This window comes from Silene latifolia, chromosome 2 (assembly GCF_048544455.1).
Source record: "Silene latifolia isolate original U9 population chromosome 2, ASM4854445v1, whole genome shotgun sequence".
Lineage (NCBI taxonomy): Eukaryota > Viridiplantae > Streptophyta > Magnoliopsida > Caryophyllales > Caryophyllaceae > Silene > Silene latifolia.
This window is the reverse complement of record NC_133527.1, coordinates 183,987,826-184,059,914: the sequence shown is the minus strand read 5'-3', so window position 1 is coordinate 184,059,914 and position 72,089 is coordinate 183,987,826. Positions and strand designations below refer to the sequence as shown.

At 39.8% G+C, this 72,089-nt stretch overlaps 2 protein-coding genes and 1 long non-coding RNA gene across 6 annotated transcripts; 2 read left to right on the top strand and 1 right to left on the bottom strand.

Moving 5' to 3' along the window:
• Positions 1-41,090: 41,090 nt before the first annotated feature.
• Positions 41,091-44,540, top strand: LOC141643654 (uncharacterized). Its single transcript, XM_074452896.1, has 4 exons — positions 41,091-41,154; positions 41,441-41,990; positions 42,582-42,645; positions 43,938-44,540. Exons 2-4 carry the CDS (start codon positions 41,446-41,448, stop codon positions 44,427-44,429), a joined length of 1,101 nt encoding a protein of 366 aa, XP_074308997.1. The 5' UTR covers positions 41,091-41,154; positions 41,441-41,445; the 3' UTR covers positions 44,430-44,540.
• A 273-nt stretch (positions 44,541-44,813) lies between these two features.
• Positions 44,814-47,285, top strand: LOC141631550 (uncharacterized). 4 transcript variants are annotated; one of them, XR_012537652.1, is made up of 5 exons: positions 44,814-45,090; positions 45,629-45,754; positions 45,880-46,347; positions 46,539-46,617; positions 46,819-47,267. It is a non-coding gene; the product is annotated as an uncharacterized LOC141631550 (long non-coding RNA). The 4 variants fall into 4 exon arrangements; XR_012537653.1 differs by lacking the exon at positions 45,629-45,754 and having other exon boundaries at positions 44,816-45,090; positions 46,831-47,267; XR_012537650.1 differs by lacking the exon at positions 45,629-45,754 and having other exon boundaries at positions 44,817-45,090.
• A 16,178-nt stretch (positions 47,286-63,463) lies between these two features.
• LOC141641763 (uncharacterized) lies at positions 63,464-67,968 on the bottom strand. The gene is made up of 2 exons (XM_074450411.1): positions 67,414-67,968; positions 63,464-64,372 (listed from the first exon to the last, which is right to left on the bottom strand). Exons 1-2 carry the CDS (start codon positions 67,966-67,968, stop codon positions 63,464-63,466), a joined length of 1,464 nt encoding a protein of 487 aa, XP_074306512.1.
• Between the last annotated feature and the right edge of the window lie 4,121 nt (positions 67,969-72,089).

Sequence of the window (72,089 nt, the reverse complement as noted above, 5' to 3'; positions counted from 1 at the left end):
AATAGTGTCCTGCGAAATATCCGTATAAATCGCCTCTGTGATTGGTCAGTCAACCGGTTGACTTATGGCTCGTTGAACCCACCATCAACCAACGTCACAAAATAATTGCCAGAGTTATCAGCTCATGTGGGCAATTAAGGACTAAAAAGATATGATGTTTGTCCAGTTCACTTTGTGGTGTTCAAAATTGTCGTACAATTCCACATGAAAAACAAAATATATATATATAAAATATCAAAACGATGATGTTGTATAGAGTACAAACGAGAATGAATCTAATCCACAAAAAGTACTACAACTCAGGAACACGTTTGATTCCCATAGAATTTACGTGCCCTTCATGCTTATCTTGTCGTAATGCTTTAGTGAGAGGATCTGCTATGTTATCATCTGTAGCAATCTTTTCTATCATTACTTCCTTTTGCTCCACGTAATCCCAGATTAGATGAGCTTTCCGTTGTACATGTCTAGACTTGTTGCTAGACTTAGGCTCCTTAGCTTGGAAGATGGCACCACTATTGTCGCAATAGATGGTGATCGGGTCATTCGAACTAGGCACTACAGAGAGCCCATGTAAGAATTGACGCATCCATATCGCTTCCTTTGTAGCTTCGGCGCGGCATAGTACTCGGACTCGATCGTAGAATCTCTTGTAATAGTTTGTTTCGAACTCTTCCACCGATCGCAGCGCCATTAAGAGTAAAAACGAATCCAGACTGAGATTTCGAGTCATCTCGATCCGTTTGGAAGCTAGCATCTGCGTAACCGGTTGCGCATAGCTTTTGAGAGCCTCCATAAGTCAATGCCCAATCTTTAGTCCTCCGGAGGTACTTAAGAATGTTCTTGACACCAGCCAATGTGGTTCACCTGGATCTTTGTTGGAATCGACTTGTCATACTCAATGCATATGCCACGTCCGGACGTGTGCATATCATGGCATACATGATTGATCCTATTGCCGAAGCATAAGGAATCCGTGTCATGCGCTCTTTCTCTTCCGGTGTCTCTGGTGCCTGAGACTTGCTCAAATGCACCCCTGGAGCCATAGGAAGGAACCCCTTCTTGGAGTTAGTCATCTTTGAATCTCTCTAGGACTTTGTCTATGTAAGACTCCTGACTGAGAGATAACATCCGTCGTGATCTATCTCGATAGATACGGATGCCTAGAATTCTTTGTGCCTCTCCCAGATCTTTCATCTGGAAATGGTTTTTCAACCATACTTTCACCGAAGACAAGAGAGGTATGTCATTCCCAATCAGGAGTATGTCGTCAACATACAATATTAGGAAGACAATCTTGCTCCCACTCGACTTGATATATAGACATGGTTCCTCGACCGATCGAGTAAATCCATTGTCTTTTATCACTTGGTCGAAGCGATGATTCCAACTCCGAGATGCTTGCTTAAGTCCATAAATGGAACGCTTAAGCTTGCACACTTTCTTAGGATGTTCAGGATCGATGAAACCCTCGGGTTGTACCATGTACAACTCTTCCTCCAAAAAGCCGTTTAAGAAGGCGGTTTTCACGTCCATTTGCCAAACTTCATAGTCATGAAAAAGCGGCAATCGCTAAGATAATCCGAATGGAACGCAGCATGACTACGGGTGCAAAAATCTCATCGTAGTGCAAACCTGGCACTTGGGTGAAACCTTTAGCAACTAGTCGTGCTTTGTAGATATCTTGTTGACCTTCCACAGAATGCTTTATCTTTTAAAGCCATTTGCATTGAAGGGGACGAACCTTAGCAGGTAAGTCAACTAGATCCCACACGTTGTTCTCATACATGGAGTCCATCTCGGATTGCATGGCCTCAAGCCATAGCTTTGAGTCAGAACTAGTCATGGCACCTTTATAGGTTGCGGGTTCACTACTCGTTAAGAGTAGAATGTCATCTATGTCATGTTTCTCGACCATACCGATGTATCTGTCCGGAGGAATAGAGACTCTTCCCGACCTCCTAGGTTCCTCAGGAATGTTCACCACAGCCGGGATTGAAGGAACAGGTTCCTCCAATGGTTGCTCGGTGTTTGGTTCTGGAATCTCCGACAGGTCGAAGGTTCTATCACTCTTTGCATTCTCGAGAAATTCCTTCTCTAAGAATGTCGCACTAGCCGCAACAAAAACACGTTGTTCGGTTGGCGAATAGAAGTAATGACCAAGTGTTCCTTTAGGATAACCTATAAAGTATGTCTTGACCGATCGCGGGCCGAGCTTATCCTCGTGTCTCCACTTGACATAAGCTTCGCAGCCCCAAACCCGTATAAAGGACAAGTTAGGGACCGTTCCCTTCCATAGTTCATATGGAGTCTTGTCAACAGCTTTAGACGGACTTCGGTTAAGTATTAGAGCGGCTGACAAAAGAGCATAACCCCATAATGAATCAGGTAAGACCGTGTGACTCATCTTGGATCGAACCATATCAAGCAAAGTTCGATTTCTCCGTTCGGACACACCATTCAACTGAGGTGTTCCAGGTGGAGTTAACTGTAGGGCAATCCCACAGTCCTTCAGGTGTTGATCAAACTCGTGAGAGAGATACTCGCCACCACGATCCGAACGCAGTGTTTTAATCTTTCTACCCAATAGGTTCTGCACCCTATTTTGGTATTCTTTGAATTTCTCAAAGGATTCACTTTTGTGTTTCATTAAGTAGACATAGCCATATCTACTTAAATCGTCCGTGAAAGTGATGAAATACCTATAGCCTTCTCGTGCGGTGATTGACATAGGGCCACATACATCCGTGTGTATGAGTCCTAATAGGTCAGCAGCGCGCATTCCAACACCTTTGAAGGAAATCCGAGTCATCTTACCGATGAGACATGATTCACACGTGCCAAATGATTGAAAATCAAAGGCCGAGATAGCTCCATGTTTGATGAGCTGTTTTACGCGTTTCTCATTAATGTGTCCCATACGGCAGTGCCATAGATACGTTTGATCTTTGTCACCAACCTTTAACTTTTTATTCATTACGTGTAATATTTCCGTGGTCTGATCTAAAACATAAATTCCGTTCATGGAGACTGCCTTGCCGTAAATCATATCGTGTAATGAGAAAATGCAAGTATTATTTTCTATTACAAATGAAAAACCAAGTTTATCAAGTGCGGCTGAAATAATGTTTTTCGAAAGACTAGGTACATAATAGCAGTCATATAATGACAACTCAAATCCACCGGGAAGTGGATCACATATGTCCCCTTTGAGATGGCGGCTACTCTTGCTCCATTCCCAACACGCAGTCCACCTCACCCTTTACGAGGGGTTCGATGTTTGAGCCCCGCACATGATTACACAGATGAGAACCACAACCAGTATCAAGTACCCAAGTTCCGTAACTTGCGTGGTTAATCTCAATCATATGAATAAAAGTAGAAGAAGAAGAAGACATACCAACAGGTTTAACACGACCTGCCTTTAAGTCCTCATGATAAACAGGACATGTGCGTCTCCAATGCCCAGTCTTGTGGCAATGATGACATTCCATGTTTTCATTCTTGCTCTTTGTCGCGCCTGATGAGTTACTCGACTCACCAGGACCACTCTTACCTGAACCCGACTTCTTGAACTTCGCCTTACCTCTCGCTAGGTTTGCACGAGCTTTGCCCTTACCTTTCCCTTTGTTTGACACAACGAGAACATCCTGTTTCAAACTCCCACTGAACTTCATGTCCTTCTCGGTCTGTACGAGAAGGGAGTGCAGTTCATATGGGGTTTTCTTCAAATCATTCATATAGTAATTCGCTCTAAATTGCGAAAAACCATCGTGGAGTGAATGAAGCATGCGGTCGATAACAATGTTCTCGCTGATGTTACAATTAAAGGTCTCCAGCTTCTCGACATTCTCAATCATGCTGAGAATGTGTGGGCTAACCGGTTGGCCCTTCTGGAGTCTCGCATCAAAGAAGCGAGTGGTATGCTCATAGGTCACGATTCTCGGTGCTTTCGAGAATTCCTTGGTGAGCGTGGTGAAAATCTTGTTTGCACCATGGGCTATGAAGCGTTTCTGCAAATTGGGTTCCATTGCAAAAATGAGTACGTTTTTAATCGCACCCGCTTCCATACGGAAATCATTAAACTTGGTGATTTCAGCATCTCTAGCCGTGGGACCTGGGTTTGCCGGGATGGGCTCTAATAGATATTTGAGCTTCCCGTCGGCGGCGCAAAGATTCCGTAATGCCGCCTCCCGGTCCGCGAAGTTTGATCCATCATTCTTGATCGAGTAGACGATTCATCCGATTCATGAAGATCCGGCCGGACTCACGGTCCAATGTGGCACTTGGCATTGGGTTATCAGTAGAACCAGCCATTTGTTGTTTAGCAGTTTAAAAAACGTGATCTACACTGAAAAAGAAAGAAAAACAAAACGAAATAAGCAACTCATCGAGGTGATTTAAGTCTATTTTAAAATTCATTTAAACATGTAGACTCTCGCACTTGCATAATTGATCTCCCTCAAGAATGATACAAGTGATCCCAAGACTCAATTTCTGTAAATTGATAAGCCAACTGTTTAGCTAATTCTTCCGGAAGAACTCTTGGTCAATAGATTTCCGTAAATCCTATCTATAGTCCACCATAGTCACAGGATCGTACGAGTGACCATAGTGTTGAGATAAAATAGGTCAATCGGTTCCAACTTACCCGACGTAGAAGGGGTCATATTATGCCTACCGACGAAGAAGGGACTCATTGGAGTTTGACCTATAAAGACCGTTCTCAATTTTGGTTTATACGAGGAAGATCCCATCAACTAAATTATAATTCATATTAAGTGAACGAATAACTAGCGTCTGCGTGAATGAATTTATTTAGGTGATGGCTTAGCATGATCGTGTGACATGAGAATGTCAATGAAAACTAACTCGTGACCTCTATATGTGTCAGTTTTCATGCAATATATATATATAGGTGGTTTGGTTTTTAGGCGGAATATGATGCATATTATCGTTGCGAAAAATAAATGAAAGAATGCAATGCGTAAATAAAAACGACCTAGTGTGGCCTATCCTAGTATAAGAACATAATACAACTTTGGAATCCGCCGTTGGACCCAAAAAGCTTGTCTTGATGTTCCATCTTGATCCAAGTAGCGGGAGTGAGCATCCGGTCTCCATCTTTGGTCTTCTCAAAAATTACAATTAAAATTACAAAATATAAACCTAATTACATTCTAATTAAAACTGTAATTACAAGTGAAAAATCCAAAACGGAGATACGAGATCTCAAAATACAACCAAGACCGTGTTCCATCATTACGGTAACACGTTCTACTAAGGCCACACTAAGTTACAACTGATTGTAAAATTAAATACGTAATGAAAAGGCATTCACAAGCATTCAAAATAAACGATAAATAAAAATGCATCAACTAAAAACAAATTCATTCGTGACATAATTCCGTAATTATGTTAAATTTATCCAAACCACCTTTTAATGATTAAAATTCATGTGATAAAACCGCTTCTATCAATTTAATTTTAATCCATTACAATCCGTTATTTTAAATACACTTTAAAATAACTTAATGGTACGTGTGTGAACCGTTTCACAATCATAGCGAGTGTACAATATCCGTATAATGTACATTTTGTAGCCAAAAGAAAATTTAAAGCAAAAGGAATAAATTTTCAAAAGCTGTCAAAACAGAAACCCCTCGATCCAGGGACACAGGTGCTCGATCGAGGAACGAAAGGGCTCGATCGACTGAACTGCAAGTCGATCGAGAGAGTTGCCAAGCAGAAAATGCTCGATCGACTAAACTGGTGGTCGATCGAGTACCTTTATCAGCAAATCTACTCGATCGAGTACGAGGACAACTCGATCGAGCAGTGGGGTTTTGAAAGGGGGTCGATCGAGTACAACAGGGACTCGATCGATCAAAAACAAGACAGAAATAGCACTCGATCGAGTAGAAATACGCTCGATCGAATGCACACATGGCTGAAAAATCAAAACCCTCGTGAAAACAGTTTGTCGAGACAAAATCAATTTCAATTTTGATCAAAAACGCATCAAAACAATTTAACAATTGACAAAACTTGACATGTTGCTATAATCTCCGTATAAAATAACAACATGTAAAAGAACAAAACGAAAAACAACCCAAGACAACCGTGTAAAACAGCCGCACGGTTTTAACAAAAACGCAACATCCGTGTATACAAGGCACGGATTTCGAGACAAACACAATCGTTTCAAAATCGTTTTATGAAAAACACATAGAAAAATTTACGTGGCCTCACTCTGATACCACTTGTGGGTAAATATCCGTATAATACCCTTTAAATTTAGGACTATAACATAAATTTAACATGCGAATATCGTCATAAAACATAAATACTATATAGAAACGATAAGGAATAAGAATCAACCTCGGGTCCTTTGATGCACGGCGTAAAGAACAGAAATCAACAGAGATTCCCTCCTAATTGTTGCACCCAAGATTTGTCCGAGATATGCCCTTGTGCTAGAACGTGTTCTCCGATTGCCTTGCAATATTGGGAGAACTTGTTGTGAGTTTTTCTCGAGATGTGAGATCTCGGTTTCAGAGAAAACTTAATCTCCAAAACCCTAATTTCTGTGTAAATGAAATTATCTAGGTCACAAAAGGAGAGGAGCTCTCCTTTTGTTTGGTTCGGCTGGACCGACGGTATGCATGGGGAAGTGGGCTTCCACTTCCTCTTAATTTTTACCTCGTGGACTAGCTCGAAAATTGCTAAATGTATATGAAGCGGTTTATTATAAATCGTCATCGGTTATCGGCTATTAAAACATCAACTAATAACACGGGTTAGTTGAAGTATTAATACATGTCCGACAAAGACGATATTGTATAATTAAATTCAATATACATTAATCAAATATAAAACGCTTATATTTAATTTTACGAATTAACTGGTTAATTCGCCTTAGCCCATAATATTTAATCCGTATTAAATATAATATCTCAACATCACATTTTGACTAATTACTAGTCAAATAACTCGGACTAACTGGTTAGTCAATTTTGGCATCTACATGACAGTATTTTCATACCGTCACATCTCTCGAACGTATCCTATAGGTGTGACTTTTAGGGACCAGTTGATCACCGCCATCTGTATGACAATAACGTCAAACTTATCTAGCAAGCCAACCGTTATTGATAAACGTGGATCAACTGATAATAATACCAAAAGTATGCCCTTTGATCCTTTTAGAGGTTTATAAGTCCTTGCACTAACTGTTAAGGACACCAACCCCAACAAGCTCCCACTTGTCCGTACAAGTGTATGTGCAATGACGTTATCCGCACTAACTGGAGGACACAAGCTCCAACAGTGGTGTTTATCGATGACATCTTAGTCTACTCCAAGACTAAGGAGGAGCATGAGGAGCATCAGAGGATTGTGTTGCAGACTTTGAGGGAGCATGAGTTATATGCTAAGCTGTCCAAGTATGAGTTCTGGTTAGAGAAAGTTGCTTTTCTGGGGCATGTGATCTCTAAGGAGGGAGTAGCTGTGGATCCGGCAAAGATTGAGGCAGTGACAAAGTGGGAAGCACCAAAGAATGTTGCTGAGATTAAGAGTTTCTTGGGTTTAGCTGGATACTACAGACGGTTCGTGAAAGATTTCTCCAAGATAGCTAGACCTATGACAGCTTTGATGAGGAAAGAGAACAGATTTCGTTGGGATGAGAGTTGTGAGACGGCGTTCCAAACATTAAAGGAGCGTTTGACCACAGCTCCTATCTTAGCATTGCTTGAAGGGATCGAGAACTTTGAGGTTTATACAGATGCCTCAAAGAATGGGTTAGGATGTGTGTTGATGCAGAACAGTAAGGTGATTGCCTATGCTTCTAGGCAATTGAAGCCGTATGAGGAGAACTACCCTACACATGATCTGGAGTTGGGTGTAGTGGTGTTTGCTCTCAATATTTGGAGACATTACCTTTATGGGGTGACCTTTAAGGTATTTTCGGATCACAAGAGTCTCAAGTACATCTTCACTCAAAAGGAGTTGAATATGAGACAGAGGAGGTGGATGGAGCTGATTGGCGATTATGATATGGACATTATCTACCATGAAGGTAAAGCCAATGTTGTTGCAGATGCTTTGAGTAGGAAGAGTGTACATTCTTTGTGTACAGCTCTATCTTTGATGAGGTTGAGAGATGAGGTGGGGAAGTTTGGGATACATTTGATGCATAGAGGGGATGTCGTGGGAGATTTGACAGTACAGCCTGATCTTTATGATGATATTCGAGGTAAACAGGCGTTGGATCCTAAGAGCTGGGGTAGAGAAAGGGACAGTGTCTCGATTCTCTATTCATACAGATTGTAGTTTGAGGTTTGATGGTAGGTGGTGTGTCCCTAATGATGAGGAGCTGAAAAAGACTATCATGACAGAGGCACATTGTACACCATATTCAGTACATCCAGGTGGTGACAAGCTGTACAAGGACTTGAAGAACACGTTTTGGTGGCATGGGATGAAGAAAGAAACAGATGAGTTTGTGGCCCGTTGTTTGACATGCCAGAGAGTTAAAGGGGAACAGCGACGACCACAAGGTAAGATTCAGTCTTTAGAGGTACCTGAGTGGAAGTGGGAATCCATTTCTATGGATTTTATCGTGGGTTTGCCAAAGAGTTAACAGGGTAACAACATGATATGGATAATAGTGGATCGACTGACCAAGTCAGCTCACTTTGTGCCAATGAAAGATACATGGACTAAAGCACAATTAGCTATGGCTTATCGGAAGAATGTGCTTAAGTTACATGGAGTCCCTAAGGACATAGTATCTGACAGAGATGCGAGATTTATCTCAAGGTTTTGGAAAGAGTTGCAGGAATCTTTGGGAACAACTTTGAAGATGAGTACAACATTTCATCCTACGACAGACGGTCAGACTGAGAGAACGATAAAGACTCTTGAGGATATGTTACGAGCTTGTGTGATGGACTTTGGTGGTAGCTGGGAACAGAGGTTGGATTTGATAGAGTTTTCTTACAACAACAGCTATCACACCAGTATTGGCATGGCACCGTTTGAGGCTTTATATGGGAGGAGATGTAGGAGTCTGATTTGTTGGGACGACATTGCTGAGGGAGTGGTTCTAGGACCAGAGATGGTTGAACAGATTAAGATGATCAGGGAACGGATGAGAGCAGCTCGGGATAGGCAAAAGAGTTATGCAGATCTACATCGCCGGGATATAGAGTTTCAGGTTGGGGATAAGGTTCTTCTGAAAGTGTCTCCTATGCGTGGGGTTATGAGATTTGGGAAGAAAGGCAAGCTGAGTCAGAAGTTCATCGGGCCTTATGAGATCTTAGAGCGGGTTGGAGAGGTTGCATATGGTCTGGCTTTACCAGCTGCGTTAGAGAGAGTGCATAATATGTTTCATGCATCTCAGCTGCGGAAGTATGTGAGTGACCCGTCACATGTGTTAGAGGCAGAGAGCTTAGAGCTAGATGAGTCCTTATCATATCTTGAGGTACCCAAGCAGATTCTTGACCGGAAGGTTAGGAAGACTAGGAGTGGTGAGACAGTTTTGCTTAAGATCCTTTGGTCTAACCACGAGACTGAGGAAGCTACATGGGAGGCAGAGGAGGCCATGAGAGAGCGTTACCCTTTCCTTTTTGATCAGGTATGTATGGTTACGTGGACGTAACCTTGTTTCTTTTAGGGGGGTAGGAGATGATCGCGAAGAGTTTTTAAGAGCTTTTTATACCTTTTTACGTTGTGTCGGTATGTTTGTTGTGGTTGAGTCGGGTTGAGTTTGGGTTAGTAACATGTTTTGTGTTGAGTTTTGTTTTGGTTGTTGAGTCGGGAGTGTTGTAGTGTGTGTCTTTGTTTTGTTGTGATTTGAACTTCGGGGACGAAGTTCTTTTTAAGGAGGGAAGACTGTAATACTATGGATTTATGAGTCCCTGGGTACTCTATCGAGTAGGCCTTACTCTGTCGAGTAAGGGTGTGTTACGTTTTAAAAATAGTTTCTGACCTGTTGGGTACTCGATCGAGTAACGTTGATACTCGATCGAGTAAGGGGGCACTCGATCGAGTACCTTAGCTACTCGATTGAGTAGCCGGTTTACGGGGGATGATTTCTCGGGTTTTGTTAATAATGCGATTAAATATATAATTACCTCCGTCACTTTTCTTTAAACACTTTTAAAACCTATTTGCTTTCAAAAAGAGAAATCAAACTACGTTCTTCGCATCAATCGCATTGTTGGCAAATCCCGGAGCTTGGAAGGTCGGATTTTACCTTTCTTTATACCTTTGTGATCCTTCCGTCGAGGGTAAGATCTATGTACCGTTTTTATAGTATTTCGTTAAAGTTGGTTAAACCCTAATATGGGGATTTGGGGGTTTTTGTTGTATTTCGTGATTGGTAGTGTAGATACCTCATTTCTGCATCTCTCGCAAACCACCCGGTGATGATTGGGCCGCATGTTTGCTACGCGGAACGATTTGTGACAGTTCGTAAGTTTATCGTCAAGTGATTGCTCAAATATTAATGTCTACCTCTTAGTTGTCATCTACGTGCCGATACGGTCGTTTTGACAGTAATTAGAGTATATTTGGAGTCCGGGCCTAAAACCGTCTTCATTTTCTGATAACCATTAAATCCTGAGTCAGAATGTTCTGGAATGTTCTGGATATTTCTATTCCATATTTTACAAATATTTCATAATCTTTATCCTTTGGTAAACAATTTCCCGTAAATATTCACATAAAATATTAAGGAAAACCAAATTATTCCGTCCAACCATAACTTAAACACGGAAATCTTTCTTCCGCAGGAGGAAACCACTTGGGAACAGACGCAGCAGGTGCTGCGCCTCTTCCAAGAGACGCAGTGGCTGCTGCGTTTCTTCCCAAGTCCTTTTCTGCGTATTTCTCGTATCTTTTTCATATCTTGCCGAGATTCACTTCCAAAGACTCTCCGAAACCCTAATTCCTTCACGTGATTAGTATAAATAGGAGCCTTCTCTCCTCATATTTCTCACGCGAGTGTCCGCCCTTCTCTTCTCCCTTTGCATTCTAGACCTTTGTTCTTACTTTTTGGCGTCTACGTGCTTGAACATTCGGCCATGTAAGCTCGGATCCTTCTGAGTACCAGCCTCGTTTGCATGACCGACCAATTTGACCAACTCAACAATCAATCAACTTAATTAATCTAATAGTATTCCTCTTACGAGGGCACTTTCTTTACATTCGCGTCGAGCATCACTAATCGATATCTTAGTCCTTCTCGTTTCATCAAACATGTAAGTCTGAGGGTGTATAATCTCTCTTTTATTTATTGTTATTTAATTTTTGTATCATCAATTGTAAGGTTTATGTCGAAAATAGCAATTAAAACCGATTTCTAAAACCTTGTTTAAAACCCTTTTTACGGATTTTCAGAAGACAAACCGTCGAGAAAGGACGCAGCAACTGCTACGCCTCTTCGAAGGAGCGCAGTACCTGCCGCGCCTCTTCGTGAGGCTGCCGCAGTTCCTGCTTCATTTCTTATTCCTTCGTCCTCTGTAATTCATTAAGTATTTGCTTTATTTCGTTTGTTCTTTAATTCTCTGATAGCATAGCACAATAATTTCACATGTATATTGTTTATCATTCATTAGCCCATAATTCATCGTTAATTCCGACTTAAATCCCAAGTAATCTCATATTTGCGGGTTTTCGTCACTAAATTCAATCTGGGTTGTAGGAATTCGATTTGTTCATATTGAGTTTCTGTAATTCGATCCTTTGATTTATTTTCATCTGTCTATTGTCATATTCGTCATTAATTTGTCGTTAATCCATCATGTTTAGTTTATTTCATTCACCCATGTCACTAATCAATCATTCGTTCATGTAATAATCCGTCTTAATTCCGTCTTATCCGTGTTTTATTGTTTTATGACCCTTAATCACATGTAAATAACCTACTAATCACTTTCATCCGAGTAAATAATTTAATCAATCATTAAATTTACCGACGAGTATTAACAACACGCAATTCTGAATTCACAGCCAGAATTCAGGTCAGGAACAGACGCAGCAACTGCTGCGCCTATTCCAAGGGACGCAGCTCTGCTGCGCCTGTTCCGGGTTGAATTCTGCCTCTGAACTCCATTGTTGCTTGACATAGTTTAATTAGTTCATGTATAATTGACTATTATCCATATTATCACCTTCTGTCTTGTTTGTAGATTTATTCCTTTATTCGTTTTTTCCAAACTATCCGTTTTAAAGGTATTTTCGACATAAATCGCCTATCCAATGTAATTATTGTAATTTTTCATTATTGTAATTTTCTTATTGTATTTATTATTATTTCTTGTATCATTTGTATGTTTTCACATGTAATTGAACATTAAATCCTACTTCGACCCAGATGTTTGCTAATTACGTGTCAACCGACGTAGTTAATTTTCACATGTTAGGATTAAAACTTGAATGTTGCATTGCATGCATATAGCTGACGATACATCAAGTATAAATGATGTCCCTAATCATTAGTAAAGGCCGCTATCGAGGCGGGCGGGATTAGGTGTTCGATCAAAAGAGCTTCCTAATACGTACCCTCACCCCTTACTCCAGATCTCTGTGAACACCCGTGTTCATTGGCATCCACGAGAGTCATTCTAGACATAGAATGCTAAGGGTAACGAGTTCTTGGTGTTCATGTCTTTACTTTGTGTCTAGACATGGCATGAGGTATTCGAACGGTTCCAATTTCCCATAAAAATTGGTGGCGACTCCAACAAAAATGCAAACGCTTGTTCTCTTCCTCCCAAGCGCCCCCGTAGGCCCCCCGCTGTCCACAGTTTGGCGACTCCGCTGGGGATAATACACTTACGTGTAGCAAGGGTGAAACTTGAACAAGGTTAGGGAATAATTTGTACAAGACAATTGTCGGTTTTCATAACTCGGTCTTACTAGACCGTTTTATTCGGCCTTCCTAGGCCCAACCCAACCCATTCGACCAATCGTCCCGTCTAAACGGTCCTAATTCTTATTTGGGCCTAAGGATGGATGGCGATTGACGTCATCCATACCATGATGCTTAGTCTTGTTTGTATCAAGGGCCTTCACTACTTGAGGAAATGGACTAGGAATCGGCCTTACTCTTGTTTGGTACGAGCCTCTCCACAGACTTCGGGTTTGATGGTTCGGTATGACAACCCACCCTTTAAACCAAAACCCTTTTAAATGCACTCAGCATCCCGTTATAATGCTTGTACGAATGTTTGTACCTTACGTGATCATCATTTCTAAACAAAACCATGACGATTTTTGTAAAAATCAAAATCCTTTTTAAAATCAAAATTTCGAAAAAAAAAGAGGCCATTGATTAGCGCAAAACCCAGTCAAAACTCTGTCCATCTGTCGAGTCAAAATTCGGGCCACAAGCCCATTTCAAAACCTCACTTCGAGTCCACTCCTACAACTACACTATAGTTGACTAGGATACACATTTTCAAAACCTTGTCTTTTCTTCAAAGCTCACTCAACACAAGTGGCACACACCCACTTCACGAGTCAAAACATTTCTTCTTTTAGCAAGTGTGTTAGAATGGTCGATCGTGTTTTGATTCGTCATCGATCTCTTATCCAGTTTTCAAGATGCCTGGATCCAGCGAAACAAACCTCCACCAACTTCAAGATGGTAATGATCGAATCCTAGCCGCGCTAGCCCGTATCCAAGATACCCAAGACCAAGTCCATGATCGCCTTGAGACCATCGAGGGTCGGATCTATGCCGTAGAGGGAAGGTTGCCTCCCCATGAAAGTGAAGTAATAGGTGACTCCGCGGATGAATCCAGGGATGAAAATCCTCCCATGGGACTAACTGTAGCCGAGAAAAGACTCCAATACTTAGAGGAGCAATTGATGTACCTTAAAGGGGATGACATTTATAGGGAGAACAATCGCAAGTATGAAGCCGTCAATTCCAAAATTGCCAACCAACTTCAACATGACGGATATCCCTAAATTCAAGGGGCACGAGAACCCTTTGAACCACATCCGTGCCTTCAAAGATTACATGTCTATCAAAGGCATCAAACCCGAGATGTTCTTAAGGATCTTTCCTTCATCTCTTGACACCATCCCGAAGCAATGGTTCTACTCCTTAGAACACAAGAAGGTCGCTACTTGGGAAGATGCCGCAATCGAGTTTTCTAAACAATATGCGGATAATGCCGAGATCCAAGTTAACATGGGCACTCTAGAGGTTCTTACCCAAAATGACAAAGAAGGATTCACCGACTTCCTAAGTAGGTGGAGGAAGACTAGTACCCAACTAGTTGAACGCCCGGATGAGGCTACCCTTGTGGAGAAGTTTGTGGATAATCTCAAACCCATCTATGCCAATCATTTGAGGTACCAAAATATCAAAACTTTCAAGGACTTAACCGTACTAGGGACAAGGATTGAAGATGACATCCGTAAAGGACTCTTGTCCAAAACGGTAGGTCGAGGATATCAAGGCTCAACAAGTCGTTCATATGGCTCCACTAGCAAGACAAGTGAAGTTAACCTTCTTGAGCCATCCAAGAAAACTACCCCACCAAGGAAATTCACAAATCTTGGGGACACGTACTCCAACACTCTAAAAAGGTTAATGAAGCAAGGCAAACTCCAACCCATTGGACCTACTCCCGAACCCGAAAGGAAATCCAAATTCTGGGACGAGAACTCGTACTGTGAATACCATAGGGGCAAAGGGGCACGACACAAAAAAATGCTACAAGTTGAAAAATGTGCTTCAAGACATGATTGAAGATGGTCGATTGCCAATACCGCCGGGAGGTAAACCCAACAACACTCAGAATCCTCTTGGAGTTCTAGTGATTACAAGTGACGAATCTACCTTAGATTGCTCACACCTCATTTCTCCAATTGAAGATGAAATCCATGCAATCGAGAATGAAGGGTTCTATTCTACTATCTCCCCTACCATTTCCGACTTCATCACATGGGCAAGGAGTGTGGATAAGCAAGTTTGGGAATTAGGAAATACGGTGACAACTTTACGCAATCCCAACGCAACACCCAAAGAGCATATGCCACTGATCTTCTCTCAAAACGCTACTATGCAAGAAGTAGTCGCCGTGGTAGATAAACTAGTCGATCAAATCATACGATTAGAGGATGAAATCAGGAGAATGAGGAAACTAGCTACAATCAATGGAGTTTGGGCCGACGATGACGAGGACGAGTACCTCATCGAAAACTCCCTAGTCAAAGAAATAGTCCTAAATGGTGAAGACCAAGATGTGGACCACCTAACTCGTTCGGGTCGTCCATATCAAAGCGCTACTCAAAATGGACCAACCAACGTTGTCACACCAAATGATAACGAGGAGGACTCCACTGACCATTTGTTCAAGCAATTACAGAAGACAAAGCCTGATCTTTCAGTCTGGCAATTAATAGCGAGCTCATTCCCACATCGCCAAGCTTTACTGCAAGCTTTGGCCAAACTAAATGTAGCACATAACTCGACACCCGAAGATGTAGTCAACTTGGTCTTCCAAGAAACACCAAAGCTAAGTAATCCTATTACTTTCTCAGACGAAGATTTGCCACCTTTTGGCGCTAGTCACAATTTAGCTCTTTACATCACTGTAATTTGTCTAAAGAAGAACGTGCCAATGACCTTGGTAGATGATGGCTCCGCGGTCAACGTCATACCCCTCAAAACGGCATACAAATTAGGCATGAAAGAGTCGGATTGGGCCCCTACCAATCAAGGTGTGCGTGCATATGATGGTACACGACGAAAGGTGGTAGGACTTGTTAACCTAACCATAGCCACAGGGCCAATTGAGCGAAATGTTAACTTCCAAATAGTGGACATCGAAGCTTCCTTCAACATACTTCTAGGAAGACCTTGGATTCACGCTTCCAAAGCGGTAACATCTACCCTCCATCAAAAGATCAAGATCCCACTAAATGACAAAGTGGTGACGATCACTTCATCGCCCATCAAGGCAATAATCGAAAAGCAGTCAAACAATCAAGTCCTTGCAGATCCCGTATACGAACTTGGGGGCTTCCAAAGCATAAGTGTCATAGAAAGCGAATTGGCACCCTTATACTATGATCCCTACTCCAACTTGGTGGTCAACCACATGCTCAAAACCCAGGGATACTTCCCTGGAATGCCTTTGAACCCTACCCGAAGAAACACCTTCGCACCATATAAGGAAGGCAACTCAAAAAGGATACCACTTGGACTAGGGTACAAACCCACTAGAGGTGATCATGGGCCGGGCCAATGCGGGCTTGGGCCGGGCCTTTCTAACAAAAGCGACCCATTTGTGTGGGCCGGGCCGGGTCGGGCCAAATGCGTGGGCTTATTTAGCAAGCCCAAATCCGGCGTTTATGGGCTAATGTGGGTTTATGGGCCTAAATGGGCTTTTTCGAGCCCTAAAATTTACGACTTACCTTAGGAAATAATTAGTGTAATACCTTTAGTTACAACTTTTAAAATATACATAGTGTATAAAATTGTACAAAATATGATAAAATGCATATGAATTGCTCAATAAAATAAAATAAAGACAAACATCGCCACCTCAGAATGCTTAATAATGCATTGGTATATATGATTTATGTTATGTATACTTTATTTTATAAATCTAAAAATATATACTTGAATTTGTAAAGAGTTGGGTATAACTTTTACGCTACTTTAAAATATTTTATTAGAAAAAATATTCATTATTAATAAATATGGGTCGGGCCGGGCCAAAATTTGGGCCAAACGCTTAGCCCAAACCCGACCCCAAAATATTGTGGGCCTTTTTAGGCCGGCCCATGGGCTTTTTTGGGCCAAAACTAAAGGCCCAAGCCCTTCAAAAAAGCGGGCCGGGCCGGGTAGGGCCAATGGGCTTGGGCCATTTGATCAGCTCTAAAACCCACCAAAGAAGAGGTTCTCGAAATGCTCGCTCAAGTCCAAAATCGTAAGCATGTAGGAGTCCAAATGCGACCCTATCTCCCTACCCTAAATGGGTACTTTGTTAAGGAAGGAAGTCTATAACTCTTTCACGGATTTCCCGAGCCTTGGCATTATCTCGAGAGGAAGCTAGCCGGAATCGAGATCTTTCACGATTGCTACTTCATCCCTCCAGAAACGGTTTCTACCGTCAAAACCTGTCAAGCACCTTGCTTAGACGAACAACCTGTTAGCCTATTGTTTGGAGAAGATCGATTTATTAGGGCCGCGCAAGATGAGATCATTACCATGATACTTCAAGACGATCGTTTCAACCCCACCGCGTTAATCACAGAAACCAACGCAAGTCAGCGGAAAGGATGGAGAAAATCAATCAAATGGACCAACAATCAAGGAAGACTCTTCAAGCTCACCACTGGAGAAGGAGAGATGTTCAAAGGAGAACCGGAAGACGATGAGTTCGAGTCGGAGTCGGAGTCAGAGTCGGAGTCTAGAGAAATCATTGAGAGTCTCCTCCTGTCGTCATCCCCACTCCCTTTGTTTCTCCTAGCTTAGTCTCGAGTAGTCACAGTAGTTCGGGAAATGTCTCAACCACTGTCCTTTTGCCGCCACTGACCATGGATCAGTTGGATTCTTTGTTTCAACTTTACTCAAACTTTAATATGAATAAATCAGGTTCTGCTTATCCTTTGTGTTATCTTGAGTGCAATTCTGTTTACGATGATACTGAGGATGACCAAGACCCAGACTCGATCGAAATACCTCCCTACGTAGCCAAAGAAATACTACAGGAAGGGGAAGGGGGACCAGTAATAGAGGACACTGAACCCATCAATGTAGGAACCGAACTAGAACCCCAAGAACTTAGGATAGGGACTACCTTGAGCTCTACCGAAAGGGTCGATTTCATAGACCTCCTAAACGAGTTCAAATATGTTTTCGCTTGGTCCTACAAAGACATGCCAGGGATCGACAGGGATATCGCCGAACATAGAATCCCGATTAAGCCAGGTTTCAAACCTGTAAAACAGAAGTTTCGACGAATGAGAACAGAATGGGCTCTCAAGATTAAGGAAGAAGTTGACAAGCAATTCAAAGCCGGGTTCATCAAAGTTTCCGAGTATTCTGACTGGGTAGCCAACATAGTACCTGTACCCAAAAAGGATGGGAGAATCCGTGTTTGTGTTGATTTTAGGGACTTGAACAAAGCAAGTCCTAAAGATGACTTCCCTCTACCACACATCGATATATTGGTGGACAATACTGCAGACCACGCGTTACTATCCTTCATGGATGGGTATGCAGGTTATAATCAAATTAAGATGGCCATAGAAGACATGCATAAGACCGCCTTTGTCACTCAATGGGGAACCTATTGCTATACGGTCATGCCATTCGGATTGATCAACGCCGGAGCTACATATCAACGCACCGCAACTACACTCTTACATGACATGATGCATAAAGAAGTTGAGGTATACGTTGATGACATGATTGTCAAATCCAAGGATAGAGAAGGGCATATTGCGAACCTTCGCAAATTTTTCACAAGGCTACGAAAGTACAACATGAGGCTCAATCCTCAGAAATGCACATTCGGAGTAACATCTGGCAAACTCCTGGGATACGTCGTTAGCCAACGAGGTATAGAAATAGACCCTTCCAAGATCAAGGCTCTGATCGAAATGCCACAACCTCAAACAGAAAAAGAAGTCAGAGAATTCCTGGGAAAAGTGCAGTATATAAGTCGATTCATATCGAAACTCACCATGATTTGCGAGCCTATCTTCAAGAAACTCAAGAAAACGGATCACACCATGTGGGATGATGATTGTCAGAAGGCATTTGACCGAATCAAAGAGATATTAGCTAAACCACCAGTGCTCATGCCACCACAACGAGATCAACCTCTTGGTTTATATCTCACAAGAATCGAAAACTTGACCATGGGTGCCATGCTAGCTCAAACCGTAGGAAGTGAAGAAAGAGCTATCTACTACCTTAGTAAGAAGTTCTTGGAGTACGAGTGCAAATACTCACAGCTCGAAAAGACGTGCCTCGCTCTTGTGTGGGCAACGAAGAAGCTACGCCATTACATGCTTAGCTACTCCGTCAAAATATACTCCAAAATGGATCCTGTCAAATACCTCTTCGAGAAGCCCGTCCTCAACGGACGCCTAGCAAGATGGACTTTGATGCTCTCATAATTCGACCTCAAATACGTGCCTCTGAAAGTTATAAAAGGGCGCGCCGTTACCGAATTCTTCGCAGAAAATCCCATCAATGACGCACAAACGATAGACACTTGGTCATTTCCAGACGAGGATATACTCCAAACCGACATAGACTCCTGGGACCTTTATTTTGATGGAGCATCAAACTTAAGAGGATTTGGAATAGGAGTGTTGCTCATTTCTCCTGAAGGCGAGCATACACCAATTGCTGTCAAACTCGACTTCGAGGTGACAAATAACGCTGCAGAATACGAAGCTTGTCTCATTGGACTACAAGCGGCAGTGAGCTTAGGCATTAAAAACCTCCGAGTACATGGGGATTCATCCTTGATCATCAACCAAGTTACGGGGTCCTGGAAAATTCGAAGCGAAAGCCTAGCACCTTATCAAGCCAGAATAGACCAAGTTGCCTAATTTTTTAATCACGTGATGTATCTACACCTACCTCGGGAAGAAAATCAATTCGCAGACGCTCTTGCGAAACTTGCATCTTTGATTAATATGCCAGATCACATGGTGGAAATGCCTTTGTGCATCGAACGACGGTCAGAGCCGGCTTATGTACACCAAATCACTGACGAAGAGGAAATCGCACAGGAACCCTGGTTCCAAGCAATCCTGAATTTCAAGCTCAATGGTACCTATCCACCCGATATGGACAAGAGGGGACAACGTGCTATACGCCTACTAGCTTCCCAATACGTTCTCATGCAAGAAGAATTATACAAAAGAACACCTCTTGGTGTAATCCTACGTTGCCTTGATCATTCACAGGCGCGGAAAGTAATGGAAGAGGTCCACAATGGAGAATGCGGTCCTCACATGAGTGGGCCCATGATGGCAAAGAAAATCACACGTTTGGGGTATTATTGGACAACAATGGAATCCGATTGCATCAAATACGTAAGACATTGCCACAATTGCCAAATCTTCGGGAATGTACAGCATGTCCCTCCTTCATTGCTCTATATAATGACATCTCCTTGGCCATTTTATGCTTGGAGAATTGACATAATCGGGAAGATAACCCCAGCCGGAATAGGAGGTCACTGCTTCATCCTAGTGGCAATCGACTATTTCACCAAATGGGTAGAAGCAGCTTCCTACACCAGTCTCACGGCTAAAAATGTAGCAAAGTTCATACAAAACAACATCATCTGTCGATACGGTTGCCCACATGAGATCATTAGTGATAATGGATCACATTTCCAAGCTGAGGCTGAGCAACTGCTAGCCAAGTATAAAATTAGGCATCACCATTCTTCGCCCTATAGACCACAGACTAACGGCGCGGTAGAGGCGGCAAACAAGAATGTTGTCACGATTCTTAAGAAAATGATTTACAACTATCGAGATTGGCCAAGTAAGATACCCTTTGCTTTATGGGGTTATCGTACATCTGTTAGGATGCCCACTGGGGCTACTCCTTTCTATTTGACTTACGGCATGGAAGCCGTACAACCAGTCGAGCTAGAGATACCATCCTTGCGTATCCTACTCGAAAGTCAAATCCCAGAAGCCGATTGGAAGAGGGATCAATATGAAGAACTCATCCTCCTGGATGAACGTAGGCTACGCACCTTGCATAATGTCCAAACATATCAAGCACGTATCAAACGAGCTTTCAACAAAAGGGTTAGGCCAAGGAACATCAAAGAAGGAGACTTAGTACTTAAATCGGTTAGAGCTCTTCTACCTGTCGACCCACGGGGAAAATTCAAACCTAATTGGGCCGGACCATTTCTAGTCAAATCCATACTTCTAGGGGGTGCGGTTAGAATCACAGACCTAGACGGGAATGAGTTTTCAAACCCAACAAACCTTGACAAACTAAAGCGGTACTATGCCTAGAATAGGAACAAAAGCGCGCCTAGCGTAACCCTACGTGTCGCTCTTGTGGCACTAAATAAACGGCCCCTGGCCAAGCTGAAATAAGCTAATGTCACTGTGCTCTTGCATTTTTGACAAATTCGTCATCCTCATGTCATCAAATAAACTGAATTTGCACCTTCAGAGTAAGCAAAAAGCTCATGCTTATTTTCTAAGTTCATTACAAGCTCTTGCTTAGAACAATTATTCTTTTACATTTACTCGTACTACGCACAAGGGTTTGATTTCATTTTTTTAAGTGAATACGTAGGCAATCCTTCACAGGATACAACCCATTATATTTAAAATGTAAATAGAAGGACATTTGCATTGCATTTGGAATTCGACAAGGATAATAAATAGAAAATCACAACGGTTTCATAACCATTTAGCCTTTTTTATTTCATTTTCTAATAATAATAGTACGCTATATAATAAAAATAGAATAGGCTAGGATTCTAAAAACCCCACATTTTTATTACAACAATAAATAATAATAATAACAAATAATAAATAAAGACTCGGGCTAATCCTCCATCTTCTCTTTGCCCTTGTCATTCTTGTCATATTTCTTGTCACGACCTCGAGCCGGACGCTCTTGCGCCACTTCGGACCTAATCACCAAAGGTCTTTCTCGAGACCTAGACTTTCCATTCTTGCCAATCACCATCTCTACGACAGGAGAGGTCTTCGGTTTCTTCGAAGGATGAACGACTCGAAACCCGGCTTCTTCCTCTCCCTCAGTCAAATGCTTCTCTTTTTCTTTCTCTACCTCGCACACCTTGTTGTCAACGGGCTCGCGCTTCCTCAATCTCTCGCGCTATTCCGGAGTAGTAGCTTTCCTCCATCGCAGATAAGAATCCGACACCCACAAGGCATTTGCGGAAGAGTTCAAGAACCATACATTTCTTTGAGCCCATTTAATGGCCCACTCTCTTGACTTTACGTAGTAAGCGCCACGGCGATCTGGGGACGATGATCAAGCTTCGGGATTGTCTGTTTCACTCCCACCTGTCTCATCAGCCTCTCCGGGAAGATGCACACCATAAACTCCAAGCCAGGAATGCGCACGGACCGAGTAGGATCCAAAGAAGACACTCCAATGACAGATTTGAGATGCCACCACGGCACAATCCACCTAATCAAGGGACCATCATCGCTCTTCAGTTTGTTCTCCCAATAATTACAGACTCGGGTGAAGTCCACCATGTAAAGCCTAGTCCTCATTGCAATGGAACGAGCATGATAGAAAGGAACATGAACTGGGGGCTCGATCAATCGGAGCCGTTCCATAAGCCAAATCTACCAAAAGCGGGTACTAGACATTAAAAAAAAAAAAAAAAAAAAAAGAAAAAAAAAAAAAAAAAAAAATGTCTTTTACCTGCAGAATGACGGAACTTCCCAAATACGGTAGGTCACGATTGACTTTCCTATTATCCAAGCCCAACAGGATCTCTCCTAAGCATAAACAAGTTGGGCTCCTGCGTAGCTCCATTTGCTCAACAAGGCCCAGAAGACGGGGATCACCTCTCAAGTCTTCATCAACATGCCCTTGGAAGACATACACATGCAACAAGCAAAAACCAAATGCCCTCCGCCTAGCAACATAAGAAACGGTGGGGTCAGCCCTATTGATGAATCGATCTATGAAGTCCAACATTCGCACTCCCTTCGAAGTCACTAGACGGTCCACCTCAAGTCTAGTCAACCAAGCAAGTCTCTAAATTTTCCCTTGTACCCTTGCGAAGTAGAAGGAATGGCAGACAAGTGTTTAGGGTCCCACCCACCAATAACGGCAATTTCTTCAGGAAATGGGCAAATATCGCCTCCAGGAAACGCAAAAACATGACAATTCGGGTCCCAATAGTCAAGACAAGCATCCAAGAACGGTTTGACAACCTTAATGAGTTTTAAACTCAACAACGACCCAAGATTATAGGCACCCATATCATATTTCTCCATGTTCGAAAATTCGCTGGTCCATTCCTTCAAGCGAGTCTCCAAAGTATTCATGATGAAGAGTTTATTTTGAGAATTTTATGTAATAAGACGAAGAAGAGACGGTAGAATTGTGTGAATAAAAGCTCTATCGACATTTCTATTTATACTAATTTCTCTTTCCAAAAATCCGTCAGAATAGAACAACTTGGGAACAGGCGCAGCACCTGCTGCGCCTCTTCAAAGAGACGCAGCTCATGCTGCGCCTCTTCCTCAGCCCAACTTCTGTGATTTTCCGCGTTGGATCTTTCCTAATTCCATGACGAATAATTTCCTATTCCTACGGGTTATGGTTTTGGTAAATACGTGAAAATTACCATGTTTCAGGTTTCCTAATTCCGCGGGCAAGCATTTCGAGGCGACATCGACATTTTCGTCACTTTACCACACTTGCACATTTTCATTTTAGGAAATAATTTTCATTTTAGGAAATAATTTTCATTTTTATTAATTCATTTTAGGAAATAATTCTCATTTCGATTTACATTTATTTCATTTCTTCTAACTTATAGATTTCTGTTTTTCCTTTTTTTAGGGGGTAACCCTCCCTACCGTCCGGTCATTTCCGGCAAAATTTTTGCATTTTTTTTAGTCTTTCGTTTTGCGCTAATTTAAGCCATATGTATATACAAATGTATGTTTTGCGTGATTTCTATGTAAATTTCGGCGGCATGACGGCATAAACCGTCATCTACCAAACCTGTTCAAAGCTAACCTGCAGGCACAAGCAACACAACCCGAAAGAAAGGCACTCGGGCCATCGTATATACAACCAAAAAGGGAAATGTACAACAAACTGGGGGCTCGAGCCCCGAACAAAGTCCAACATGTTCAAAATAAAGGTCCAAATGTACAAATGTGCAAAATACGGCCAACAAACAAACAAAAACAGCACAAAACTACTGCTGGTCGCCCTCTAGCTCTGCAACCCTCGTCGCAAAAGCAGCAATCTCGGCGTCTCGAACCTCGAGCTCCCTCAACAAGCGAGCTGTCTCCTCCCGAGACTGGGTCAACTCTCACTCCAGCTCGCGGTCACCCTGTAAACAACAAAATCGGCTCATGTCAATCGTTTCAAGAAAAATCGGAAAATCAAAATTCAAAAATGAAACAGGCACGAGGTTCATACCTGACGACCTCGACCGCCGATAAGTGCCTCGACGACAGTAGCTCGCAGCCGGTTGGCCACCCTCTATAACGCCACGAAACGAGACAGTGCGACCTGCATTTTGAAAAAGAAGTTCTCAATAATTGAGCAAACTCAATCAAATGTGTTCTTACACAAAAAGTTATGCAAAATTAGAGGTTTACCCTCCGAATCAGATGCTGCTAGTCGTCCAAGCCAGCATCCGTCACAGCCACGTCAAAGTCACGCAGCTCGGAGATCGTCGTCCTCCCGGTCGCGTTAGTGTACTCGAGGGTCTCGAGGTACTCTGGGGGCTCGATGCCCGCCGCCTCAACCTCCTGCAAAGTCAAATGTTTCTCATTAACCAATGATCTTTCATCATAGTTCTCAAAAAATCAAGTAAAGAGAAAGGGCAAAAAAATGCTCACCACTACCAGCCAGTACGCCAGCCTCCCGTAGAGGAACGCCGAGTAGTCCTCGCCAGGAAGAAGGAGGGCGTCACCACTAGCGCCAGCCAAGTCCGTCTCCCTCTCTGCCTCAGAAGGCTCCCTGAACATCGTCCTAGGAGGATCGATGGGAACCGTCAACACATCCCGAGAGCACTGACGAGCCAAGCGCTCGCCCAAGTACCACACAGGACCCATCGACGTCCTCAACAGCAGCCGGCTCGAGCTCATAGGTCGAAGGACCTCAGCCACAAAAGGAGGCACGTCAGCGTACTCCGCCCAAGGCCTGGGCACCCACTGGGACAAGATAAACAAAGGAATCATTCTTATGATCAATTTAAAAGCAATATAGGAACAAATGAATATGAGATGCTTACGCTGTCTAGCTGAAGAGCGTTCACGTCCCGCCGGTAGACACCGTGAGAAGAATGCTTGCTCTTCGTCCTGCACATCATCCAATCCCTCACCACGGGATAGGCCTTCTCCAGTGGCTCTGTCCTCTTGGGCGCGAGGCCCGGGAAGTAGGAGTACACCCACGCCTGCGAGGCAAGGTAGTCAATGATGATCTTTCGTAATTTGATAAGGAAAGGAATTGATTTTAATGAAGGTTCATACCTCCAACAGTAGTCCAGGTTCGACAGCGCCAGGAGAAGTCCCCTTCTCCATCAACTCCGGACGAACCATGGCCCTCATGAAGCGGATGAGGACCGCAAAACCAGCGATGACCCGGTCCCCAACGCCCTAGGGAGCTCAGGTCAGAAAGGAAGGGAAGAAGCTTCGTCGACAGCCTCTCGCCCTTGTCTCCGAGGTAAATCAAAGACAGAAACCACCAGAGCCACAAACGGACCCTCTGCTCAGCTGTACAGGGAGGGGGAGCCATCTCCCTCCCGTCAATCGTCACCGGCGCCGGGATATTTCCCGCAAAGTAGTCTCGAACGTAGGAGCTGGGCACTCAACCCGGCACTGTGACAGCCCTCGGCGACAAGTTCCAGCCGATCAACCTCCTAGCCTCGGCCGAGTCCACCCTCATGGCAGTCTCCAACCACTCCACAGCCTCAGTCCCACACGGCAGACCAGAAATCATGCCATAGTCCTCCAGAGTGACTCCCACCTCACCAAAAGGCATGTGAAACGTGGAAGTCGTATCCCAGAATTGGTTCAAGAAAGTGCGGACCAGGCTAAGGTTAGCCTGCATCTTCCTCTTCGCGATACCCCTCCAGGCCTGCACCAAAGAACCGAACACTCCGCGCTCGATCATGGCGCGCTCCTCCGTCGACAGCCACTCGTAGCACTCCATCGCTGTCGTGTAGCCCGAGAACGACCTGATGTTCCCGGCCTCCTATTATGATTTGAAACAAAAGTTATCTTTAGTTTTGAATGAAAATGGGGAAAGATATGAACAAATGAATGAAAGAAGATGGGTGAGAAGTAGTGAATTCCTATTTACCAAACTCTTCAGCGTCCTGTAGGACAGGTGACCCTCTGCAGCCCACAACAAGTGCCTACTCTCCCAGGTCTCAGCCCACGCAGGAGCTCCTCTCAGCTGACGACCTCCTCGTCCAACGTTGGCCCGTCTCGGGGCCTCCTCCTCCTCGACAGCCTCTTCCTCATGGACCTCATCGCCATCAGCCATCACCGCGGCGGTGAAGGCCTGCTCTAAAGCCTCCTCGACAGCATCAATGTCTATCTCCATGGGAGTCCTCCCAGAAGTAGAAGCCTCGTCACCTGCAACATTAAAGCAAATTTAGGCCGCGTCACGTGACGACAAGCCTTGGTTAAGGGATTTTCAAGCTTTTGGAAGCACTGAAACCGCTCTTTTCGCGCCATCTTTGGCCACATTCTCACCAACCCGATCACTCATGTGGTAATTTGGGTCAAGTCAAGCCTCATTTGAAGCCTAGTTTTGGGTTCGAGTCGAAATTTCGGCAGCATTTCGTTATAACGGCGATTATGCCCTAGAAAAGTGTACTGAAAAAGCTGTCACAAACCAAAATTCCGAGATGGTAGGAAGGTTACCCATCATCCAAGGATCCCAAATATCAAGTTTCATCGCAAATGGGCAATCCTAAGGCTATTTTCGAAGCAATTTACGGTTTAGCTGTGAAACCGTCTCAAATTTCACTCAAAGGCTCAAAACTCAACGGAAATTCGAGACAAATACATGGTTATGTTCCTTATATTACTAATTATCCATTTCTAATGTCAATTTGACAAGGCAAATGAATTTGGGGGAAAAGCCCCAAAGTTTCGAGCAATTGGGTCATAAACCCTAATTTTTTCGATCCAAAATTGGACAAATACCGAAGATTAATGCAAGAATGAGACACATACCTTGATTAGTCATGATCACTGCAAGCTTTTGGATCAAACCTTGGCGGAAATGGTGAAGATTTGAGAGAGAAATGTGTAATTTATGTTTCGAACAAATGATTTTCAACCCTTCTGATTATCGCGTTTTTACGCAGAAAATTCACTTTGGGGAATAGACGCAGCAGGCGCTGCGCCTCTTCCAAGAGACGCAGCTCTTGCTGCGCCTCTTCCTTGTGTCCCCTCCATGCGAATTTTCAAAAATTCGTTATGAGTTCGTTATTTGTGGGCCCATCTTTGGTGCGCCTCTTCCCCGATGCTATTTTATCCTTTTGGTTCGTTTGACGATTTTTTTCGTTCTGGCCCGCATTTTCTAAGCCAGCAACAGATTGTTGCATATTATTTATTTCTTCCAAGACCTTTGCTTGTCGCAACGAGCATTTATTCCTTCACAGGTGTTTCGACACGCCTTCGTTATAACGAGAGTAAGCGGATATACTTTCCCTCTCAAGACATGGAGATCAACATTGTTTCCTCTCAGCAGTTCCCGCCTGTGTCCTGCTACTCGCAATTATTTCTCGAAGACTACCCAAGCAGTCTTCTCTCAGCAGTTCCCGCCTGTGTCCTGCTATTCGCAATTATTTCTCAAAGACTACCCAAGCAGTCTTCTCTCGGCAGTTCCCACATGTGTCCTGCTACCCACCTTATTTAGCTCCCACGCTTGACCTTAGCTCAATAGCTCCCATGCACCTCCGGAAGCATCTCGAGAAGAAGTCTCAGGTATGGTCTCTTCTTATGGCTGGCGAGCCTCCTTACGTAATCTAATGGACTTTAAACGACCCTCCCCGATAGTCGACAGACTCTAAAATGTTCCCGACGACAGGACCTTGGCTCAGACCCCTTGAGCCGCCTCGCGTCGCCATAGTCGTCAGGTTGTAATCTTCGATTGACCTGATGGCTATACTTTGACTTTCGCCTTTTCCAAGCCTCAGTCAAAGTGGGGGCTCTGTAGATACCTCATTTCTGCATCTCTCGCAAACCACCCAGTGATGATTTGGCCGCATGTTTGCTACGCGGAACGATTTGTGACAGTTCGTAAGTTTATCGTCAAGTGATTGCTCAAATATTAATGTCTACCTCTTAGTTGTCATCTACGTGCTGATACGGTCGTTTTGACAGTAATTAGAGTACATTTGGAGTCCGGGCCTAAAACCGTCTTCATTTTGTGATAACCGTTAAATCCCGAGTCAGAATGTTCTGGAATGTTCCGGATATTTCTATTCCATATTTTACAAATATTTCATAATCTTTATCCTTTGGTAAACAATTTCCCGTAAATATTCACATAAAATATTAAGGAAAACCAAATTATTCCGTCCTACCATAACTTAAACACGGAAATCTTTCTTCCGCAGGAGGAACCACTTGGGAACAGACGCAGCAGGTGTTGCGCCTCTTCCAAGAGACGCAGTGGCTGCTGCGCCTCTTCCCAGGTCCTTTTCTGCGTATTTCTCGTATCTTTTTCATATCTTTCCGAGATTCACTTCCAAAGACTCTCCGAAACCCTAATTCCTTCACGTGATTAGTATAAATAGGAGCCTTCGCTCCTCATATTTCTCACGCGAGTGTCCGCCCTTCTCTTCTCCCTTTGCATTCTAGACCTTTGTTCTTACTTTTTGGCGTCTACGTGCTTGAACATTTGACCACGTAAGCTCGGATCCTTCTGAGTACCAGCCTCGTTTGCATGACCGACCAATTTGACCAACTCCACAATCAATCAACTTAATTAATCTAATCGTATTCCTCTTACGAGGGCACTTTCTTTACATTCGGGTCGAGCATCACTAATCGATATCTTAGTCCTTCTCGTTTCGTCAAACATGTAAGTCTGAGGGTGTATAATCTCTCTTTTATTTATTGTTATTTACTTTTTGTATCATCAATTGTAAGGTTTATGTCGAAAATACCAATTAAAATCGATTTCTAAAACCTTGTTTAAAATCCTTTTTACGGATTTTCAGAAGACAAACCATCGAGAAAGGACGCAGCAACTCCTGCGCCTCTTCGAAGGAGCGCAGTACCTGTTGCGCCTCTTCGTGAGGCTGCCGCAGTTCCTGCTTCCTTTATTCTTCCTTCGTCCTCTGTAATTCGTTAAGTATTTGCTTTATTTCGTTTGTTCTTTAATTCTCTGATAGCATAGCACAATAATAATTTCACATGTATATTGTTTATCATTCATTAGCCCATAATTCATCGTTAATTCCGACTTAAATCCCAAGTAATCTCATATTTGCGGGTTTTCGTCACTAAATTCAATCTGGGTTGTAGGAATTCGATTTGTTCATATTGAGTTTCTGTAATTCGATCCTTTGATATATTTTCATCTGTCTATTGTCATATTCGTCATTAATTTGTCGATAATCCATCATGTTTAGTTTATTTCATTTACCCATGTCATTAATCAATCATTCGTTCATGTAATAATCCGTCTTAATTCCGTCTTATCCGTGTTTTATTGTTTTATGACCCTTAATCACATGTAAATAACCTACTAATCACTTTCATCCGAGTAAATAATTTAATCAATCATTAAATTTACCGACGAGTATTAACAACACGCAATTCCGGCTTCACAGCCAGAATTCATGTCAGGAACAGACGCAGCAATTGCTGCGCCTATTCCAAGGGACGCAGCTCTGCTGTGCCTGTTCCGGGTTTAATTCTGCCTCTGAACTCCATTGTTGCTTGACATAGTTTAATTAGTTCACGTATAATTGATTATTATCCGTATTATCACTACTACAAATACAGGCAACCACAACGGCCCTTTAACAACGCTTATTCACGAAAATCATCAAAACACGTTGTAGAATTGATTCCGCGAATTTTACCAAACTTAATTACAACGGTTCTGTGTTTATAACCGTTGTTATTAGTTTTAACAACGGGTCATACTTGAAAACCCGTTGTTAATGAAAAAACTAATAACAACGGTTATATTTTAACCGTTGTTAATGGTTTGGCGCCAAATTAGTGAAAAGTAATCACAACGGTTATATTAGAACTCATTTTTAATACTTTTTAACAACGGTTGTAGACTCAATAACCGTTGTTATTAATGTTATGAAAATCTTAAGAGTAACAGATTGCTTTATTCTGCTATACGCTACAAAACACAAACACAAGCTAATACTGCTACTATATCATCCTCCATTCCTCCCTGATCGTCTCTCTGTCTTCATCTCCGTCACTGTTGTCACCGTCTTCTCTCCCTCATCGTGTTTATCAATCAGGTATATATATGTTTTTTAGCAACGCTTATAGATATAGGATTTTTTGGGTTATTATCTAATTTGTTGATAATTTAGCTTAATTGCTTTCCTGAATTTCGTTTATTTGTTTGCCTATTATTGTATTTTCTGAATTAGTTGCCTATTATTACGAATGTAGAATAATGACTCGAACTTGGATGATTGATGCAAATATCAGTGACCGCACCTACAAGGATGGTTTAGCTGAATTTTATGAATTCGTTTCGAACAATTTGAAAGGTTCTTCACGTTGGATTTTTCATGGGGAATCATTAGAGGAAGAGAATAACTCTGAAGAAGATGATGTTGAGGTACACGAAAGGCTAACTGATGATCCTGAGTTTGCCGAGTTTTTTGAGTTGGAAGAGTTGGAAGTAGAGAAGTTGAATGTTGGGTCTATAGATAATGAAGAGAATGATGATGAGTCCATTGCTTTTGAAGATGTAGGTGATGACACTAGTAATTGGGATGACCTTAACAACATGTATGAGAAGTTGTGTGAGTCTGAAGCACCTCTGTATCCTGGTTGTAAGTTCACAAAAATGTCGGCTGTGGTGAAGTTGTATAATATCAAGGGGGCAAATGGGGTGAGTGACACGTGTTTCACTAGTTTTTTAGCCTTGATAAAGGAGTTGCTTCCTGATGGTAATGTTCTACCTGTTAAGACATATGAGGCGAAAAAACTAATAAGAGGAGTGGGTATGAAATATGAGAAAATACATGCATGTCCAAATGATTGCATATTGTATCGGAAATTATATCAAAACTTAACCAATTGCCCTTAATGTTTGGAGTGGCGTTATAAGGATAAGGAAGGAATCCCGGCTAAGGTGTTGTGGTATTTTCCATTGATACCAAGAGTCATAAGGATTTATGCGAATCCCGATGATGCAAAAATGTTAACTTGGCATGAAACAGGAAGAATAAATGATGGAAAGCTAAGACACCTGGCAGATGGTAAGCAATGGAAATCGTTCGACGCTAAGTATCCCGAGTTCGGCAATGAACCTAGAAACTTACGTCTAGCGCTGTCCACTGATAGAATGAACTCACACGGAAATATGAGTAGCCAACATAGTACTTGGCCAGTAGTGTTGGCTATTTATAACTTACCTCCATATGTGTGCATGAAAAGAAAGTATTTGATGTTGTCGTTGTTAATTTCCGGCCCTAAACAATCTGGAAATGATATAGATGTATATTTGGAACCTCTTCTAGATGATTTGAGATTGTTGTGGGATAGGGGATAGAAGTATTTGATGCATATAAGAACGAAACTTTCAATTTGAGAGCGATGTTGACACTGATCATGAGGACACTGAACGCATCTATATGCGTGATGACCATGGTGAAGGTATTTGGGTTAACGAAGAAACTATGACATCCAAGAAACGTCCCCGATCCTGAGATAGTTCATCAGGACACAGTGATATGGACGACCAACATTTTGAGTCATTTTCAGACCAATAATTTGATGGTTTAATTTATTGGTAAATCAATAATGGTCATTATATTGTTAAATAAAAATTCCCAAATTTGCATGGCATGGTAAATCCTGTAGCTTAGATATGCAGTATGCATGCATGCTGGTGTTGTCTTATTTTCTTGATCTAATTATTAGATGTGGATCTTTGGTGTTGAAATTCTTTGAATAATGTTGCAAAGTATATGGTGCTTCACACATTACGATATGTATTATTACTGAGTTTGGACTGTAATGGAATTACAGTAATTAAAAAAAAAAACAAGGTTCAACAATAACAACGGTTATATTTAAATTACCCGTTATTAATACTTTCAACAACGGGTGTAGTACCTCTACCCGTTGTCAATGATTTTTTTGACATATTTCATTTTGGCGCAAATTTGGTGAAAATATATTACAACGGGTATATTTTAACCGTTGTAATAAAGTTTTGACAACGGTTGACAACTATTGACCCGTTGTTATTAACATATAACAACGGTTCTTCTTTGAGCACCCGTTGTCAATAGTTTGTCTTAATAAAAAACTAATTTACAAACCCATACAGCATACCATACACAAACACACACAACGTTAGTTCAACCGTTGGTATCCTGAGTTAATTCTTCTCTCCTCCTCGCTTTCTACATTCTCGTTGCCGACCGTCGCCCAATTTCCGACGCCCAGATTCCGTTGCCTTCCCTTATCATCCTGCTCGTTCTCTTTATCATCATCATCATCATCAGGTATGTTCACTTTATTTTTGTGTTTCGTCATTAGGGTTTTAAGACAATCATCTTTTTTCGTTTTCATGCATCTGTTTGTTTTTCGTCTTCTTTGTTATCTTTATCATCCCGCATCATCTACTTCACTCCTCTTATTAGGGTTTAGGATTTTTGAAGCTCAATCTGTTGTTTTAAATTTTCATTCCTATTAGGGTTTAGGGTTTTAGATAATACTCTGCATGTACGTTGTTAAGTTGTTCATTTCCTATATCATTCATATTTGGGTTTTAGGATTATCATGGGTGAAAAACGTAAAAGAAGTCAAAAGAATAATAAGCCTGAGGATAATAAGCCTGGTTAGAGGGGTGCTACGAAGTGCAAGAAATTCCTTGCAGCTATAGCCGCTAAACAGCCGTTGGAAATAACATGGAGTGAGATGGGTTTCCCTACTGATCCAAATGCGAGTTTTTTCTCCAGTTGGATTGGTACTTGCACAAGACAGTTTGTGCCTATCCATTTAGATGATGTTAGAACTTTGAATCCAAAATTGGCGGAGTTATACTTGGCTCGTGTAAAGGAAGGTTTTATTATACCCGATGAAAGCCATGATAAGTATTTAATGCATAAGGCAGCGGATGTCCACAGGCAGTGGAGGTGTGACGTTGCTAGGGATTGGTTGTATGTGGACAAGGCAACGGGGGAGATGCGTAAGAGCCCACCGGAAAACAAGTGTCCCACCATCAGTCAGGAACAATGGGATCTTTTAAAAAAGATGAGAACTACTGAGAAGTTTCAAGTTAAATATCCTCGCCTTTTAAGGATTTACCTATCATTTTTTTAATTAATGAGTCCTTTATATAATCTTTTTATTATTTCATCTACTTGTGCTTTTATATAATTATTTGAAGGCCGTTAGCAGAAGAAATCGTGCTAACATTTCATGCAAGAAGGGGAAATGGTATGGTTCTCGAGGCGGTTACAGAAAGATAGAAGAGAACCTCGTAAGTAGCATGCATTATTCCCCTGTGAGACTTTATTTTTTTAATCACACTTGGACTTGCATTGATACACATTTACGTGTATAAATGTTACCATGTTAATGTGTAGGTGGCAAAGGGAGTGAAAGAGGTGGATCGGCATGTAACTTATAAAGAAGGGCACACGCCTAAAGGATCCCGGTCGCGTGACAAATATGATGAGGAAGTGTTGGCCAACATAGTAAGCATTATTTTATTAAGACGAGTTCATTACTAACTTTATTATTTTAGTCACAAATATAATTTGAAGTTTATTTAATATATTATAGGACAACGTATTGAAAGAGGTAGAAGAAAGGAAATTCACTCCCAGTGGTCGTAATGACGTTCTTGCTAGAGCAATCGGCCGACCCGAACATCCAGGTCATTTGAGGGGCGTCCCGTTACAGGTTGGAGTAACGAAATATTATGGGACAACTGCCCTGATAAAGAAGAAAAGGAAGACTAAGTCTGAGAAGGCTGACATGGTAACATTTATTCTATTATTTTCATTTAAGTTCAATTCACATGTTATTGTTGGGATAAAAATTGCTGACACATTACATTCTTGGCACGCAGCTTCAGTTAATGGCATCCGTACTACTAAAGCTGAATGCTGGAGGCAAGCTTTCCGAAGAAGTAGTGAAAATGATGGAGGATGTCATTTCTAAAGGGGGTAATAATAAGGTACAACAGATTGGTCAAGAGGCCGCTACTACCTTGGCAATACATGAGAAGGAAGTATCGGTCAACGAGATTCAAAAAGATCAGGTACCTAATAATGCTTCTGAAGTTGTAACAACTAAAGCCGATCAGGTACCTAATACTTCCTTATTTTTCTTTTCTCTTTTTTTTTGGGTAAGATCAGGGGGTGTGTTCCCTGCCAACTCTAATGCTATAACTTCTGACTTGGTGCCATTGGTTAATTTTATTAGGTAAATAATGGGTCCGAAAGGAGATGCAACTTGAGAAGATGGTGATGGAAAACAAGATACATCTCCTTCAAGTCGGTTCCTGTTTTTGAAGGTGTGCATGAAGTGTTTAATTAGTTAAATTTATATGAATTCTATTAAATTTTGGGATATAATAATGTATGTGTATATTCTTCAAAGGCCGTAAACAAGAGGCCGATTATTCTTGCGACCCTAAAACCGAAAAGCCACATGTGCGTGTTGGCGGGTCTCGTAGAAATGCACACCAAATCTGCGGCAGTGAAACCGTAGTTCATGGCGAAAAACTTTTGCCGAATCATACCAAAGTAGAGATAACTACGGTCTTTCCAGGCCATGAAGACTTTCAACCGCTGTCCCGATTCGTGACGACATTACCATTCTGGGAGATGCGGTTGGAAGTTTCATCCAATGGCTTGAAACTCACATCTACTTGGCTCGGCCGTCTCCGCCTAAGCAGCGGAAAGCAGTTGGGGTTAGAAGAAATACCTTTATATATATGTTAAATTTTTAATTGTTGAATGTTTTTATATGTTAAATTTATATGTTTTTTTTTTATAGGGAACAAAAAAGCCGGCTTTGGCGGATAAGCCTAAGTCCACAGACATGCCAACGACCTCGTCGAGACAACAACTTAATGAGGTATTTAATTAACTTCTCCATTTTTTTAAAAACCTCGCTCCCTTTATTTATATTTTGTCTGTATTTATAAAAAGCATGGTAATTTTGTGTAGGGGACAAAAAGACCGATAAGCCTAAGTCCCCGTCTTACACTGCTACTACTACCTCATCATTGAAAGAGCGGGTTGACGAGGTATTTAATTAAGTACGCTTTTATTTTTATTACTCCAACTAGGATATGTTACCTTTGGATTTTTTATTATTTTAATTATCTACTACATGTGTAGGGTGGTGGTAGTAGCACAAAATCAAAGACTCATTCTTTCCGGACACAAAGAAGTTAGGAGTTTAAACGACTCACAATATTCTGGGAAGGATTACATGCAAAAAGTAAGAACGGTGACGATGAGGAAACTGCATGAGGAGGCTGGCCGTCGCATAGCCACCGAGCAATTGATAGTTATTCCGCTCGAGGAGGATATTCTAGGGGTTGAGCGCCAAGCACTTCTATCATGGGATATGCTAGCCATTTGGGCTGGCCTAGACCAGATTGATGTCCAACACCTATTTGTTTGGATGAAGTAAGTTTCTTAATAAATAATTTCATATTCTAATATTCTGACTACTAGATAGTGTTTTAAATACAGGAATTAATACCGTAATAATGTAGGATATTGAAATTGAGAGTGATCCCCGAGAAGAATATTCCATCTGATCAATACGGATTCCTGTGCCCCTATGTTTTATCTTTATTTATTCCGGATTTCTCGTTCGAAGAACGGATAGATTATATTGCTCAGCAATTGGCGACAACCAAGAAGCTGATTTTTGGCGCTTATAATGAAAAAGGGTAATAAACAAATTAATATTATGTTTCCCCCTACAATTGCATTTTCATAACTAATATATGTACTTGTTAATAATGATGATGTCTCTTGATGTAGGACTCATTGGGTGCTAGCAGCCATCATGCCGACAAGGAAAAAAGTATTCTGGTTGGACTCTATACATCATCCACCAAGCGAGACTTTTAAGCGCTTGATTAATAAGTAAGTTTATAATACTGATTTATTTATAATAACATTAAGTTTCAATTTTTATTTATAGAAAAAAGCTCATTTTTGCCCCTAAAAAAATGAGTTTCTGCCTCCTTTTTTATTTTTAAAAAAAAGGGCCTTTGAGAAGAGAAGAGCAAACAAGCAGGATCAACCCACGAAAGATTCTGATGTTGGCCCTGATTTTATTACGATAACAGGGATACGTGCTCAAATACAATAACATTAAGTGCAAAAATCTGTGTTTAATACTAATACAATACCCAAAGTTTAAGATTCTGATGTGAGCCTTCTCTCGTCTGTTTGTTTTTATGTAATAATAGGCCCCTCGCCAAATTTGGATAGCATACAATGTGGATACTACGCTTGTCGGTTCATGTTGGAGATTATTAGGCGAAGATATATCATTATTCCAGAAAAGGTTAGTAATTTAATAATGTGTTTATTACTTTTTTTAAATTAGAGCTAATGTTGTCTTGTTTGCTGCTATATATACCATGATGTTGCTATGCAGTAATTGATGTTGTTACAATAATGTCTTCTCTTTGTTTTTTCCGCGGTATGTAATCAACCCGTCACAACAGATTGAGGAGTACTCAAGTATAGATATAGACGAGGTAAGAGACATGTTGGGCAAATACATCTTAGAAAATAGAAATGCATGATACTCAGAGTTTTGATCAACTTATTAGTAAATTTTTTGTTGAAGTTAGGGAATGATTAGTTCATGTAAACTCAACTCCTTGTAAGTATATATATATATATATATATATATATATATATATATATATATATATATATATAATGCTGCTGCAATTGTGGTTGAATTGAATCTATTGAGTTCTGATGAACCCAGCTGTGATTTATGTTGGTGCTGGTATATGGTGCTACTGATATATGCAGGTTTTTGAATGGCATGAAACAAATTTAATTTTTCAAAACATTAGGAGTTCGTAATAAAAACGGTTACTAAAAAAACGTTGTGAATACCTTTCACAACGGTTAATAAAAATAACACCGTTGTGAATGACTTTCACAAATACCGCGCATAATATTCAACAACAGGTTTTAAACGAAGAACCGTTGTTAAAAGTCTTCACAATTTTGGAGGTAAAGTTACAACAACGGGTTTTAAACTAAGAACTGTTGTTACTAACAATTTCAACAACGGGTATGTAGCATAAACCCGTTGTCAAAAGACTTCACAATTTTGGAGGGAAAGTTACAACAACGGTTATACATATGACAACCGTTGTTATATTATTCCCTCCAAATTTTTGAAACACTTTCCACAACAGAGAACACCCAACAACAACGGCTTTTAACCGTGGTAAATACTTTCGACAACGGTTTCATTAAATAACCAAACCGTTGTAAATACCTTCTACAACGGCTGCTTTAACAACGTCCGCTTTTTGTTTTTACAACGGTTTTTACCCGTTGTTATAGCCTGTATCTGTAGTAGTGTATCACCTTCTGTCTTGTTCGTAGATTTATTCCTTTATTCGTTTTTTCCAAACTATTCGTTTGAAAGGTATTTTCGACATAAATCGCCTATCCAATGTAATTATTGTAATTTTTCATTATTGTAATTTTCTTATTGTATTTATCATTATTTCTTGTATCATTTGTATGTTTTCACATGTAATTGAACATTAAATCCTACTTCGACCCAATTGTTTGCTAATTATGTGTCAACCGACTTAGTTAATTTTCACATGTTAGGATTAAAACTTGGATGTTGCATTGCATGCATATAGCCGACGATACATCAAGTATAAATGATGTCCCTAATCATTAGTAGAGGCCGCTATCGAGGCGGGCGGGATTAGGTGTTCAATCAAAAGAGCTTCCTAATACGTACCATCACCCCTTACTCCAGATCTCTGTGAACACCCGTGTTCATTGGCATCCACGAGAGTCATTCTAGACATAGAATGCTAAGGGTAACGAGTTCTTGGTGTTCATGTCTTTACTTTGTGTCTAGACATGGCACGAGGTATTCGAACGGTTCCAATTTCCCATAAAAATTGGTGGCGACTCCAACAAAAATGCAAACGCTTGTTCTCTTCCTCCCAAGCGCCCCCGTGGGCCCCCCGCTGTCCACAGGTAGTGATTATATGTTTGTATGTTAGGAGGAGGATTCATAGAGGAAGCTTTTTTATATCCGCTGTGAGACCGTCTGATTGTGTTGCTTTCCAGGTAGGGTTTCCCTACTCAGTATTAGTCCCATAATGCATTGTTGGTGTTTCGTGATTGTTGAATATTATCGTATTGGTATTGTGACGGTTGTCGACTGATTGCTGTTTGATGGTTGTGATTGTTTGTCTCTGGTTCTCGAGATGCGTTCTCGGCTGAGTGGAGTCACTTGTGGGAGTGGCTTCACGCCCTAGTTTCGCCCTCCGTGGAACCCGCCACGGGAGGGGATGTGCACATTAATGGGACAGGGTTATCGCTCGGTATGATGAGCGGGGATTTGGTTGGTACGGCTGCGGTCCCCCACTGGCAGGGCTGGTCCAGTGGACAGTCGGTGACGGAGATTGATTGGAGTGGGTGTGATTGTGTGTGTGATCGTTTGAGCTGTTTATTTACTGTGTTGTTGGTTTATATAAATTGTGTGATTAGCACTGACCCCGTTTAATGTTTTTAAAATTGTGGTGATCCATTCGGGGATGGTGAGCAGGTATTGAGCAGGTATGAGTCGAGTTACATGGGATAGCTGGGATGTGCCACCGTCTGATGATAGAAGTCTTCCGCTGTAGCTTTAGTAGTTTAATAAACATTTCATTTAGCTGATTAGACAGTTGGTTTGAGAACTTGTATTTGTATTTTGGTATTTGGTTTTGGATTGTAACCTTTCACTAAAGTTATACTATTTAAATGTTGTTTCGTTATTGTCTGATGATTATCATTGCCTCGGGTAACCGAGATGGTAGCATCCTTATACCTGAGTGGTCCTGGTAAGGCACTTGGAGTATGGGGGTGTTACAGTATTAGCGAGTCTGACTCACGAACCCGGGAGGGAGACAGGTCGGGGTTGCTAGGGTTCAAACACGAACCCGGGAGAGAGGTAGGTCGAGGTGACTATTTAGTGTCCTATTATGAGCCCGGAAGGGAGTTAGTAGGTGAATTAGAGGTGTTTCCCCTTAACACATCTCCTTGATAACTAATTGCCGTATTTAAGATAGTAAAATGGACATGTCGGTGGAGAAAATCGGATCCTAGGCCTTTCTTTATTGTTTAAAGCACTATTTATATTACTTGTTTCTTAGTTTAGTTGTCTTAATTAATTTAGTTTAATAGTTTAGCTTAATATCAACCAATTACTTAATTTGCATGGCTAGCTTATTATTTAAGACGAACTAGTAATCAATCTTTGATCTCCTTGTGGTTCGATCTCGACTAAACTACTGCATTAGTTGAGTTAAATTTGTTTGATTGGGGTGTGTGTGGGTGGGGAGCTACAAACCCCACCATCAAGAGATAAAGTTGATAGTGTTTATCAATTTACCAAAATTATAACGGTCGGGTACGAGTCTAGATTTTCACCCAATGGGGCGGGTACGGGTGATGGAAACTTGTATCAGCCATGGGTGCTGGGCGGATCTGGGTATGAGAATTTCTTAGTGGGTACGGGTACGAGGGAGCCTATATTCAACACAACCCCGCCTCAATAACACCTAAGTAGTAGTGGTGGAGCTTTTCGAGAAGTGACTTTTAACACTTTTAAAAGGTCTATGAGTCAATTACAACTGAATCGGCAACAATCTACCCTAACATCCAACTTGGTCGAGTATCAAATGTTCATTAGTTACGATTACATGCGAGGTATTTCGGAAGAGGAGTCAACAACCTTGATATTTTGCGTTGGTGGCAACATTAAAGTAAGTCGCTTCCGGTGATGTCCGCAATGGCGAGAGACTTCTTAAGCGTTCAAGTGTCTTCTGTTGCATCTGAAAGTTCTAGCTTTTAGTGCCACAAAAGGGGCATTGGGCTTGATAAAAAACGAACTAGTCTAAGATCTAGTACCCTCCAAATGTTGGTGTGCTTCAAGGATTGGATGGATGTCGATGATCGAAAGAAAGACGAGGTCGATCATGAACTCGAGTATGAATCCGACCAGACAAGCACTGAGTCAAATTCATAGTTGCATAGTATATTAGATGAAATTATATTTTGTATTTTTCCTTATTTATTAGTTACATTAGATTAATATATAATTGTAAATATCGTTTTACACTTTTTTTTAATAAAGGTTGAGGTATTTTTTTTTAATATCATTTTTTACTTATTTAATTGAAATTCCTTTTTCATCTCATCTATCCATTTACATACTAATTATTTACGATAAATTTTATAACTATAATTCAACCTAAAAATACAAATAAACATCAAAAAATCCAAATTTAAAAATAAACAAATAGAACTTTACTTATTAAATATATTAATTAAATATATACATTTAAATCACTACTTATAATAATTATTTATAAATCAAAAAACAAATTTGGTTAAAAAAAATATATAAGAATATGGGCTAGCCCACGGGCAAGACACGACAGGAGCTCGTGGTATGTCGGGCCATGGAATGGCCACAGTAGTGGGAATGGAATTCGGGACTGGCACGGCACGACATAATGGCCCGCTTAACCGTGCCTCAACCATGCCAAAAATTGGCTGGGCACTATGGGCCAGCACGAAACACGGCCCGGCCGACCCGTTACCAGCTCTACTCACAACATGTTCACATTTTCCACTTATATATGAGTTGGTCTCCCTTATGAGGAGCCATTTTGGTCTAAAATAATAAGACATGATTTTTTGACCATTTCACAGCCAAATATGACCGCTTTTGAAAAACAAGTTATCATAAGCTACAACACTAGCTGGACCATTATGGTTATATTCGATCATCAAATAGTCACAAAATCGCTTTTTTTGAATAAGACAAAAATGATCCATCTGAAGCAACAATTTGTGCTTATATATACATACGATGGTGTGGCAACACTTTTAGTACAACAAATACAGGCAGCACATTTGAGGTCAGCACTCCATAGTCTCTCCCATCTAAACCTTCAGAGTAATGTCTTGAATTTTCTCTGTTCTACTACTTCGTATATATCATTACTTTTCAATTTTTTGCCTTTGTAGCCAAAATATACTCGTATTTCGTATAATATTTCGTACTTTAGAGGAGAAAGTTAAAATTTTAGCCCTGACATTTTGCTTTTTGTCTCATTTATTCTATGATTACTTGACATGTTTTTAAGTTTATGACATTTATATACTCGAAAGTGCTTAAATAGTGTCTTATGTAAATTTTCATTTAAGATTGTATCGTAATAAGACGTTTAATGGTTATACAGAGGCGATGGAGTTCCAAAAATATAACGACGTAATGATTTTGGAGGAGCACCGCCAATTACGTATGTTAGCAAGACTACTCCGAAACAGGGAAGAGCCAAGAATGGTAGAAATGGGGTCCGCGATCGATCGGATCAACTACCTGAATTCAATGAATGACGCGCACGACAACATGGTGAGCCTACTGTCGGAAGCTGAGACATTGGCCCAGGCCCAGGCCCACCCGGCAAAGGCCCAGGTTTCAAAGGAAATTGAAAAGTACATAATCTATGGTGCTAACTGGACAATGCAATGTATTCGAAACTGTTGTATGCGAGTTACTTGTATTGAAAAGATTAAGGCTCATTTCGACTCGATGGTTAAGGAGTTAGAGGAACTTGATGGTGATAATAAGGATGAGGTTGAGGATTTGCTTAATTTGGTAAAGGCGTATACGCATAGGATGTGGGAGTATGGTAATACAAGCCGGAGTACTTTAGCCCGTGCTCGATCTCGAGCTTTTTCTGAGGCTTTGAAGATGGAAGAGATCACTATGGAGGACCTTGTCCTCAGGTATACTCCTAGTCTCCTACATTAGTAAAACCAACTTTATAATATCTACAACAATTTAAATGCTGACGCGATTTTAACCTAGATTATGGAATTTTTTTCTAAAATAGGCGATTTTGCCCAATTAATTATCAAAATGATCGAGTCTCAAATTAATTGTCGAAAATGGGTCTACGTAGGCTTGGTATTGACGAAGCTAGTGTAAGGGGTCAAGTCGCCATGGCGGGTGGCGACTTATGTCGAACTCATATTTCCCGCATCCCCTCTCCTTCCGACAAAGAAGGAAGTCGCCAAGGGAGCTGACGATCATCAGACCAAAACGCCATGGCGGGTGGCGACTTTGGGCTTGGTCGCTGACCGAGATGGCGACTTAGATACGAACCTAGCTTCGGGTATGACCTGGACCCATTTTGGGTAATTAATTTGAGATTTGACCCATTTCGTTAAATAATTGGTGAAAATCGCCTATTTTGAAAAAAAAATCTAGATCATGAGCATCACCTCTTATGACTTTACCAACTAAGCTAATTGATATCATTAAATGACGATGTTCACACGCTAATTTTATTAACTTCGGCGGCTTAATGTGTGCAGGACCAAAAACAGGCTTGGATATAAGCCGGATTTCGAGGATTTGGAAGAGCATCAAAAGCTTGAGGTAAAAACATAACATAACAAAAAATCATCAATTCGATCAAGATTAACGATCATTTTCATCAAATCCGTACCGATAATTTTCGGGACTAAATATCGGTTTAATCAATAAAACTAAAGGCCTAAGCTAGCGTCTGGGAATTTTTTGGATATTGGGGTTATATAACAAATTAATAAGAGATTTAGGGTCTATTTTAAACTATTTTGGTCTAATAAGTCCACGTCATCCCTTTTTTTTTTTTTTTTTCAGTTTTTATGTGAAGCCGCTAAGGTTCCTAGTGGCTTGAATCCCTACCATTTTGTAGTACCTATTTCAAGTTTTAGAAAAATATCGAACATGTGAAGCTGCTAAGGTCGCTAGCGGCTCCACATTTTATCATCTTCCGAATATACTTTAAGCCTACAACTTTAGTAAAACTAGTCGTTGCACCACGCCCTTCGGGCGCGGTGCCCCAATTTATCGAAATGTTAAGTGTAAGTTACTCGGAGTTATCTTAATAGAAATGGACAAGATCCATCATATATTTAGAATTTGTCGAACAAGCATAGTATTTATTACATAATTGGCGAAATTTTTAGAAAACACGATGTCTAATTCCAACTAATTAGAAAATAGTTGCCGGCAAATAGAAGGCGAAATAACAGCGACGCAATTTTGCATCCTCTTCCTGTCCAGTTATTTAGACCATCCTCAAATGTCGGGTTTATGATTATATTTTTATTTCCGTCATCTTTGCAGAGTTTTGCATTCTATCAAATCAACAACAAAACGAATACTCAGTACCACATTATTCTTAACTGAATGTACTTACGAGACACGTAAGATTATTGTTTTGATCAATTTTAGTTCAGCACAAGTTTTAGTCCGCACAAGCAAGGGAGGGTTATATTATGAGAGAGATTGGAGGAGGCATGTGCCTTGCATGCTTTTGAATAGTCTAGCACTATTCTTAAGGGGGAATTAAAGGATTTCATACATTTTAAGAGGTTATAGATAGATGTGTTTTAAGTTTTAACGCTAAGATTCTTAGCGGCTTTCAGCCAACAAAAGGAACTTGCAGTTGGTACTACAAAAATGGTATGGATACAAGCCGCTAGGGATCTTAGCGGCTTCACATAAAAACTGGAAAAATAAAAAATAAAGCTAATAACGTGGACCCATTGGACCAAAATTGTTTAAAATGGACCATAAATCCCTAATTAGTTTGCTAAATAACCCGATTATCCAAAAATTTCACCGTCTTGCACAAAATTAGAATTTCGTTGAATTTGTGGTTGTGCTTTACATATGAATAGGTGTACGAGTTTCTGATAAACGACTCCGGAAGAGCGACATTGCCAACAATGTATAATAGAAAATTCAGAAAGCCAGGACTCGGAGATTTGATGAACATCTTTGGCATTGGGGTACTTGTTGTACAAGCAGGCGTACTAGTTTATGACATTTTCACAGCAGAGCACAATATCGAGTCAGCACTAAGGGAAACTTCGGCATTATTAGCTGATGTGGTGGATTTTTCCGTGAAATTGGTGGTTAGTGCAAAGGTGAAGACTCTTGTTGTCAAGAAAGTGTCGAAAGTCACGGCTATGCTTACCTCATCGTTAGCTGGGTTTGTAGCGGGCGCTATAGCCGGGTTTTTAGTTACGCTCGTGACTGGGGGATTACTCAATGCCATTTTTGGGTCTGGTGGTAGTAAAGTTCCACCTGACATGGACGACCTTAAATTTCATACTGGAGAAATGCCTGATGGCATGGCCATTGCCTTTGAACTATCTCATCTTGGTTAGGTGCTTAGGAGTTGGGGATAAACCGTGTAAACCGTTTGACACAAGCGTTATTGTAAATCAAGTGACATTTTACTTAAATAAAGTCGTCTGCATATGGTTTACACTCTACAACGTTTTATTATAAAACCGTTTTACAAGAGACTTACTCTGCTATTTTTTTTTTTGCTTAATGTATTATCATTAGTATGACATTTTGTATATTCCATTACTTTTTTATTACTTTTGTGTTTCGGGTATAAATGTATTTGATGATAAATATAAATTACACGAGACTAATGAATGATTTAGAGTTATGTTAAGCTTAATTCGTTATCGAGTCCTAGGGTCCTTCGACGTCAGGTCCTTGAACTTGTTCTCCTCCTCTCTGCCTGGTTCTGACACTACTACAAAAATGATATCTACAGGCGCTTCCCTTACGACGCTTATACAAAAATTGCCAACTCCAGTGAATTAAAACCCATAAAAAGGCGCTTTTAGAAAGCACTCAAGATAAGCGCTGTACAAATCTCAAATAGAAAAGGCGGTACTCCAAAATATTCACCGCCAAACTAATACGCCTTTCATTTGTAAACTCTTGAATTGCAAAAAGAAAGGAGCAACCTCTTCCTCCTTCCACATTTACGAAGTCTAAGCAAAAGTAGATCTCTCATCACAATTTTAGGTATGATATACTCTTATATGTATTCATCTTCGTATTTCTTGTGAAATTTGACTAAGCAAAAGAATACTCGTGTTTTTCTTTTTTATAATTAGGGTTTTATTCGAATTTGTTGTTTTATTATAACTAGGCTAGACAAAGATCAAAACTTTATGCATAATACTTATCAGACCAACAATTGTTATTGTTTTTTTGTTCTATTTCTAATCAATTTCACAATTGTCTAGTTTTATTTTCAGAACATTGGGGGTTTTGCTTTCTTAATTTTTGAAGGCAAGGCTTTGACTATTACATGTCTGATTTGGGTATGCTAGGTCTTTTCTTCGTAGAATTCTTTCCAATTAGCAATTTTTATTAGTTTGAACGATTTTTTAATGTTTTATGTTCATTGTTGTTATGTTGTCTTATCTATTATCCGACTTCATCACCAATATTGAATTGCCTTTTTTAAATAATGTCATGTGTTGAGTTGGATTTTGAGATTTTGTTGTTATCCGACTTGCGTTTTATGTTCTGTTGTGATGATATTGTCTTCCGTAAGTCAACCTGAGGCGCTTAAGGATTAAGGGGGACCAAGGACACTTGGATGACACAGTTTTCAAAGAGGTCGAAATTCAACTAACGGAAAAATCTACCACCCAGAATGAACTACAACAATGTGAATCTGGTAGTTAGTTGTGAATTGTGAAGTTTTCATTTGTGTAATTCATACGAGTACAATTTTAGCTTCAAATTGTGGATTAGATGATAAGTGACTGTCAGTGTGTGAGCTTTTGTTGGTTCATGTTGCAGGTTCTTAAGGACTTAAAGAGGAGCAATAAATATTTTGTGGTCGTCTCCTTTTAAGAGAGCTTGTCATTCAAATAGTTTCCAAACAGTTCCATTTAGACATTTAGCACTTTATTTAACTTTAAGACATTCTTGTCATATGAAGAGCATAGATTTTTTATTTGGGACGTATAATGTGTCTTTTTGATATGGCAGGATAGAAGAAGTAAGACTTTTGAGTTATCTTGGAGCTAACATTTTTAGTCTTGCAATGTGTCTTATTAACAAGGTGAGGTATTCGTAGAAGGTAAGCCTTTCATTAAATACGATTATATTTTTCATGCTCGGTTCCCCTTTATATTTGTTGTCTCTAATCAGTTCCCTTGAGTAATTAAATTTCAGTGGATTCATAACTTGAAAGATGCATCATAGATGCTACAGATTATATGAACAAGGAAACACTATGCTCTTGGTTTCCTCGAGTAACTTAGAGTAAGTTTGTCTTTATTTTGATTGTCACTAGATATCAAGTCTTCTTCTGCTTAGTTCCATAACTTGCAAGATGCATTGCAAGAATTTTTTAATAGGCCAATACATCATAGATGCTACAGATTATAGATAAGTAATGTGGTGTACAATTTGGTACCTTATTTATCTACCTTTTTCTTGCTCTTTCTATGTAGGATGACAACGGTGGTCACGAAACTAGCACATATGTGCAATACCTGCTACGGAAGGAATGAAAGTATCATGTTTTCACAGGTGAGTACTGAGTAGTGGTATGGAGACATTGTTTAAGCAGCTACAATATATATTGTCTACCTTTAGAATGTCAACATGTACTCATGGGTTTATAATGGAACTATAATTATTGGTCTTATATCTTGGTTAGTAGGTGGCTGGCCTAATTTAGTCTCTAAAGGAGCTTGTTTTGCTGATAAGCTTATTTTTATCATTGTTGAGGGACTGGAGCAGTAGGCATGAACTGAAGCTCTAGTGTATTCGAAGTTCAAAGGAACATTCCTAAACAAAAGCGATTCCTATGAGCGTGGCTGATAGGCGCCTTTGAGTTTTGCGGCTCTGATTGGTGAAGGAGAATACAAGATGAGGTGCAATGCAATAAGAAGATTATTAAATGCTACTATGCAATTTGTAGATTAAGGAAGGTTGCTGTGCAATTGCAAGTTATGGCATGTATCCAATTAGATTATGAATATGTTCCTAAGTTGATTAGATACCAACGAGGTTAGTTCTAGGGGTGATGTTTTTCCTATTAAATGATTTTTTTGGTTTTCCTTGGTTTGTATATTAGTTTTGGGGCTGGTTTATGTTTTTTTTAGTCTATAGTGGAATTGAATTTTGTATGAATGGTGTAATTTTATTATTACTGAAATTGTTTACTCTTTACAAAAGAGAATGTTACTTGCTTACAATTCTCGTATGTATAAAATGGTAGTTATTAACAATTGGCGATACAAAAACTGTAAAATTAGACTATGAATAGCTAAAAGCCATAATAGCCAAGCACAATAACGGAGGCGCTTTTAAAAGCGTTGTAAGTCTATAGCGGTGCTTTTAAAGTGTCGCCAAATCACTCTAAAAGCGCCTCAATAATAGCGGCGCTATTTTTTATTTATACCGACGCAAATAATAAGCGCCGTAAAAGGGGTTAGCGGCACAGGCAAAGCCGGCGCTTTTTATAGTGTCGGTATAGACCTTAGCGGCGCTTTTTAGCGCTTCTATAGCCATAAAAGGCGCCGCTATATCCCTTTTCCGTAGTAGTGTGAAACGGGGAACAAACTTAGGTTAACGGGGTTCTAAGGAAATTAAAGCCCAACCGATGGCTAAGTCAGTTTTTGATACTTGAGGATCGACTGGATTACTCGTGAGGAGTTGTCTTAGCCGACTATTGTAGTGAGAGAAAGTACTTTTGGGGTTAGAGATAGAACACCTTGATTGAGAGGTGAATTGTGATCCTATTTATAGCAGATAAATGTACGCACCGAGGGTTCTCATGTGGGGATTCCACATGGGCTCGTTCTTACTGCTGACCTGCCATGGTGTGGCAATTCCAGAGATGAGTCATGGCTGAGTTCCGAATCCTCGGCTCGGCGTAAGTGCGGACATTGACTGCTCAGTGCTCATGCTGCCGAGCATGCCTTAACCATTATGATTTGCCTTGAACCCTTGGGCCTTAATAGGAGTCTTAGGAGCTTTATGCTTTGATTTAGGCCCAATGATTTAAGCCTAAGTTTCGTGCCCCATTATGTTGTACGTAATTACGTAAACATATGCATTATATCGACGGTACTTTGTGTTGTTACTTACTCACTCCCTGTTATAATATGATGTTCCTATTCCGGTTGTTGTGATTAAAGTTTCAAGACTTTGATCATAAATATGTTAAGAATATAATTTTTAAATATTTACAATTGTTATTGAAGATCTCTTATAAATATAAAATCAACAGAAAAACTAACACATCTTATATATATATATATATATATATATAAAACTGGGTTGAAGCGTTGTGGATGTGCCACGTGTCAACCCAGCATTAAATACAAGTATTAATTACAGCTGAACATTAAATATAAACATAATAAATGATGTATAAATCTCAGCAAAATATTAATTATAGTTTAATAAATTTTATTATAAAATTACATTAAATAATTACGGTGATTTGATTCTAAATTTAATAAAAAATTATTTTGATAAAAATCCTAAAATGTAAATAATTACGTTTATTGCGAAAAATGCTTCAAATTGAGTATAATTTTCATTATATTTATTTAAAAATTTTGATTTGTAGAGATGATTAAAGTGAGTGTCTCATAATATTTTATGTTTACGTAAAAAGACATTTTGAGAAAGGTATAAAACTTAGACCATTAAATCCTAAGAAAAATATATTTGGGAGAGTCATTGTATTTCTTAAAAACATAACTTAAAGAAAACTATTAAGAGATAAGTTTTTAGGTGGGAATGAAAAAAATTATATTGCGAGAAATTGAATACATATGTGGTTTTGATAGGTTTAAACAGTGTGACAACGAGTATGTGTACGAGTATGTATGTACACAGCGATCGCGAATGCATTTGAATAATCAAAATAAAAGTAACGATTATTAAATAATATAGTATTATAAAATACATGAAATCACATAAAATATTAGTTACGTTAAAATAAAGAATCAATCATCAAAACTTAAACTATAAATAGTTAATAATCTAAAACGTACTATTTTCTCTCTTAATTATTGACCCAAAAATGACCTGACTCAAAACAACCCGACTTACTTAACCCGACAAATCAAACAAGACCCAAAACCGCCTGACCTGAACTAACCCGACAATGTGACATACTCCAACTTTCTCAACCAATTAGCTAAACCTGACCCCTATCCCAGTGACCGGTTTGCTAGATCTAGTTGCACCTAGAGATGGCAATCTGGGCCGGGCTAAGGCGGGCGGCACGGGCACGACACGACACGGATGATTGATACTGATGGCACGGGCACGACACGAACGAGTTGGAGGCGGGCCACGGCTGCGTTTTTTTGGAAATTCTAGGCACGGCACGGCCCAAGCACGAGGGTCCGACACGAACCAGGCACGGCGGGCCTGGCACGGCACGGCCCGAGATTTAGCCCGTTTCTTAATTATAAAATTAAATTCCATTTTTTAATATCGTTTTTTAATTATTTAATTAAATCTAGTACATTAAAAATACAAGTATTCAACTAAACAAGACATCAAGTACATTAATATTTAATAAAATATATGTTTAAATCATTAATATCCATTATTTATATAAATAAAAAAATGTTTAGAAAAAAATACTAAGGTTATTGGGCCGGCCCACGTGCTAGGCACGATTAGCCCATGGGCCAGGCACGGCCCGAGCACGAAACTCGGCGTGCCAGGAGCGGGCCGCGGCGGGGATTTGGGTGAGTGGGCCAGGCACGGTACGGTCAGCCCAATATCCGTGTCTGGGCCGGGTCATTTTTGTGGAAGGCAGGATGGGCCGGCACGCGGGCCGGCCCAGCACGGCCCATTGCCAACACTAGTTGCACCATCCCCTATAATTACCTACCCACCACTAATTACCAAATCTCCAAGCCCATCAACTAAAAATCCTAGGATTTATGACCCATCAGTATATGGAATGGGCCCATATAACCCAAACCCGGTCCGCATCCCCTCATTGCAGGCCAACTAAGACCATTCCACCAAAGTCCACATAGCGACCTGTAGGATACCCAACAGGCCAACAAGCCAACACATAACCCAGGTTCGGTTTCGTGTGTTGCACTGTTGCTACGCCTATGATACCTGACCCCACTTCTGATGCGGGCTGTGAACTTAACTTGTATTGCGGGTTCGGATTGTAGTCCGGTTAAGCCCAATCATATTACGCACCTACGCCTAATTCCCATGTTTCATATACTTTCAGCACAAAATCTCATTGAAGACAGCACGTATCCGTCACTTTGGAGTGACGGATACTATTTCCTCTCACAAATGACCCAAATAGAGGAGAGAGGGAAGCACATGGGGGTGCCCCCACCTTGTCCCCCCTATCCGTTTTGTGAGTGGCATTACCCGTCACTTGCTCCGACCCGTCTTCAGCAAGACTAACTGTTTCAATGGTACTCTCCGTGGTCATTTGTTGTCATATTTTATTTTGTGGTGTATCAGTTCATTGTTATTCTTTCTATTTTATGAATTCATTCATGAGTAATTTGATCTTTTACACTCAATTTTTTCCACTAGTCATCTAATAATTGACTCCTCATTTCTTGATCTTTGTGCAAAAATCAAAAGATAACAATTGACCGGGATGAAGGGATTACTTGTGATCTTGGGAGCACTGCTATGCTCATTATTGTGGATTGTAGTAAGAAATTTTCATCCTTTTTTCTACTTCATTTGAGCTGTTTGGTTATTCACTAATATAAAATCTTGTTTGGTTATTCACTAATATAAAATCTTGTTTGGTTGATATTTGATAAAAAACATAGAAAATACAACTTCTTATGAATTTCACTTCCTTTAAAATGGGGGAAGTTACTTACATTAGCCCCTTTATTAACTCAATTTAAGTAACCCTTGAGTAAAACCGTTTTATACAAGCAATTTCCAGAGTATTACAGATACTTTAATTTATATGTAAAGTGGTGCTAGTAAATATAAGATCGACTCGTATAGGAATTCGTGTAATTAAACTCTCTTTTGAGTGAAGAGGCATAAATCAATATTTAAGGGTGCTACTTTTTGTCGCCCGTGTTTTACTTAGTGTCGCCCGAATTTAGCATTGACTTTCCAATTCTACCCCTTGTTCATCTCATCTTTTGACTTTCCAATTTCTATCTCATCTCTTATTTTTATCCTAACTTTTTTTTTTCTTAATTGCATAACTTTAAATTTTTTAATCATGAACGACGATAATTCACGCAAGAAACGAGGTAAATTAATCGGATTCGATCGTACACTTTCTTCGTGAACAATGATGTATACAATCTTTTCCTTTTACGTAAAAAAAATTAACAGGAATGACAATTGTTTAATGTCAACAAATATGAATCAATGATGTACGATCTTTTCATTTTTTGAACTTTGACAAAAAAATATTTTTAATGAAAACGGTTGTTTAAGCATCACCATTGACAACGCAAAAAGAAAAGAAAAAATCGTATGGCCATTAATCGTTTTCGATCTTTATTAGAAAATTTACAGTTTATGAGTATGGACTATGGAGGTCGTAGAATATGGACAGTTGAATTTTGGAATGATTTTCGAACTGGGTTGCCGTCTCCGCGCTACTCTGGTGACCGTATAAAGTGGGGCACTTGTTAGTGCGTGATTACTGTTTAATCATGTTTGAAAGATGACATGCCCACCGGAAAATCGCATAGCTTACAAGACCAGTGCTCGGCCGAATCGTGTAGCTTACACGTCCAGTCCACAACGCCGACGTTTGGTTTACATGACACTGACCACGACATGGTTTTCTAATCTACACGAGATTTCCTTGTTTATGTCGTGTGTCCTGCACGATCAAGTAAGGTTGCTTCTTCATTTTCTTGTATTGATTTTCTTTAATTCGTTTGAAACTTTAATCAACTTTGTTTTTGTTTGTAGGTTGTATTAGAAGATTCTAATGGAAACAGTGTTGATTATTAGACAATTTAGAGGCTTATAAGGTGTTAGTAACAGGGTGTTAATTATATAAAGGTAAATTGGCGAGGGTATTAATTATAGAAGGGTCATTTCGTAATTTATACGGGCAATACTAGTAATTTTCGGGCGACAAAAAGAAAAAGTGATATTTAATTAACATAGTTTTAAAAAAAAACACTTTTGGTTTAAGATATTTGTAGTTAGTTACTCGTATTACTTTCATTTGTCAAACATCTAGTCTTGCTTAAGGCTGTACTATCCGTCTTAAGCTTAAGACGGTGAAATATCACACCACATGAGTATATAGGACAATACTTTTACCTTTTTCAGTGCACTCTGCTTTTGTCTTATTCATATTATATGATATATTTAACCCGTCTTAAATTTAAAACGAATAGTGTTTGTCTTAAATAAGAATTTGTGCTTGTCAAATAATTCTGGTTTGCAGGTTGCGTTGGTTGTCAACTTACGTATATTGATCGGACACGAGTCACATGACCAGTCTCACCAGATATGGCATGGAACACAAATTGGTCTTTTATAGAGCTAATAATTATTGCATGGTAATTGTACGTTGTATTTTTCAGCTTGTACGTTGTTATACTCTGCGTTTGTAAATTTGTAGTTAAAGGTATGGAGTAATTAATATACTCGTTTTATCTGAATTATTTTTTTAATCAAAAACTTCTCAAAAAAAAAATTAAAAAAATAAATGTGACGGAGAGAGTACAATAGATCAATAAGCGGTAATAATGTGCATATAATAACTGAAATTCGTCTAATGATTTGCTTAGGTTACTTACGAGGTCCAATCCGAATATCCGATTCCTTGGCTTGTTTAGGTTACTAACGAGGTCCAATCTGATTCCTTGGCCAAACATATTGACCCGGCACCTTTACTTATCTAATACGGATTACTACTCCTTTGCATGGATACACGGATACACCGATTACATGCATGAAATCTTGCGTACATGCAATACATGCATACATAAACCAACTACGAGTATGCTCCGTATTTAATTAATCTCTTATCTTAATCACAAATTCTCATTGAAGACATGACATATCCGTCACAAGCTGAAGACGGATACCATTTTACCTCACAATGTACCCACTTTTTCTCTCTCTGCAACACTATTTATGTGGTCCCCTTTCTCCACTAACCCATTTTGACACTCACAGCGGTGAAGCTAGCAGGGGCGCTCGCCCCACTGGGAGATGGAAATCGTAAATATTTTAGTTAAAATTTTCTAAATTTTCTCGAGTTCCCCCATTCACTCCGCCCGTTTAAAATTTTCGTCCCCACTGAGTTAAATTCCTGACTCCGCCACTGCATGCTCGTACATAGAACTTGAAATATCGACATATCCAAAGTCCAAACCTAGCCGACACTTGGTGAGAGGTCACCATGTATGCAATTGAAATTCTCTCCATTTCTTTCTCTTCATTTCCTCTCACAAATTCATTTAATAATATATCCCTTTTACACACTATTAACCCTTTATTTCTAAGCATAAATGTGCAACCGTTCGATATCACAAGAAGATAATCAACCGCTTAAAGGAAGCTTTGCTTCTCCATTTCTTTTTAGGAAATGGAGAGGATCTTGACTCCCATGTATGGACACAACAATATAGGCTATGTCTTGATATAAAGAACGAAAAAAGCGTACGACGAAGAATAAAGTCTTGAATTTATGAAATATGGCCGACATAATATCTTATTTGTCAACGGATCGGATACCAACAAGATTAGATGAACTTCTTATTAATGAGAGAAAAACCCAAAATCAAAGATAATAATGTTAATGTATGTACAATGTGCGTGCTTCCAAAACAAAGATTTATTTATTATTTATAAAAATATCAGTTTGGATTATAAAGTCTAAATGATCACGGGAGTGATAACTGTGATCACTCGTGACTGTGGTGGATTAAATATGGCTTTTTTTCCTAGCCCAATGGCATATACTTGTAAGAGTTGAGCCGGAAAAATCAATTTAAAACAATAATACCATCAGAGGCTCAGAGCCTTAATCCCAAAATGATATGGGGTTGGCTGACATGAATCATTATCCCTTCATGTACCGAGTCTAAATATTGTATGTAATGCTGAAAGTTTATAGGACAAAATATTGTATGTACATGCTGAAAATTTATAGGAAAAAATATTAATTAATTAAATCGAGTCGTTCAATGTACATTTTTTTTTTTGGTGCGAAACAATGTACATTTTCTAGTATGTATGATTATTATTTCATTGTTTGAAGTATGTGAAGAGAATTTCAAGCAATATACATTGTTTAATGATCAAACATAACAAGAAAACACTACAAGCCTTTCGTCTTATTCAATTATTTACGTTTTATAATACTCTAATTAAAGATAAATAACTAATAAAGAGAATGGAAATGGAGTATTTTATACTTCTTGTTATTTGTTATTCTATGACAACAACCCCTTGTTGTTTAATGCTTAAATTGAACTTGTAACATAGTGAGTTGAATGTTGGCTATTAGCCAAGCCTAGCAGTTGCGAGGGATCTCGTACATTTTGATACCTAATTTACATGAACATTATAAGCTAAATGGTCACCCTATATCATACAAAGCCAACCTAATTCCTTGCTGCCTCTTGTTGACATGACAACCACCGCAACGCGACTTTACGCTTAAATTAAGTTTTCGATTCCAGCTCTATTAAGCTAGAAATTGGGTCGGAATCAGTCAGCTCAGATAATTTCAGCTTTATTCATCTCAGCAAATTTCAATTGAGTTCAGCTATATTCAGCTCACTTCAATTCAGTTCAGCTCACTTCAGTCCACTTCGGTTAAGTTCAGCTCCATTCAGCTCAAAAGAACAGAACTTTAGTATGCATACGTAAATGTGTGAATTATCATTTGATGGGGACATTGTTAGTTATATGGTTACTTCTTTGAGATTTAACAACACAAATTCTCATTATAGACGGACACTATCCGTCTATAGTATAGACGGATAGTGTTCATCTCACAAATTAAAATGGGTAGTGTAAGTGGGTGGAAAATAGATACCTCCACTTGTACTACCCACTTTAATTTGTGAGAGGGACACTATCCGTCTATAGCTATAGACGGATAGTGTCCGTCTATAATAAGACGGACTAATTTAACAATGACATTGCCTATTTGCCTATTTCACAAACCAACCACATGGTAAGGTATACAAAACTTGTTATTAAATTTCAACCATTAGTTTAAACTGACAATTATATTCCGTAATACTTGTTGATGGCCTCAATCTAGCTCTCAACCATAAATTTAAAATGATAATTGAAATCTCAAAAATTAGTTCTTGATAGAATTATATTCCGTGATTCATTCATGATCAGAAGTTACAATATATACTAGCATTTATAATGGGAACGCATAGCTAAACTAGGTAACTAAATATATACAAATATATTATTTACTAATACACCCCCGCAGTCGAAGCGGGAGGAGGATGGACGCTGAGACTGGAGCGAAAATGAGTGAACAGCTGGCGAGGTAGTCCCTTCGTAAATATGTCTGCGTATTGAAATGGCGAAGGAACATGAAGAACTCGAACGCGTCCAAGCTGCACCTGTTCACGAACGAAGTGTATGTCTATCTCAATATGTTTCGTGCGCTGGTGCTGTACGGGATTACCCGAAAGATATACGGCAGAGATATTGTCACAGTAGACGAGAGTAGCATTACGTAGTGGCATATGAAGTTCGAGCAAAAGGTTACGTAACCAAGTTGTTTCGGCCACTACATTAGCAACACCGCGATATTCAGCTTCGGCACTAGATTTAGACACGGTTGCTTGTCGTTTGGAGGACCAAGATATCAAATTATCCCCGAGAAATACACAATACCCGGAAGTAGAGCGTCGAGAGTTGGGGCAGCCGGCCCAATCAGCGTCAGTATAAGCAGTTAAAGCATGAGATTTGGACACGGAAAAAGTAAGGCCGAACTCTAACGTACCTTTGATGTAGCGTAGAACACGTTTCATGAAATGCAAGTGTGGTTCCCGTGGGTCGTGCATAAATAAGCAAATCTGCTGAACCGCATAAGAAATATCAGGACGTGTGATAGTAAGATATTGAAGTGCACCTGCAATGCTGCGATAGAGCGCGGGGTCAGCAACTTTCGGGCCGTCCGTGGCACTTAATTTAGCCGAAGTGTCTACTGGAGTAGCCGTGGGATTGCAGCCAGTCATAGATGCCCGTGCAAGAATAGACTTAGCATACTGTCCTTGAGAAAGAAATAAACCGGTTTTGGAACGAGTGACCGTAATGCCAAGAAAATGATGAAGTTTACCGAGGTCCTTCATTGCAAATTCACGGGACAGAGTGGCAATTATTTGCTGCAAAAATTGTGGGGAAGAAGCAGTAATAACAATATCATTGACGTAAAGAAGTAAATACGCAGTATGGTGGCCTTGTCAATAGATAAATAAAGAATTATCACAAATACTGCTCCGAAATCCTTGCGACGTGATGAATGTAGCAAAACGATGGTACCATGCCCGGGAGGCCTGTTTGAGGCCATATAATGATTTCCGAAGTCGACATACATAGCCAGGTTTGGTCTTATCGCTGAACCCGGGTGGTTGATGCATAAATACCGTTTCGTTCAAATCACCGTGTAAAAATGCGTTCTTAACATCCAATTGATGGATAGGCCAAGAACGGTTAACAGCTAAGCTTAACACAGTACGAATAGTAGCCGGTTTAACAATAGGGCTAAATGTCTCGTCGCAATCAATACCCACCTGCTGCGTTTTACCATTAACCACCAAGCGCGCTTTATAGCGCTCAAGGCTACCATCGGAGCGATACTTATGGCAAAATAGCCACATGCACCTAATCACATGAGCATCGACGGGTCGGGGTACTAAATCCCATGTACTGTTTTCAATTAGAGCACGATACTCGGCTTTCATTGCGGCTGTCCAATTCGGGTCACGAAGGGCGTCTTTGGGAGACTTGGGTAGGGGACTGATGGGTGGGGAAGTGTGGGTGAGGAGGTTGAGACGGTCGATGGGCTTGAATATACCGTGACTAGCACGAGTAGCCATTTGGTGGGTTGGGTGCGGTGGAGCTACGGGGGACGTTACAGGGGATGTAGCAGGGATGGTTGTTGGGCTTGGTGTCGTGGCAGGGGTAGTGTGATGTGGTGGGGTAGTGTGGCTGGTTGTTGGGCTGGTGGGCGAGGGAGGGGTTATTGGTTCGGTTTGGGCAGGGGAATTAGGATAGTTAAAGTTGTCGAGGGGTAGGGGTGTTTGGAGGAAGTCGTAGGTGGAGGAGGTGGTGGGGTTAGTGGTGGCAAAAGGGAAGGTGTGTTCGTCGAATGTGACCTGCCGGGACAGGATAATTTTGCCTGAGGTGAGTTCAAGACACCGGTACCCTCGGTAGTTAACGGGATAGCCTAAGAAGACACAACGAGTAGACCTTGGTTGAAGTTTATTTTGACGAGTGGCGGATAAATTTGGATAACATAAACAACCAAAGCCTCTTAAGTGGGAATATGTGGGGTGACGGAGAAAGAGAGCGGAAGCGGGGGATCGATAGGATAGGAGTTTGAAGGGGAGTATGTTGTGTAGGTAGGTGGCGGTGTGAAGGGCGTCAACCCAAAACGTGGGGGGTAGGGAAGCGTGTAGAAGTAAGGTGAGCATGATTTCATTAAGTCGGCGAATCATACGTTCTGCTTTACCGTTTTAAGGGGAGGTGTGTGGACATGAGAAGCGAAAGGTTATGTCGTTTTGTTGGGCAAGGTTATGAAAGGAGGAGTTATCGAACTCGCGACCCATGTCACATTGAAAGCTTTTTATTTCTTTTGAAAATTGGGTGCGAATTAAGGCACGGAGTTGGATGAATTTTTGAAATGCTTCGGATTTGAATTTGAGTGGATAAACCCATACATATTGACTATAATTATCGATGAGAACCATGTAGTATTTAAATCCACTTTTGCTAAGAAGAGGGGAAGTCCACAAATCACAATGTATAATATCAAACGGTAAAAGAGACATAGAATTCGAATCATTAAATGGGAGTCGTTTATGTTTTCCGACTTGACAAGAATGGCAAAGATGGGAGCGGTGCTCCTTATTACAATTAATAAAATTGTGACTATTAAGAAAACTAGTAATGTTGGAACCGGGATGGCCTAGGCGAGGGTGCCATACTGCCATAGGTCACGTGGAGACTCGGCAAGGACCGTGATGGGTGGCTCTTTTGATGAAGTGGCTGACACGGGGTAGAGAGTACCAGTGCTATTGTTCCTCATTATCGTTCTCCCAGTCCGAATATGTAATACTCCGTATTTTTCAGTCTTCGGGTACTCTATCGAGTAGGCCTTACTCTGTCGAGTAAGGGTAAGTTGCGTTTTAGAAAAGTTTCTGACCTGTTGGGTACTCGATCGAGTAACTAGGATACTCGATCGAGTAAGGGGGTACTCGATCGAGTACCTTGGGTACTCGATCGAGTAGCCGGTTTACGGGGGGGTTTTCTCGGGTTTTGTTAATTATGCGATTAAGATATATAACCTTCGTCGTCATTATTCTAAACACTTTTGCAAAACCTAATTTATCATTAAAGAGAGAAAGAAAGCATACGTTCTTAATCCTAATCGCATCGTTAGCAAATCCCGGAGTTTGGAAGGTCGGTTCTCATCGTTGGTTATACCGTTGAGATCCTTGCGTCGAGGGTAAGATCTGTGTACCCTTTTTGTTGTCTTTCCTTTGATTTGGTTAAACCCTAATATAGGGATTTGGGGGTTTTTGAGTAGTATGTGATTTGGTAGCATTTGTATGTTGTATGATAGGAGGAGGTTTCATAGAGGAAGCTTTTTGAGACAGCTGTAGAGACCGTCTGATAGTGTGCTTTCCAGGTAGGATTTCCTACTCAGTATTAGTCCCATAATGGGATGATTGTTGATGTGTTGAGATTGATTGTTTGATATAGTAATTGTATTGTGACGGTTGTGATTGTGATTGTGATTGTTGTCTCTGGTTCTCGAGGCGTGTCCTCGGCTGAGTGGGGTCACTTGCGGGAGTGGCTTCACGCCCTAGTTTCGCCTTCTGTGGAACCCGCCACAGAAGGGATGTGCACATTAATGGACAGGTTTATCGCTCATTACGAAGAGCGGGGATTTGGTGGGTACGGCGGTCCCCCATCGGCGGGCTGGTCCAAAGGACGGTCGGTGATTGAGATGATTGGAATTGGTGTGGTTGTGTGTGTGATTAAAGTTAAGTCATTTTTTATCTTATTGTTGATATATATTGAGTTGTGTGATTAGTACCGACCCCGGTTGTTGTTTTGTAAACCTGCGGTGATCCATTCGGGGATGGTGAGCAGCTATTGAGCAGGTATGAGATGAGTACTGGGATAGCTGGGATTGCCACGATATGATGATAGAAGTCTTCCGTTGTAGCTTAGTAGTTCTTTACATTTCAGTTAGAACAGTAAACAGTCAGTTTGAGAACATGTATTATACTTTTGGTTTGGTTTTGAGAATTGTAACCCTTCACTAAGTATTTCTATTTAAACGTTGTTTCTTTATTGTTTATTTGATTATCATTGCCTCGGGTAACCGAGATGGTAATATCTTCATACCTGGGTGGTCCTGGTAAGGCACTTGGAGTATGAGGGTGTTACAAATGGTATCAGAGCGACGATCCTGAAACCTGTAACCATGAACCTAATGAACATAGGGAGTCAATTAAAATGAACCCGGGGTAAAGGTTGTAGGAGCTAATGCAAAGGCTTGGGAGACGTCCTGAAGTCGCGAACTCGCCCTACAATTTTGAACCGGTCACATGGGGGGGTGTATGTCATGGTCGTATGTGTTGTTTGGTTAACTTGTGTGTGAATGTGATGAAGTGTGTGTAACTGTTGGAGACGTAGAAGGCTGAAAAATATGAAAGAAAGGTTGATATATATGTAGACTCGTTGTTGGAATGAAAACATGTTGGATGTTTACAATGTGGCGTTTAATAACATGATATAATAATTTCGTAGATCGTAAGAAAAGATGCGTAGCATTATATGCTTAGTTATGATATAATGTTGGTTTTATAAAGTTTTTAGCATGTTAGCATATGATATAGCATGCGGGTAGCGTTTCTGAGTTAGCATGACTCGATCGAGTGGGACTGACTTGATCGGGTGGGTTTTTGACGATTTTGAGTCCAGAATCGTGTTTTTGGGCACTCGATCGAGTACCTTGGGCACTCGATCGAGTACCTTGGGCACTCGATCTAGCTACTCGGTCGAGTATGTTAGAGATCAGAAGGTCTGTTTGGGGTCTGATGTTGGGGCACTCGATCGAGTATGTTGGGCACTCGATCGAGTAGCCTGGTACTCGATCGAGTATGTTTGGGAACTCGATCGAGTAGGGTCTGGACAGTTTGTTTTCGTGTTTTGAGGTTTGGCGCGTATGTTTATATCCACCCTTTTTTCTGTTATAGTTTCAAGATGCCGCCTAAGAAGAATGCGTTGTATGCGAGAGCTGAGCTTATGAACATAGATGACATCGTTAAGATGTTGGAGCATCAGGATGCTCTTACTGAGGCTTTAAAGACTGTGGGGAAAGATAAGGATAAGGATAAGGAGAAGGAGGTTGATCATTCTAAAATCAGCCTCTATATAGCGAGGTTTAACCCGAAAGAGTACAAGGGAGTTGGGGAGCCGAACCTTCTTGATAGCTGGCTTAGAGAGATGGAGAACATATTAGATTTGGTTCACTGTCCTGATGAGATGAGAGTGGAACAAGCTGCGTTCTATCTGAGGGAGGCAGCTGGCAAGTGGTGGGATACGGTGAAAGTGAGTGCTAAGGAGATATATACAAACCAAGGTTTACCTGCTATACCTTGGGAGGAGTTTCGTAGGGCTGTGAGAAAGGAGTTCGTACCGGAGCATGTGAGGAGTAAGTTGAGGGAAGAGTTTAACAGTTTTAAGATGACCGCCGAGATGTCTGGGCCGAGTACTACAGGCGCTTCAATGACAAGTCTAGGTATCTTGAGGATATGGGTTTGAGTGAGGAGAATCGGCCGAGGTTTGAGAGGGGGTTGACCCCTAAGATTATGGATAAGTTACCCGTGGGAGTCTTTACTGATGTTAAGGAAGCTTATGAGAGGGCGGGGAGAGCTGAGAGGTTGGTGGAGATGGCTCAGGAGAGGTTAGGTGGTGAGAAAAGGAAGTTTGAGAGCGAGGGTGGTGGCCAATCTAATCACAATAAAGGCAACCACAATCAGTCTAAAGGGTTTTCTTCTGGGTCGTGGTTCATCTCTGGGGCTTCCTTTGGGCGTGGCCGTGGAAGTGTTAGTGGTAGTTGGGGAGTGACCTGCTATAGTTGTGGTGGTGTAGGCCACAAGAGACATGAGTGCACAAGTGCACCGGTAACTTTCCAGAGACCTGCGCAGAGCTATGCGAGCAATAGACCGGCTGGGTCATGGCCAAACCGGGGAAGTCAGAGCTACCAGAGTGGAGGCAACCGCAACGGCGGTAATTCTTATCAGAAACCACCAACGAACAACAACAACAATCAAGGGTCGGGTGCTAAGCCGACCACCTCAGCCAGTAATGTCCAGGGAGGTGGACAGAAGACCAGTGGAAAGTTATTCATGATGGAGAAGAAAGCAGCTGAGGAGGATGCACACGTTATCACCGGTACTTTTCTTGTTAATGGTATTCATACCTTTGTTTTGTTTGATTCGGGGGCTTCTCAGTCGTTTGTATCTTCGAGTCATGTTAAACGGTTGGGTTTGAGGGTATATGATTCTGTAAGTGAGCAAGTTTTTATACCTTCGGGTGAGTCTGTATCTTGTGGGAGGTTATATAGGGATGTACCTATGATAGTTTGGCAGGTTGATTTCCCGGTAGACTTGCTAGAGTTTCCTTTTGACGGTTTTGAGGTGATAGTTGGGATGGATTGGCTGGGAAAGTATAAAGCTAAGATAGACTGTCATCAAAAGAAAGTGTCTTTAAGAGGTCCTAAGGGTGTTAGTGTGTCTTATCGTGGGTTTTTAGTCAAACCCAGAGTTAAGTTGATTGCAGCTGTTACTTTGAAGTCATATCTGAGGAAGGGATGTCCTTTGATATTGTGCCATGTGAGAGATGACCGGATCGAGGGTCCGACAGTTGATCAGATACCAGTGGTGGGAGAGTTTGAGGATGTGTTTCCAGAGGAGATTCCGGGGTTGCCGCCAAGAACAGAGATAGATTTCTTAGTAGAGTTGAAACCAGGGACGGGGCCAATCTCTAAAGCACCGTACCGTATGGGTCCTAAGGAGATGGAGGAGCTTAGGAAACAGTTGGATGATCTGATAGAGAAGGGATACATTAGACCTAGTGTATCGCCGTGGGGAGCACCAGTTCTTTTTGTGAAGAAGAAGGATGGGAGTTTGAGGTTGTGCATAGATTATAGAGAGTTGAACCGAGTGACAGTGAAGAACAAGTATCCTTTGCCAAGGATAGATGACTTGTTTGATCAGTTGAGTGGTGCATCAGTCTTTTCTAAGATTTATTTGAGGTCGGGGTACCATCAGGTGAAGATTAGAGAGGTGGACATACCAAAGACAGCTTTCACGTCGAGGTATGGCCATTATGAGTATGTGGTGATGCCGTTTGGGTTGTCTAATGCACCGGCAGTGTTTATGGATTTGATGAATAGGATCTTTAGACAGTTTTTGGACAAGTTTGTAGTGGTGTTTATCGATGATATCTTAGTCTACTCCAAGACTAAGGAGGAGCATGAGGAGCATCTGAGGCTTGTGTTGCAGACCTTGAGGGATCGAGAACTTTGCGGGAGTGGCTTCACGCCCTAGTTTTGCCTTCTGTGGAACCCGCCACAGAAGGGATGTGCACATTAATGGACAGGGTTATCGCTCATTACGAAGAGCGGGGATTTGGTGGGTACGGCTGCGGTCCCCCACTGGCAGGGCTGGTCCAGTGGACAGTCGGTGATTGAGATGATTGGAATTGGTGCGGTTGTGTGTGTGATGATTAAGTCATTCTGTTATCTTATTGTTGATATATATTGAGTTGTGTGATTAGTACTGACCCCGGTTGTTGTTTTGTAAACCTGCGGTGATCTATTCGGGGATGGTGAGCAGCTATTGAGCAGGTATGAGATGAGTACTGGGATAGCTGGGATTGCCACGATATGATGATAGAAGTCTTCCGCTGTAGCTTAGTAGTTCTTTACATTTCAGTTAGAACAGTAAACAGTCAGTTTGAGAACATGTATTATACTTTTGGTTTAGTTTTGAGAATTGTAACCCTTCACTAAGTATTTCTATTTAAACGTTGTTTCTTTATTGTTTATTTGATTATCATTGCCTCGGGTAACCGAGATGGTAATATCTTCATACCTGGGTGGTCCTGGTAAGGCACTTGGAGTATGGGGGTGTTACAGAATATCCTTCACAGAGAAACCATTTGGGTCAAATTCCACAGTAACATTATTATCCTTAGTGAATTGGCGAACGGAAATAAGGTTTTTAATAATGTTAGGGGCGTAAAGGACATTTTTAAGGGACAATTGGCGGTCGGGGAGGTTTATGGATGCGTGACCCGAACCAAGGACGGGAATGGACTTGCCATTACCGACAAAGATTGACCGAATAGAACTCAAATTAAAAAGAGGATTTAGCGTACCTGACTCGGCTGTGAGATGTGACGAGGCACCCGTGTCCATAACCCATTGAGCATTATCAGATGGGACCAGCGTCATAGTTTGAAATGCCTGATTCATGTTCGACATTTCGTACCCTGATGGCGGAGCAGCAAGATAGGCCTGCCCGTAGGCAGGAACCGGACCCGAGAACCGTGGTTGATTGGGTTGTGCACGAACCTGCTGCTGCGGCTGCCAAGTAGGGGCCCACCCCTGTTGAGCAGGGTAGGGACAGGGAGGTACGCCCCAAGGAGCATTCCAAGGTGTACAAGGCCAAATAGGGACGGTGATCGCTGCCGGAACCGAGGACGATTTACTGCTACTACCATTATTACCGCCATTACCACCCCCTATGCCAGAATTCTTCCAATTTCCTTGCTTCCCACCCTTCCCCTTATGGTAAGACTTTTTATTATTATGCCAATTTGAATTACCACGAGAGGAGGGAGACTCATTACCTGAAGATTCGGCATCAGTGGCGGCAAGGGCAGCAAGAGCAGTCGGAGCAGCTTCAGATCGAGCGGACTTTCGTTGCTCTTCCAGTTGGAGCATGCTACGGGCAGTCTCGAAGGAGGGCAATTGTTGGTTAATAAAAGCACCAACGACATCATACTCAGACGGTAACCCGCGAACCAATCTATATATCTATATATATACATAAAAGAGAGTTTTTTCGAGCGATTCTAGAGCGTCCACATCATCCAAAATTAATTTAGGAAAGTTTCATAAATAATATTTTCCACATAAAAAATAAAGTGGAGAATCTTTTAATTATTATAATATCTATATTTCCTATTTTATATTCATGAGAAGTTTCTAATTTTTATATAAAAACTTTGACATTTCATCTGCCAAAAAAATGTCGTTATAAAAATTATGAAAATAATATAATTAGATTCGTTGCAAAAAATGCTTTCATTAGAGTATAGATTTCATATGATTTGCACATACGAGTATTAAAGATGGTGTACTTCTTTTAATATGTTATATGTCCCACATTGAAAAATAATGTTAGTGTGGTGATTATAATACGTATAAATTATATAATTGTCCCACATCGAAAGATTAACATAAGGTGGGTGATCCTATGATTATAAATAGAAGTCATCATTGGAACCTATATACCAACCAAAAACCTTTTGAGTCTCTTAAGTATTATTTTGGAGAGCTCTTAAGAGTTTATACCATTATCTTCACAGTATGATATATATACATATTTTTTCTATATTATGTATTATATTCAAGTGATGTTTATAATCTTTATATAAAAACTTATACATCTCATTTGCAAAAAAAATATTATAAAAAAAAAGTGCGAATACTAATAAATAGTACTCTCTCCATTCAAGACCAAATACAACATTTTCATTTACACACTTGCCAACACACAAATTACAACGTAAATATCTTTAAGTTTACATTATAAAAAATTTAAAATTTGATATTCTCATTGTACTTTATAGGTGAATCAAATAAGATCTCACATGACCATATTTTGTCTTACATATTGCAAGGAATCGTAAAGATTCTATTCGTTCATGAATAGTGTAAAAAAAGGAATGTTGTATTTGGTCTTGAATCGAGGGAGTATAGTCTTTGCTCATTATTATTAACCTGAGTTAGATGTCGAATTATGTACGAAAAAGATGGTGTATTTCTAAGTATGTTATTTGTCCCACATTGAAAAATATGTTGGTGTGGTGAATATATTACCTATAAATAATAGAATTGTCCCATATCGAAAGTTTAGCATAAGGTGGGTGATCATATGATTATAAATAGAAGGTATCCTTAGAACCTAAATACCAACCCAAAACCTTCTGAGTCTCTTAAACATTGTCTTGGAGAACTAAGAGTTTATATCATTAACTCCACGATATGATATATATATTTTTTATATGTCCAAGTAATGTTTATAATTTTTATATAAAAACTTATACATCTCATTTAGCAACAAAGTAACATAATTTTTTTTTTTGAAAAATTATATAATTAGATTCGTGGTAAATAAATGCTAGCATTAGAATATAGTATCATATTATTTGCACATATTTTAATTACGATAAGAAGTTAAAAAAATGTATTATACGAATATTAATAAATAGTACTCCTATAGTATTTGCTTATTAGTATTAGTATTAAACTGGGTTAGATGTCGAATTAGGTGTGAAAAAGATGGTGTATTTCTAAGTATATTGTTTGTCCCACATTGAAAAATAATGTAGGTGTGGTAAATATACTACATATAAATAGTTGAATTGTCCCACATTAGAAGATTATCATGAGGTGAGGTATCACATGATTATAAATATGAGTCATAACTTAGGGGTATCAACCCAAAATCTTTTGAATTGCTTAAAAATTATCTTAGAGAGTTATTATAAGAGTTTGTATTAATGGCAAACCTTAGTTACAACAATACCATACAAATATTAATCACGTAGATATTTATAAAAGCGATTATATATTACTATATTAGTGATATTATAATGTTTATTTTAAGACAATCGATAGTATAATAACTTTATTTAAGACAAAGTCATAATTAAAAAATATAATGGGTGCTAAATATAATAAATTTGTTTGTGTCATATAATGATAATCTCTGCACTAAAATAGAAAATTTATGAATTATAATACAATTAAGTGTTGCATAAAAAGATCTTGAATCCACAAACAAATCAATAATGAGCTTTTTTACTTTGATAAATAGTAGAATTAAATCTTTTAAACTTTCAAATATAGGTAATTATTATGCCTCATTACATTTGAGTAACTAAAATACATCATAATTTTTAACCATTAATCAAAATCGCACCAGAAAAAAGAAATATTTTGCATTTGTTTATACATTTTATTGTCCCTCAATTACATCTTAAAAGTCGTGTTAGGAAAAAAAAATGTAATTTAAATCATATCATTGGTACATATTTTAATTATGACAAAAAATGAAAAAAACGTACAAATATAAATAGATAGTATAATATTTTCTCATTATTAAATCGGGTTGGATATCGAAATAGGTGCAAAAAAGATGGTGTACTTTTTCGTGTGTTATTTGTCCCACATTGAAAAATAATGAAGGTGTAGTAAATATACTACATATAAATAGTTGAATTGTCCCACATTAGAAAATTCACATAAGGTGGGGTGATCTTAAAAATTAATTTAGGAAAGTATTATAAATAATATTTTTTGATGTAAAAAATAAAGTGGAGAATCTTTTAATTATTATAAAATTTATTTCCTATATTATATTCAAGTGATGTTTCTAATTTTTATATAAAAATTTTTATATTTCATTTGGCAAAAAAATATCATTAAGAAAATTATGAAAATAACATAATTTGATTCGTGGTAAAAATGATATCATTAGCGTATAGATTTCATATAATTTGTACATATATAAAATTGTGTACTTCTTAATATGTTATATGTCCCACATTAAAAAATAATGTAGGATTATATAAAAATAATAGAATTGTCCCACATCGAAAGATTAACATAAGATGTAGTGGTCTTATGATTATAAATATGAGGCATCCTTGGAACTTAGGTATCAACCTAACATCTTTTGCGTCTCTTAAATAAGATGTTTTGACTTTTGATCATATTTAAATAAATGATTAGAGATAAGATGTAAATATTAAGACCTTATAACCAATTTTTTTAACTAAGTTAATTACCGCGTTGCAACGCACGAGCATCCAAACTAGTTGAAGAACAAGACGCTGATCATCGACCTTACTACCGACGTCATTCAATTGAGTAGCAATGTCCTTCAGTTTTTGGCAATAATCATCCAAGGAAGACGCTTTTTCCAGCGACATATGAGTGAACTCGTGTTCCAACGCCGCCGCGCGAGAACCCTTGTTGTTGTGAAAATGATTTTTGAGACGAAGCCATGCCTCATGGGCGGTAGAGTCGGCTTCAAGAATGCGAAGAAGGAGTTCATCAGAAACGGATCCGTAGATCCATTGAAGCACATGAGAATCAATTTCACACCACGACGCGTAGTCGGCATCGGTCTCGGGTGGCGGTTTGGTACCATCAATATGGTGAAGGACTTTATAACCTCGAGCATGGAGGGTAAAAAGCTTCACCCAAGCGGAGTAATTGACTTTAACTCCATCAAGCATTCGAACTTTATTAAGAATATTGGAGACGGAATACACCGGATGGAGAGTGGACTTACCAGAGACTCCGCTATCGGTTTTAGGACCTCCGTTGCCGTTCGTCATTGCCGTGGCTGATGATGATGGCGGCTAATGGAAGTTTTTTTTTTTTTTTTTTTTTTTTTTTTGAAAACCCTAAACTACTGATACCATGATAGAATTATATTCCGTGATTCATTCATTATCAGAAGTTACAATATATACTAGCATTTACAATGGGAACGCATAGCTAAACTAGGTAACTAAATATATACAAATATATTATTTACTAATAGTTCTTATACCTTAATATTAGGCACTAGGTCATAACTGACACAATTAGATATAGTCTGATAAAAAAATAATCAAACGTAACTAATTTAAACTTACATTTTTAGTTAATCGGCAAAGCACGTTGCAGTAACAAAAACCATAATAAAAAAAAAAAAAAAAAAAAGTAAATTATGACCAAAGGCGATCCGGTTAATTCAATCGACAAGACGACAACTATTAACTTGATCAATAATGTTCTGTAAACCATAAATAAACCTAACACAACTCCAACCCGACTCGAATGACACGATTAAATAGTATGGTTAGCATTGTGTGATCTCTTGCATAGGAATGCAGACTTAAGAATAGGGAGTACGAACCATAAAATAAGTGGCTGATAAGCAGTGAATAATGGCGCACATTGGAATAGACAAAGGTTTGCACTTTGCAGCAATGACAAAGGTTCACATGGCATTGAGATGCTGCGTTCGTTCACGGACTATATAGTTGTTGTCTTCAATCCCACCAAATTGGCACAAAATGTTAAAACTCATTATCAATCATTGAATGCCTTTCTCTGGATAATCTCCAAAATCAAGACTTCATTCACTAACCCTATTTGCATATTATATCGTAGGGGGATCATAACACGTCACGACAGAAAAAATGACCATTTTATAATAAACTGTCATCATTTTATGTTGACAAATGACTACTATTATTATTGTAAAGGTTACATTTCAACATAAGATGGTCACAGTTTATCATAAAATGATCATTTTTTTTTTCTGTCACGCCATACATTGGTTGTAGACCATAACTAGTAGATCCAATTTGCTAATATTACTAGTTTTGACTTCTTTGGACAAGAAATCTTCTATTGCTAAAGATGCTTCCAAATTCTTTTACAAGTTGTTGTGTGTCTTCCTGATCCCTAAGTCAATGGGACATGACAAAATTCATTACTGCCATTCCATGCCCACTGAATTCATAATTTTCGGAATTTGGATGGACGCTTATGCAATAAGTAGGGTTGTAAATGATCTGAGTCGCCTTGTCAAGCCTTCGATATTGTTTAATAAAACCTTGGCTTGAGCAAGGTGAAATCGATTTTGAGTTTGAGTCGAGCTTAACCAAATCCGAAACAATTTTGAGCTCAACATGGCTCGGTTTGAAATTGTTTTTAGATTGTAAATATAATGTATGTAGTTTTAATACGGAGTAATTTTATAAATTATTTAAGTATTTGTAATAATATTATACCACTGCTTAGACCTGGCAAAAGCAACCCGACCCGAAAAAGCTGGCCCGAGACCCGAAGTGACCCGAACTACATCACCCGAATGTGACCCGAAAACCCGAATTGACCCGACCCGACCCGAACATGACCCGAGCTTTCTTGACCCGAACTGGCCTGACCCGATCCGAAACCACCAAACCCGAAAATGACCCGACAAAATATAACTCTAATTGAACCGAAAAGATTTGAAATGACAATTTCTCTATTATTCATTGACCCGAAAATGACCCACCCGAAACAACCCGACCCGCTTGACCCGGAACTGACCCGACAACAAACCCGAAACAGACCCGAAACCCGAAATGACCCGTCCCGACCCGAGTTAACCCGAAATCAATGAGAAACCCGAACTGGCCCGACCCGAACCCGACTCGTTGACCCGTTTTGCCAGGTCTACGGCACTGCTGTTGTGATATGATTGGGAGTTGGTATTGCATTTGGATGCAAAGAAATGATGCTAGGCTGCAAAATCGAGTGATATGTGCACTTAAATTCGTCATGTAGAGAAAACTATGATGTAATTGTCGATCTTATTAATGAAATTGCTAATATTTTAGCAGAATAAAACTAAATAAAACTTCTCAAACTTTTCCCTTTAAAAGGAATCTCCTTAAAAAGGAAACAAAACTATATTTTAATAAATTATTATTTTTTATTAAGATATATAATCTTTTAATCACTATAATTTTCTCTAAACTCTAAATTACATTTGTCTAATTAAAATAAAACAAAATTGGTATAAATCTAAATTATAAATTACTAACCAAATATTCAGCAAAATTATTTGAGAAAAGTTATAAATTGAAATCATTAGTTTTGTGGTAAAAAAAGCATTAAAATACACATTTGATGACTTCACTCAATTCTCTTAATAAGTTTTCCACTTTTTTCATATTAAAATAAAAAAAGGTGAAATATGCATGGATTAAAATGTAAAAGCTCTATATACCGCACATGTATGCACGGGATCTATACAAGTAGATAAACAAATTGTCTGATCGAGACACTCTAAAATGAAAGAACCGTATGTGTTGTATCTAGCTTGTTAGAATTAATCCGAATAGAGACCATAAACTTCATACTAAATTACTCGGTATAAACTGTAGAGCGGAAGCGTACCTGATTTCATGACGAATGGTTGAAATGAACTGCCTGAAGGGACGGTCTTCAGGATTAGGTCTTCTAGTAGACACACATACAATGGGATCTCTGATGGGATGCGGGGAGATTAGGTTATTGTGTGCTACCAGGGACCATAACCCAGGTGACTTATATATAGTCTCCTTAATCTAATGCGCCCATCATGCATTAGTAACCTAATGGGTATCACACAATTAAGATATCCGGCCCATACTTTATAAGACGTAATTAATATGCCCGTATTATATTATCCAGATGGATCACTATATTGGGCTAAACTTAAACGATAGCAAACAAATACAATCTGTATAATAGTGTGTCCACATAAATAGTATTGGACCCAATATTCTTACAATCTCCCACTTGGGTCAAATACAGATAGTGTGTGACACCTGAAAAATTGTATTCATTTTATAACCTTACACGCTCAACAATGCTATCAACATTCCAACCGTCTTATGCAATTCGGTCCATCAATCATACTAACATAGGATCAAAGCGGCATTTGCTACAGTTTGTCGTAACAGGACCCTCAATGGTCACGTATGCCAATATAACCAACGACATGAATCTAATATAGGTGCGTAGCATGGAAACAACATCCAAATGTGATCCAAAATATGTATATTTCCAACTGGTCCACCTTAGTGAGATCAACCAAAATAACACAGAGTGAAACCGTAAACCTAAAACCTTATTTCTGCAGAACTTAATAACCGTAAACTTTAATGTGTCTAACATGACAAACTCTCACTTAAACTGAATTTCCTTAAAACCGAAACACCCATTTGAGCAATTAGCTCAAGAAAGACCGTGGGTGGTAATTCCTTAGTAAGCGGATCCGCAAATGGAGTTTGTATCAACATGTATAATTGACACCTTTTCACTCTGAATTGTTTCTTTAACAATACATCACTTATATTGTAATTAGAAACTTTACAATTGTACATTTGTCGCAAAATAACTTAAATGGTCTTTCAATACCGTACTGAATTTGCAGCCACATGACAAATGTTCATAACCAACTAGGAGTCGAAATACCAAATGATCTCAACCTGAATCGATCTCCTATAAATAATGTTTTGTTCCAAATATAAATGACCAACAATATATTTGGCTGCCCTTAGTGGATCCAAGATCCTAATCCGTATTGCCTTAATATCTGTCCAACAAACTTTAGAATGTAGACAATATCCGAACGCATACAAGCTAAATATATACCATAATACTTAAACACATTAAATATTTCCTGAGACACATGAATTTAAGCATTAATGAATTTTTCTGAATATTTTCCTTAGAGCATTTGAGACTAATTTGTCTCCTTTACTGAAAGGGTATAAAACTGGAATATTTTCATACTCCCACTGAATCCCGAGTATCAACAATCATCTACCTGATTCATCTAGATCAAATAAGATGATAATAACATAATAGATTTAAGTGTCCTTAGACGGAAAACCTTACTTAAAGCTTTATCAGATGAATTAACTTA

What these genes read in the sequence shown, in the direction of transcription:
- LOC141643654 (XM_074452896.1), top strand. Translation starts at nt 41,446, where the DNA reads ATGGAGTTCCAAAAATATAACGACGTAATGATTTTGGAGGAGCACCGC. An exon ending in ATGGAGGACCTTGTCCTCAG is followed by an intron (nt 41,991 to 42,581) that starts GTATACTCCTAG and finishes TAATGTGTGCAG; the next exon opens with GACCAAAAACAGGCTTGGAT. An exon ending in AAGAGCATCAAAAGCTTGAG is followed by an intron (nt 42,646 to 43,937) that starts GTAAAAACATAA and finishes ACATATGAATAG; the next exon opens with GTGTACGAGTTTCTGATAAA.
- LOC141641763 (XM_074450411.1), bottom strand. Translation starts at nt 67,968, where the DNA reads ATGACGAACGGCAACGGAGGTCCTAAAACCGATAGCGGAGTCTCTGGT. An exon ending in TGCTCGTGCGTTGCAACGCG is followed by an intron (nt 64,373 to 67,413) that starts GTAATTAACTTA and finishes GTATATATATAG; the next exon opens with ATATATAGATTGGTTCGCGG.